The sequence below is a fragment of the Capsicum annuum genome, chromosome 2, assembly GCF_002878395.1.
Source record: "Capsicum annuum cultivar UCD-10X-F1 chromosome 2, UCD10Xv1.1, whole genome shotgun sequence".
Lineage (NCBI taxonomy): Eukaryota > Viridiplantae > Streptophyta > Magnoliopsida > Solanales > Solanaceae > Capsicum > Capsicum annuum.
In genome coordinates this window covers 134,407,456-134,479,544 of record NC_061112.1, presented here as the reverse complement: position 1 = coordinate 134,479,544, position 72,089 = coordinate 134,407,456, and the positions used below count along the sequence as shown (strand labels likewise).

Sequence of the window (72,089 nt, the reverse complement as noted above, 5' to 3'; positions counted from 1 at the left end):
GAAATATGTGGTTGAAGGAAACTCTTCTCCAATTGTAATAAGAAACGACAATGGAGTGAGAGTTTACATTGAGTTAAAGAAACAACTTGCTAGTTTGGTTAATTTTTCGCTTTGTATTTCAAGTTGCGACAAAGCCAATAGTGAAATAGAGTTTGATAAAGCCACTGGTTCTGTAATGTGTATCGAGTGTAGTGAATATAATTCGGTTGCGTTAACAGTTGTTGAAACGGATAATCAGCATGCTCTATATGTGCCTGAAATGGAAGTTAAAAACTTCACTACTGATTGCAAGAATACTGAAATAATGGCGAGTCAGATATACAAGGATAAAGAAACTCTTGTTTCGGTAATGGCTAGACACGCAATAGCAAATGGATTCAACACAAAAGCGAAACGATCCGACAAAAAAAGGTATGATGTCAATTGTATCTCCTGATCTTATAACATATTGATTTTTTTTTTGTTAAGAAATTTATGTTGTGTATTTTTGTTAACTGTTGATATGTAATACTATTGTACAAATGTATAGTGTGATATTTTATGTGTTGGGTAATGTATAATTAAATCGTGCTAGGCGAAGAAATGTATGATGCATTGGTTTAATAGATTGTGAACTCGTTTGTCTGTTATTACTGTTTTTTTAAGTAAAAATTTTGAATGTATAATTTAAATTATACATTACAGAGATATTTATAATATAACTGTGGCATTGAAAGTTTTTGTTTTTTTGTTATTAATATTTTAATTTTTAATATTTATGTTTGATACATTAATTAAGTTTTTATTTGTTGTTGCAGATATCTACTGATAACATGAATACATACTTTATGAAATTTAATTCTTTGATCAGTGTGTTGTATTATTATTATTATTATTTTATAAAAGTATGTATAATGTAGATTATACATGCAGAGAAATGTATAATATTACTGGGCAGTTGCTGGAATAAATTTATTTTCTTTATATCTTCAAGATTAATACTTTTAGTTAATACAATGACTAAGTTTTTATATTTTGATGCAGCTATGTACTCATTTGTCGGAACGAAGATTGACAGTGGGTCATGAAGGCCTCTTGTATGAATGAATCGGAATTATTTGTGATTAAAACATTTGTTTCGGAGTATAGTTGCAGTCTTAAGGACCGAGTGCTGAATAATATGGTTGCGATAAGTAATTTTGTGAGTGAATTTACTGCCCCAAAATTAATCAATCACAAAAGAATACACACCCCGCGGACATTATCGAAGAGATGAAAGCTGTTTACGGAGTCGACATTAACTACATGAAAGCATGGTGCGCAAAAGAAAAGGCGATTGCGATGCTTAGAGGTGGACCAGCAGATGGATATAGAAAAATGCCCCGTTATATATATAAGTTGAACCAAGTGATCCCCAATCGCACATTCGGATGCATAAGGCAGCAGATAACGAGTTTAAATACTTGTTTATTGCATTGCGTCTGATGATTAGGGGTTTTGAATTTTGTAGACCTGTTGTTGTTGTTGACGGGGCACATTTAAGCGGTCCATATGAAGGAACATTTGTATCAGCAAGCACATTAGATGGTGCAGGTACTGTGCGTTTAATTTTTTTTGTGTTGTACTTTTTTTTTGTTTTGTTATTTACTATATATTATATTATCTTATACATTGATGTTTTATTTATAATAAATCGAACCTTGAGTTTATTTTTTTTTAATTATTGTCTTTTTTAATTTATATGTAGGTTGTATTCTGCCATTAGCTTACGGTGTTGTTGATTCGGAGGATGACAACACGTGGATTTGTTTTTTTCAAAAGTTTCGAGAGGTATTTGGTGAAAGAGACAACAGTTGTATTGTTTCAGACATAAATAAAAGTATCATAAAAGGTGTAAGCATTGTTTATCCTAATGTCCCTTATCTAGCTTGTATATTACATTTATGGAAAAACGTTTGCACCCATTTTAGGAAAAGCAAAGATAGACTTAATGACCTTTATTATTCCATGGCTAAATCTTAATAAAAAGAATATTTTGAATATGTTATGTCAAAGATTGCTAAGGTTGATCAAAGAGTTAAGGAATATCTGGAGGAAGCTGGGTATGAAAAATGGGCTCGGTGTCACTCTCCTGTAAATAAAGGTAGAATGATGACTTCAAATATAGCCGAATATATTAATGGTTGTTTGGTTGAGGCTAGAAAACTTCCTATTCTAGATTTCCTAGAAGAAGTTAGAATCTTATTTGCGGCATAGAATTGTAAGAACAACGAAATTGCATCGTACACAAATACAACTCTTGACAGAAGATTTGAAGAAATTCTAACTCATTATGGTGTAAAATCTTTGCGGATGACGATATGTGTTAAAATAATTATGGAACAGAAACTTTGTTTTACATTAAGTGTATATTAATATTTTTGTATCTGAAACATGTTATGTCTTTTGGTAACAGGTTAAATCAGCAGGGAATTATCTTTATTGTGTTTATGATTCGGGACGGAGGTATATTGTAGATATTGAGCGTGGCACGTGCAATTGTGACCGATATCAAATTGATGAAATACCTTGTTCACATGGAATTGCCGTATTAAAAAGTAAAAATGTGGATGTAAAGGATTATGGTCGTTATTGCTCTGAATTATACAGGCCACAAACCATAGTGAAGACATATGAACTCCCGATAGTTTCAATGCCAGACAAGAAGTATTGGAATGTTTCATGTTTTGTTGATGATGAAGAAGTTTTGCCGCTCAAATATCGAAGACCTCCTGGTAGGCCAAAAAAAGGAAGGCATCTGAAATCAAGTGAATCATTGTCTTCAAATTCAAACTGCTGCGGTAAATGCGGAATAGCCGATCACAATCGTAGGACTTGTGGTTTATTTCGAAAGAAATCATGATGAAGATATTATGCTTTTCTACATGTTGATGGTTTGTTTGCTTTTAGTAGTATAATCATATTAATTAGATTTCTTTGGAATGCTGGAACAATTAATTTTAAGTTTTTTGGTTGCTAATTGAGTTTCACTTGTTCATTTAATATTTAATAGTATTTGAACAGATTGTGTAATTTTTTATTTATCATATTTCGTAACCATATCACTGTAATTTTCAACTGATTGATGTATGTGTTATGTTGACTGGGAAATATAACATTCACTTAAAAATAGTTGAAACATAATCTGTATGAACTGTTATACGTTAGTATTTAATGAGTAAGAAATGTATGATTTAGCGTTATACGTTGTGTTGGTGTATTATCTTTCACAGGAAAAAATGTCATTCTAATCAATATTAATTGTTACATGTTATACGTTTATATAAAGAATGGTTTTGTTCATTTAAAAATGTATAAATTAGATTATACATTTGTATCATTGTATGAAATTTTGTAATGCTTTATAAAAGTGATTCTGATAAACTATGTTTGAAAATTTTGTTTAAGAAAATATAAAGTGTGACAACAGGAATATATGTTATGTGTAACATATATTTAACGTATTAATTATTAGTGTAATGTAGTTTTACCTTAAAAGAAAATTTACGTTACAGTAAAAATATTATGTGTTCAAATGCAATGATAATATATTTTTATTTTTGTTTGTACAAGTCGAAAAAAAAGAATATAAGGCAAACTCAAATTAGATCAAAAAAAAGTTTGTATCATAACAGTATTGTGTAAGAAACTGCTAATCAATTGCTTAAAAAAAACAAAGACATACATAAAATTTTCATTAACCCATAAGAAAGTATTACTGGAAATGTATAACATTAAACACTAAAATAAGAAATAGTTCCTTCAATGCCAACAATTAGAAAGCATTGCTACTCTAAAGTAACAATTGCATTTGCTTCAATTTCTTCGATAACATTTTTCCTTGGTCTAGGCGGATCTCCATTATCACTCGTGTACCCTTCATTTGCCTTTTTCACTCTGTAATGCCACAGCAAGAAAGCATAGCATGCACGTTGACATGCAGAATCAAACCCACATGAATGAACTTGTAGTCCTTCTCTTAATATTTCTGCATAGGCACACACAAATACGCCACAGTCCCTGCTTTGAAAAAATAAATAATAATAATAATCAGTAAATCAATTCTAACATTATTATACATGAAAAATAAACTGTACTTTACTTAGAAACTATCAGACGCTTGTTGTGGGATATTTTGCACATAGTCAACATCAAATGAGATTTCATTTACAAGACCAGTTTGCTAAGTAATCTTTCCTTTGTAAGCTTCAAGTAATGGCCAGTCAATTCGCTCGGTCTTATCATAAGAGCCATTGTCTGACAAGTAAGTTGGAAGCATAACTGCAAGCTTTTGTATTTCAATTGGAGGTTCTTTTTTCCTTTTACTTGACAGTGAGTCATACACACGTATTAATCTTTCCTTCAAAACAATCACAGCCAATACCCAATGAAATTCTTTACCGCAGTTAATTGGAACACATACCTCATCAACCATATACCATGGTAATCCAGCAGGCATACAGAATTCCTGAATTATATTAGCAATAGCATCTTCATTCTTAGCCACCACAATTGATTCTGCATAGTCTTGTTGCGTGGATAGGTCAACTGCCGGTTCTGCTGGATAATAGCGAGTATGTGTCTTCTCAACATATCTTTTAAAGAAACATCTTGTCATTGTATATATATAATTATCACCCAGCTGAATCTTTGATTTCTTTCTCAAGTGGTAGAAGATCACATCTAAATGCTACAAGTGAAAACAGCGTAAAATAGTAAAAATGAATCAAAGAAATCAATAGCTTCGACCTTAATTGTTGAGTATATGTATGATATACAACTATGTTGTAGTTACATGGTATTATATATGACATGTTGGTTAAACTTGAAGAAATTATAATAGAAAATACTACAAGTATGATATGTTATTATACATTGGCTAACATGTATAATATGTTATTATACATACGTTTTCATGTATGCTATGTTATGCTATTGTTGAATATTAAGTATCAGCAAAAGAACTTATGATATGGATAATAGTTAGAATAAGTTACCTCATATTCCAGCATGTCTTGCGTTCGGACATCAAGTAAAATTAATTTTTTGACTGTGGATATGCAACGATAAAGTCCAATTGTCTGTAACCTAACCCAGAAGCATTTACTCGATAGTGGTTGTCCGTCTCTTTCCTGGAAAATAATCATTGATTACACATAACAGTAACCCTTAAGATTAAGATGACAAAGTATTGTTAGGTAAAAAATAAATACCAAATTTCTTACTTGGCAGAATGAGTTTTTAGCAATCCTACAAAAATTCACTGGCAGTAATCAATCATCAATTCGTTAGGCAAATCTTGGTTGATGTTGTACCCATCAAAAGCATACTTCAGTTTCTCCTCTTCATCGATATCAACCGCATCCTTAGAGCCAGAACCATACTTTGAAACGTATGATGACCTTAAAACCCTGGACTTCTTTCTTTCTCGTTTGGTAGGTGCTTTTGATTTTGAGGCTTGAAGCTCCCGAACCTGAGTATCAGGGAAGTCAGGTGAAATCTGACTGTATGGAAGGTCCCAGTATCTTTCGATCATTTTATTTGAATCACCAACATCCAATGACTTTGTAGTCGAAGGTATTGACAGATCAAATAAGAGTGTATCTACAGCTGATTGTATTGAATCAGTTATTGTCCCACCAACTTCATCCTACGTGAACACATAAAGATTTGAAATGTATACATAGAATATCTGAATGTGTAACTATAATAATGCTTACAACATTTATGTTAGAAATCATGACAGCATCAATATCAGAAAAAAATGAAATGCAGTAGAGAAAAAAAATCAATACATTCCAGTTGGTTCAAATTCACAGAAAAAATTTGATATGCACCAGAGAAATAACATTAAGTCCCAATACGTACTTTTACAAGGTCGAACACGTACAACGATATTTTTGTGTAAAAAAAGTAAGTGTTAAGCAAAAAAAAAAAATACCTGGACATCTGTCGCATCAGTAGATTTCTGATTTTTCAAATTCACTTCATTAACATCTTCTTTAGCGGTTAGATTCACATCCTAAATTAAATAATAATTATCGTGTATTAACATTTATTCAAAGTAACAAACGATGTAGTATTTGATGCACAAATGATTTTATGGCATTAAAAACATTAATACGTATGATGTTAATCATGAACTACAACCTTTATGTTAATGAAAAAATTTGTATGTTGGATGTATGACTGTTCTTGATACATTCAATTGAATGTTTTATGTAGATTTAACTGTCCTAATATGAAGAAGTTAGAAGAAACTACATGCGTATAGAAACTTATAGTAGTAATAAAACAATATTAGGGACATAAGAATACCGGCAAATCTTCTACATCTGGAATGTTCTTCTACATCTGGAATGTTCTTTTTTCCCAACTCTTCATCGCTATATTCTTCTTCATATGTCATAATCTCATCCTATTATTTATGTGTTAATTATCATTATCCAAGTTGCATGTAGATAAAAATTTGTATTTATTAAGACAACTGTTAAATAATGTGCAAAATATTGAAAGCGTCTAGATCACTAAACTGTTAGTCATGTGTGATGGATGTTTATATATTAACATAATTAGATAACAGTTACTGATTGTATGATGTTCAGTTATACTTTCATAAAAATAAATCAAACCAACATTAAACAATTGTTAGTTATGTATGAGGGTAACTTATAACTGTATAAGGTTAATATATACACTACATTAACAAATGTATAAGGTTAACTTATTCATCTGAAAATTAATATAATCTGTTAAACAGGTGTGATGGTTACTTATTAAACAACAGTTAGTCATGTATGAGGGTTGTTTAAATGTTTAAATATTGAAATCATTAAGATCAATACAACTATTAATTCAGCCGATAAGGTTAATATCCTTTTTTTTCAAAGATAAATATAATGTACATAAAGATACCTCCAAAGCTTGTAAATCAGAACAGTCCTCATTTTCAAAATTATCCTCATGATCTGCATCCTTATCGGCCGCATTCACATCCTAAATTAAATTACAAGTCACTTTAATTAACAGTTCTTCATAAACTTATTTTCGGTGATTCTTGAATGATGTAGTTTAAGTAAGTGTAAATGACATTATTATTAACGAAGAAATTCATAAATAACATGTGTTTTGCTGAAGGAAAATGTAGAAAGTTTAATGTATAACTGATCATTATACATTCAATTTAATGTATGATGAAAAGTTAAACTGCACAAATTTAGAACGTAACAAATATTCAGGAAAAAAATACCAACAATTGTTCCTCTTCAAGAAGGTGCTGCTTATTAGATTCTTTATCACGAGACACTTCCATATCGTTTGGTGATCCCTTATCATAATCTTCATGCTATTTTAAAAAAAATATTTATTTTTAATAAGGTAAATATGTTGATTTATAGTAAAAGAACAACATAAGTGAAAAAAAGTACCCGCATATCAGATTTATGTTGTCTCTCTTGTTTGTTGGATCCGTCTTCTTGACTTTATTGTTGTTCATCAATTTTGTCCTCCTGTATAACAACAAAATCTAAATGTATGAAGATTTCATCAATATTATGCAAAATATAATGAAATTAAGTTGTTATACCTGTGATTGCTTATTTTGTTCATTCTTCAATGCTTTGACAACCTCAACAAGTATTTTTGATATTAGTGTAACCAGTTTGGCCATCTTTTCGGCAAACTTATCACGTAAAGGAAAAAAAAGTTAGTAGAAATACATCATGCTATTCTGATAAAATGTACGATGAAGAAACTAAACTTACACATTTGTTGATGTAATTCTTTATTTCATCACCATATAAACTTGATTTAGAAGTCCCTTCAGGCTGTGTGGATGATGAAGGAACAGACTTATGCTGGTGACTCTGCGGAGAAACACCAATTTCTACATGATAATGATGTTGAATTTCAGACACACCAATTTCTCCCTTGTCTGTTGTATCCTTATGCGTTTCACGATACAAATCAAATCCATGATGTACTACATGACCACATCCAGATGTATCATCATCCATCACCGCTTGCTTTTCTTGATCAAACATGACAGTCTTTATTTTCTTCAAAGGTTGGTCAGGTGATATAGGTGATTCAAAACCAACCTTCATGAGGATTTCCTGCGGCGGTATAGTGCTGAAATCACCAAATTCTTCGGCAATAGTACCAACACGTTGTTGAAGTTCAACTGCTGTCTTTTTCAACTTTTCAGAATCAGATATCGAAGCATAAGTTGTTGGATCACATATCTCAAAATTGAAAAGGACAAATTCAAACTACTAACTTTATCGAGTGTAGGTTGTATATTCTTGTAAGAATGCTGGAAAGAATAATAAAAAATAAAATATTTGCACATAAATGACACGACGTGAATAAATAAAATAAGTACAAAGTTAAAGAATTACCTTAGTGAACATGTCATACATAAAAGATTCATACTTAGGCCTTATACACTGCACCGACCAATTTATTATTTTAGGAATAGCATTTCTCTGACGAAAAATAGTTTTTGATTCTACTTCGGAGCAACACTCAAACATCTTATTAACATTTCAAATGTGATCTTCCCCCATGGAAAGTGAATATACCGACCATCCTCAACAATCTGAAAGTGCGCAACACTTATTGGTGCTTTCTTATGCTGAGAAAACATGAATGTATGAACAAATAACAATATCGCCAGGTTCAGAGCATCTTCAGCGTTATCAAAGTTTCCATTCTGCACCCGTGTTATCAGTTTTGAATGAGTTATTGCTCCTTTATTGTCGGGAAATTACCTCGACATCAACACTAATTTGATGAAGTATACATATAACATCAATATTACTGGTACGCTTCAGACCGCTTATAATAGCGAACTCAAGCATTGTGAATTTAAGGATTTCTCCTTTTACCCAAACATGAAGCTCGTCTTTGTTATCCTGCTGAATTTTAAGCATGAGTAGGCATTTTAAAATCTGTCCTATCCAGTTGCACCGTGGCAAATCCAGAAATATGCCAAAAATTGTATTTCTAAATGCTCCCATTACATTTTCTTCAAAATATTCCTTTATATCTTCCCCCGAAAGCACAGTTACATAAGCTCCCCATATGCAATGGACGTGGTGGGACTTTATCAATTTGGTATTTCATGCCCTAGGAAAAAAACATAACATAATTAGCTAACAGTTAAAGATTGTATGATGTTCATTTATACTTTCATAACATAAATCAGACTAACATTAAACAATGGTTAATCATGTATGATGGGTAAGTTATAACTGTTAACACTACACTAACACATGTATAATGTTAACTTATACATCTGAAAATTAATATAATCAGTAAAACATGTGTGATGGTTACTTATTAAACAATAGTTAGTCATGTATGAGGGTTAATTATACATTGACAATTAAACAGTTAGTCATGTATGAGAGTTATTTATACATTGACATAATTAGCTAACAGTTAGTGATTGTATGATGTTCATTTATACTTTCATAACATAAATCAAAGAGTATGATGGTTAGTCATGTATGAAGATTAATTATACATTGACAATAAAACAGTTAGTCATGTATGAGGGTAACTTATACATATAAAATTTCAAAGAGTATCCTAATTAAACAACATGTACAAATGTCTGATGGTTATGTATACATCTAACAAATTATGATAGACCAAAACATATACAGAAAATACACATGTATGAGGTAACTTATACATTTAAAAAAATATCAGCTTTATTAGAATGTATAACCTTTACAATAATATTTCAGATCAACTATATTATACATTCCTTTGATGAAAAACTAGTGTATGGTGTAATATTATACATGTGTCAAATTACACATACAGTCATAGTAAATACCTTCGGCAGACGTGGTCGGCCGGAATCATCAAATTTATTTTTACTTGCTTTTGAAGTAGACTTCTCCGATTTAGAACCAGCCTTATCCATCAATTACTTCATTGTAACGGGGCCGTTTTTGTGCTTTGATCGATTCTCTGCCCAATCAGGATCCTGTTCATCAAATGTAGCAGGAACAAATCCAAGTAGAATATCTTGTACAGTTGCATCTAACTGAGTAATTCCTAAATTAAAACTTGGAGGATTATCCATTACCAAATAACACTAATTTAAGTTAACAGTATTGTAAAATCGAACTAAAAAATAAGAAAATCTCAGATATAACTTGTACCATATAAAAAATAACGAAAAGCCGAACTACTTAACTTGAATAAGATTGAACAATACTATAATTTGAACATGCAAAAAAACAAAAAACGAAAAATTCCTGATTTGAAAAAGTTGAAAAAAAAAATTAAAAAAATTAATGAAGTACAATATTAAAAACAAGAATAACTTACAATTTGATAACCACAAGTAGATTTTACTTCAAGTATGTCGTAAAAAGAAGGGTTTCAAAAATGGGGTAAATAACGGCTTGATAATGGGAGCATAAGGGAGTAAAAGACGAAAGGATGAAACATGTTGTTACATGTATAATGTTGATGAGAGAGAAAATACCCAATAAAGGAATTTTTGTAATTATTATGGGATTTGTGTAATTACTTTACCAATTGAGGATTTTTTGTAATTATGTAACTTAAATTTGTGTATATATGTAATTCTTAGAAATATAAAGGGGAAAATGAAACCCATTGACCATTTTAAAATAACGTATAAACAACAGAAATCCCATGTAATATAAAAAAAGTATTTACATAAAATCCCTTTAGATTTTCTCTCTCTCGATTTTACTAAATATACTCATACATTCGTAGCTTTATTATATATTCGTCTGATGTATGATAAAACTGTTTTTCCTACAATTAAGGAAAGAGAAATCAAAAAATATATTCCTATTCCTTAAATTACGACATTAAATACCTAATTAAGTAGTGTATGAGTTAATATAGGAACTGAAATTTAAATTTCAAAAATAACTCCTAAACATTACTGTTAATATTCATCATTGTTGGAATACGTTTTTGAGGGAAAAAATAAGTCGGCTTCTTCTTTCTTTCATCACCGTTGAAACACATTTTGGAGAAAAAAATAGTTGGCTTCTTTCTTGATTTCTGAAAAAAAAAAAAAAAAACAGAACATCCCCATATTGTTGCGTCATTCTGGTGTCTGGGAGTCAAAAATCAGTTATAAATCATACAAAAATGATGCCATTATTGTTTCTGAAGTATTAACTTTCTAAAATTGGTTGTGACAATAGCAATGGAATTGAATATTGATGATGTTCGAAAAAATTGAAATTAAATACATCGTTGATGGTAATTCTTCTCCAATTATTATAAGGAATGATAATGGAGTGAAAGTTTACATAATTTTTTTTTTATTATACTCCATTCTTCAATTCGCTTAAAATTAATATGAACATCCCCATATCAATATCGGAGATGGCAAAACATACTGCAACAAACTGATGTTATACAAACTGAAGACATTTACAAATGTAAATTAACATCCAACAAGAATCATTGTAACTATTTAACATCAATTACAAAAAATAAAAATTAGATGTTTCAATCCCCACTATTATAAAAAAAAGTGTACTCTAAAGTAACAATTGCACTTTCATCAATTGTTTGGAGAAAACTATTCTTTAGCCGAGGAGGATCGTTATTATCACTTGTGGATCCTTCGTTGTCCTTTGTCACTCTGTAATGCCATAATAATAAAGCATAGCGTGCACGTTGACTTCCAGCATCAAAACCACATGAATGCACTTGCTGCCCTTCACTTAATATTTCTGCATAGGCAGCAACAAAGACACCACAGTCCTTGATTTTAAAAAAAATGATAAAGTAACAATCCATTTAATAATTATAAAATCGTTATACATGTAAAAAAAAAAGTACTTACAAACTATCAGACGCTTGCTGTGGTATGTTTTGAACGCATTCAACATCAAATGAGTTTTGATTTGAGTCGATACTTTGTCAATACGGTATTTTATGCCCTTAAAAATAAATAAACTCAAATTTCTAGAGAAAAATATTGCAACAAATTGATACGTATAAAAATGACATTATACAATATTTGCACATGTATGTGGACATATTATACATTTAAATAATAGTATGAAGAAATGTATAATATCATACAATACATATTAAGAATTAATTGTTTGACCTATAAGCGTGCCATAATGTATAATTTTACCTTATGCAAATAGCAAACATTCAAAAAGTATAAGGTATTAAGTATGCAGACATTATACAATCATCATACATTCACAAAATAAAAGATATGCACAATATCATAATGTATAAATAATCAGAATGTTTAATGTGACATTATACAAACGTCATACATTCACCAAGTCAAAGGTATGCGCAATATCATAATGTATAAATAATCAGAATGTATAATGTGACATTATACAAACGTCATACATTCACCAAGTCAAAGGTATGCGCAATATCATAATGTATAAATAATTAGAATATATAATGTGACATTATACAATCTGCAGACATACACAAAGTAAAAGATATGCACAATATCATAATATATAAATAATCAGAATGTATAACGTGACATTATACAATCATCATACATTCACAAATTAAATGATATTCAATATGCAAACATTCACAAAGTAAAAGGTATGCCCAATATCATAATGTATATAAGATCAGAATATATAATGTGACATTATACAATCTGCATACATTCACAAATTAAATGGTATTCAATATTCATGTTCCTTTTCATGTACAATATCCCTAAAAAATACCTCTCCAATCTCCGTTTCAGCAATCGCTCCAACATCCAATCCAAGAAGCACTTCGTACAAGGTGCTCACCTCCTCTCTCGAGCTAAATCCGCCACTGCAGCAAAACACCCAGGATCAACATCAACTTCTTCTTCATCGTCTTATTCTCTCGCTAAATTAGCGGAAGAGCAAGTCGATTTAGCGATATCAACTTATTTTGATGTCTTTGTTTTATGCAATTGGATTACAAAAAAAATTAAAATAATTTTTTATTTGGAAAAGCTGAAAAAAAGGGGGCAAAAGATGGTATGATTTGAAACTCCCCAGATCAGATTAGATTGATTCTAGGCGTAAATAAAGGAACACAAATATAGAGCAAAAAACGGTGCACAAAATAAGGAGCAAAAAACGTTATTTTTATATGTATGAGGGGATGAGAGAGAAAGTAAAAACAATAGGGGATTTCAGTAATTAGTTTGAGATTTATGTAATTACTTTTCTAATATGGGATTTTATGTAATAAGGTAAAGTTACCTTGTGTATATATGTAAATTTTCCTAAAATAAATGACAAACATTTGATGATGTCGCCAAATCATGGTCACTCGGCCAAAATATTTTCATCTAATGGCCATGGGCCGCTTCAACTCTCCTTTTCCCCATTGGGTCATTTCGGACGTTTTTAGTATTTTTTTCAATTTGGGCCATTCGGCCCTTCTATTAAATGTTTCAATTTTTTTTTGCTATATAGTTTTTTGACTAGAAAAAGTTTGCTTTTTATTTTTAAAATAATAATTAAATATAATTATATAAAAATATTTAATTATTAAATAGAATATGTATCAATGTAAGATATTTGTATGAAAATTGTACAAAATGTGTTTAAAATAACAATTAAATATAATTATATAAAAGTGGTATAGTTATTGCAAAGAGTGTATATCTATATGCGATATATGTATAGAAATTGTATAGTTATACCAAATATGTATATACATAAATCTTGATAAATATATGTATATATATAAATCTAGATAAATATATATGTGTATATATATATAATGTGTATAGAAATTGTATAATTATTATATAAAATATGTATGTATAGAATGTGTATAGAAATTATGTGGTTGTTGTATAAATTCATATCCGAATAATAATTGTAGCCAAAGGTCGTATAGAATGTGTATAAAAATTGTATAATTATTGTATAAAATGTGTAAAAAAAAATCATATAAGCATTGTATAGAATTTTTTTTTATATGATCTGTATAGAATTTGTATCATTGTTGTATAAAATATTTATATGTATAGGGTGTATATAAACTACATAAATGTAGTGTAGAATCTGTATATAAGTAATTATTGTAGCTAAATATGGTATAGAATGTGTATAAAAACTATACAATTATTATTATGATGTATATATAAGTTGTATCATTACTTGTATAAAATATGTATTTATGTATTTGATATCAAATATGTATTTGAATAAAAAAGTGTCTTTTATAATATAATAATCTAATTTTTATAATTATTGATTGTTTTTTATTTTGATAGAATTTTAACAAAAAATAGATCAACTATTCTTTGAAATAAAGGAGGAAAACAAAAAGAAAATTAGTGATATAAAAAGAGAAAAGGAAAAAAGAAGCATTAACCAACTAAAAAGTAACAAAACCAAAAAAAAAAAGATATGTGTCATATATGCATCAGCGGCTGACATAAGTCATGTGACTAAAATATGAAAAATCAATTTTCTAGGCTATTTGGATGGGATATATTTCGACCGACCGGTCATTTGTGTCCTTTTCCCAAAATAAAGAGCTACAAATTGAAGCCCAACCACTCTTGTTGTAGTCTTTATATGTAGAATAAACATGGGAAAATTTCAGAAATAGCAACTCTGTAGCCTTAATTATAACTTTTATAGCAACAATTTCATAATTATAAAAAATAGCAAATTATATTTTGTATTTAAGTAAAATGTTGCTATATAAATACATATACAAATATATATATATATATATACTCATAAATACATATGCACAACTGAAAAATACATATTCTTCTATTACTATGTGGAGTGGGTAAAATATTGCTACTTTTGCTATAAGTTGCAATTTTGAAGAAATATTGCTATTTATTGTAATTATAGTATTAAGGATGCTAGTTTCTCTAATTTATAAGGTTATCTTGTAGTGTATAATAACCTTGTTTGGAATACTAAATTTGGTATTATTATGCATAAAAAGTTTTAACTTGTAGTAACACCTATCAACTTTAAGACTAAAACATTAGGATTTTGACTGGAGCAGTGAAAAGGTTATATATATATTTAGTGATTTCTTTTTCAGTTTTGATGGACAATCATTTGATAAATTGTGATGAAAAATAGCATATAGTCAACAAATTAATCGAGTTGCACAATTATTGTCAACTTTAAGACTCTTGTTCATTGTCAATTCTCCGGAAGCAATGTGATAAAAATGTGAGAACCACCAAAAAGAAGTCATTCTTGTTTATCTATTTGGCATTTGAGCAAAAGCTAAGTCAATTTCTTATATTGTCACTCAATTTAGGAAACTATTTCACTAAAGCCATTTTTGTTTTTTGTTCCAATAATATCATTTAAGTTTGTGCATTTTTCTTACAAACTAATAATAGCTAAAAGTGACTTAAAAAAATAAGGAAAAAGGGAAATTTCTACAAAGTCCGCTATGTGAACATAACTCCCTTTTCATCCAGGTAGTTTTACTTTTTGTTTGTTTGTTTGTTGTACTTAATCTTATTCACATTACTCTAACCTAGATGCAAAGTTTTGTAATATGTGACTTCTCCGTGATAACTTTTTCAGATAATTTAATAGATGATCAAACCTCAACATACCAAATCATGGACGACCACACCTTGATGAAAAAGGTTGTCTTTAATCTAGCCTAGAATCTTAAAACAATGTCATTGTGGCACTAATTGATTTCCAAAAATTGAAATCGAGAACATTTTTATGGTTATGTATTTGAGTTGCAATTAACATAGATAATCTTGTTACTCTAATATGTTCGGTCGTTAGCTTCCTCAAATATCGCTAGCAAAAAGTTTTGCCTACAACATATGGTTACGTATGTGGTTCATCCACGATGAACTTCACTTCTTCTTACAATAGCTACTCCATCGGTCATTAACTAACACCCCAAAATGTAGAAAATCATGTTTGTGTTTTTTGCTAGAGTTCATGATAGAATGACTAAGTTTTTCACGTGGTCATTTGTCCCTTTTCTCCTAAGATAGTAAGTAAATTGGAGTACTATAATTTTTGGGTGGGTGCATAAATTCTAAATTGGCTTACCTCAGTGTTAATGGGAAGGTTGGAATTTGGAAACGTAGACAAATATGGTTACGGAAATGGACAGAACAATATTCCGTGGAAGGAGTTGGCAAAGATAGGAGAAGTCTTACGTATGAACAATGGACAATAGTAGCTCGAGATATGTGAAGAAAATTTTAAGATGGTTTCTTTAAGAAATATATGACATGTGGTTTTGTGTATTGCTTTTGACTGTTTGCACTTAAACTTACCACCTTTTTTTTCTACTAATTCACAAATTAAAATAAAAGCTCCTTGGAATTGCTGGAAATTTTGAATAGGCCTTGTTGAATGTTTTATCAAAATTCCGTCATAGGAGAGAATGTTTGCACCAAACGTGGAAAAATAGGATTTTAATTTAGTGTATAGAATTTTGTATAGTACAGGTATGTACCATAGTACGAACTTATAAAATGCTAATAAGGACATCTGAAATAGAGTATAATTAATTAAGATCGGTAGTACATGAGAAGTTATACAGTACAATCTATTTTTGTTTGTGCTCATGACCATTAATCTGCTTAAATTGAGCCCAGATCGATGTTATGTAATTGATGGACTCAAGATATATTAGGGCTGAGTTGTTGATCCTGAAAAAATAAAGGGGAAAAAGACGGAAACGACACTTCAAATTAAACTATTTTCATAAAAATGATCATGAAATTTAAATTTCACTTTCTAGCCATTTCAATTTACTGACTTATTCTATACCGTTTCTACACACATTCTATACAGTTTTTATATAAATCTTATACATATAAATATTCTAGATGAAAATTATACAGTTTTTTTTTTGGCAATAAAATGTAAAATATTACCATACCAAACCAAAGTTACACAAAGTCGAGCATCTGTACTCTTAACAATCTACCAGTGTTAAGGAGTCAAATCTCATACAAAGGAAAAAACCAATCAAATCCTATGCCTTAGCTAATAACTGACATCCTATGTATTAGGTATTGACAATTTCTTGCTTTCTTAGAACACTTCAGTAACTCTGTTTTCTCCCTTAACTCCTTTTGTATCTGTACAACTGTGAAGTCCATATTTACAGTGAGTTGTTTAAAGTGTTTCCAATCTGAGCTTGCCATGTATAATAGATTGCAGCTCCGCACATAGCTGCTACCAACTCTTTTTTAAACTGTCTCCAGTGTCTACGCTTGATCCATGCTAGAGTCTATTGTACTGTCCCACTTGGTATCACTACACCAAGCCAATTAGATAGTTTGACCTTCACTGCAGTAAACCAGGGGCATCCAGCAAATAAGTGATGTTGTGTTTCATCCTCTCCTTCGCACAAATTACAGCACACATCTTCAACTGCGGCATGAATTCTGCTCAGTCTTTGTTTTGTAAGTAATCGTCCCTGATATGCCAACCACACAAGAACTCTTTGCCTGGGCAGCATAATCGAACTCCATATCAACTCCGCCTCAGGCAGTCTACTTAAATCCCCCAACATTCTATTGTAACTAGTAGTCATCGAGTAGTTTCCATTAGCCGTCAACACATATTTGTCTTACCGGTACCATTGCTCCATGTCTGTCTTTGCTGCATTTAATTTCCTCCAGTACCAACTGCAGTCTTGCACTGGTACGTACTCCCAAAAATCAGTCATGGTCTTTATATAAATCTCGTTAACCCATTTGACCCAAAGTGAGTTTTTTTTACATGCTACCTGCCACACCAACTTCCCAACTGCAGCAACATTCCACAATTGACAACGCTTCATATTTAGTCCCCCATACTTCTTAGGCATACATACTTGATCCCATGCTACCAAGGCAGTTTTTTTGTGTCCCTCTGAAGCACCCCACAAGAAATCTCTGCATTTCCTATCCACTTCTTTCAAGACACTTTGTGGCAGGATAAACACTGCACCCCAATGATTATATATGGAAAAAAATATGGATGTTATCACTTAAATTCTACCAGCATATGATAAGTGTTTGGAGTAGCCTGAAGTGATCCTACGAGTTATCTTCTCCACTAGCTGAAAGCAATCCACTTTATTCCATCTTTTAGAGGACAGTGGTAAGCCTAAATATTTGATAGGTAAAGACCCCAAAATAAATCCAGTTTGAGCTAGAATGCTTTGTTTAGCATTCTCATCTATACCAGCCAAAAATATGGTAGATTTTTGTAGAATGGCTTCAAGACCTGTCACACTACTAAAATGTGTCAAAGCCTCCATCACCCTGTTAATTGAAGCTGCATCACCCTTACAAAACACCATCAAGTCATCTGCAAAAATTAAGTGTGTGAGCTTCGTTGTGTTACACATAGGGTGATATTGGAAATCATCCAACTTACTCATTCTTCCCATGACTCGTGTGAGGTACTCCAGTACAAGTACAAATAAGAGAGGAGACATTGGATCTCTTTGTCTAAGTCCCCTCTTACCCGTAAAATACCAATAACCTTTGCCATTTACTTTTACTGTAAACTTAGTAGTTGTTACACACATCATCACCAGTTGAACAAAAGCTTGTGGAAATCCGTAACCTCTTAAGGCTTCATCAAGAAAATCCCAGCTGACCATATCATAAACCTTTTTAAGGTCAGTTTTCATCAAACATCTTGGGGTAGTCTTCCTAGTGTAATGTCTTAGTAAGTCATGGCATATTAAGACATTATGGATCAACGATCTTCCTTTTACAAAAGCTGCCTGATTCTTTGAGACTATCACTATAACCGATTTCTTCAACCGGTGACAAATCATCTTAGACATGAATTTGTACAGTACATTGCAGCAAGTAATTGGTTTAAATTGACTCGCCAACATTGGTGTCTCAACCTTTGGTATCAATGATATTATTGTGGCATTTAATTGTCCTAGTCGTTGACTATTTCCTAGGATTTCTAATATTTCCGTAGTCACATCTCCCCCAATCACACTCCATGCAGCTCTAAAAAACCCAATTCCATACCCATCCGACCCTAGACTCTTGTTTATATCAATGCTAAACATTGCTTTCTTTACCTCTTTTTCTGTGTAAGGCAAGACCAGTTATAGCTGCTGCACAAAATTCAATCCAGTTCCATTACGCGAGAAACCCATATTTGCCGTCAATCTATGTTGTTCTTTAGTGCCAAGTAGCTGCTGGTAGTACTCAACAAAAGTGTTCGCAATAACTTGCTGATCAGTATGGATCACTGCCTGATTATCTTGCAGTTGCAGTATTGCTTGTTGTAGCCTTTTATGCTTGATTACCTGGAAAAATACCTTGAATTATCATCTCTAAGCCTCAACCATGTCACTTTACTCCGTTGTTGTAAGAAATATTCAGTCAAATATGAAGATCTCTTAAATTTTTTATAGAGGCTCTTCTCTTGGTCTTGCAATAAACTATTCATAGGCTGTAAATGCAATGCTTCTTGAGCTATGGTAAGTACTTCTCTATCAACATCAGCTTCTTTCACTGTGTTTCTAAAATGTTGGCTATTCAAGATTGGCAACTTCTTCTTCAACATCTTAAGTTTCCTCACAACACTGAACATTGTACATCCCATTACTTGTTTCTCCCAAACTTCAGTTACCAATTCCAGAAACTTGGGATGACTGGTCCAAATATTGCAAAACTTAAAAGTTGGTTTTGCTGTTCCTGAATCATTTATAATAGAGATTCTAACTAGACAGTGGTCACTTATTCCCTCAGGAATAAAGTGAGCACTATGATCTAGCATATTAGCTACCCACTCAGAGTTGACAAAAATCCAATCTATTTTCGAGAACACTCTTGTATCCCCCTTGTCATTCCAAGTATATCTGTTGCCTATTCGTGGCAGCTCAATTAACCTACAAATCTCCACACAGATCTGGAAGTCCCCTATCTCTGTCAGGCATACTGGATTCCTACCAATTCTATCTTTTCCATGTAGCACTGAGTTAAAGTCACCCATGAGTATCCATGGTTTTACATTTCCTGTGTGCACATCTTCTAAATACCTCCACAAATTTCTTCTTTCCTCCTTTGTATTGAAGGCATACACTATAGTCATCATATATTCCTTATTCAATTTATAACTCTTCACATTGTAGGTTATTGCTTGTGCACAGCTAGTAGTCAGTTGCACCTGGAAATAATCGGCCCTCCATGAGCCACACCCTTCCATTATAGTGATCTACATGATTTGTGACATAGTTCCAGCCCCCAAACATATTTGTTACTACTTTATTCACATTACAGGCCTTTACTTTAGTCTCTACTAGACCCATCAACCCTGCATTTTCTTCACTACATAGGAGTTTGACCTCCTTCTATTTGTTAGGGGCATTCAAACCCCTAACATTCCAACATAGTATGTTATTCATGAAGCTTGGGAGGCACTGGACCTCCCCCATTTCTATCAACAGTTAGCTGAACAGCATTGTCTATTACCTCAAAGACTTGGAATGAGTTTTGTGCTACCTCTGTTTCATTGGACATCACCTGTTGTTTTTGTCTATTGGGGGTCAATAATTTTCCTGGGATACTCCACGCTTTACCTCTATTTTCTAGCCTCGTTATTCCTACTATTCCACTGGGCTTGTTTTCGAGCAACGTTATTCCTGTTGTTCCACTGGGACCTGTACCATCAATGCTACTATTATCATTTATTTTACTCACCATTATCTCTTTACTCCTCTTCAAATCCTCCTCCACAGGTTGGCGAGTCCCTTGCTCCTGTGTGACTCTTTTTTTAGGTATATTTCTCTTCCTTGGCTCCTTATCTTTAGGATTGAGTTGAGGATCTTTCTTTCTACATACATCCTCATCATGCCCATATTGCTTGCAGTAATTACACAATGTAGGCTTCCAATCATAAAGCACTTTCTGCTCAACCAGTTCCCCTTTTTTATTCCTGAACAATACTTTATCCGGCAACTTCCCTCTCATTTCCACTTCAATCACTAACCTTGCAAAACTCAACCCCTATTTATTTTCAATGTTGTGGTCCACCATTAATGGCTTCCCTATTAAACTTCCAATTTTACTGAGACCTTTCGGGCTTCAATACTTGAAATTCAGCCTCGGTAACTTCACCCAAATAGGAACCATATACAATTCTTCTCGTGTGAATTCCATGTCTGGATGACATGCTTTAACAATTAGGGGTTTATTGTCAAAGTGGTATATCCCACCTTGCAATACCTCCTCCCTGCCCTTACTCGAGTCAAATCTCACTAGAACAATACCATTTTTCAATATTGAGACTTTTTTAATACCATGCTTCCCCCATTGACGTTGTATATAGCCATTCATGACGGAAAAAGGGGGTGAGCCCCTAATACATAGCATACTATGGCGTGTTTCTAAAATTCATTTATCAGTGTTAATGTCTTCCACTTCAATTTCATAGAATTTCAAGTCCCCTTGGTTCGCCTGAGCAACAAATTCTAGCTTGAACCCTGCCTTGGAAAGCTTCGATAGGTCAAAGTTATCCCAGACAGATCCCCTGTTTGTCAAATCTGTAGCCTCCTCAACCTCATCCGCCCATGATTTTGGCGTTTCCTTAATCGCTTCTTCCCAGGTGTTTTGTTTCGGAGTTCCTATCTTCTCCAACAGCTTCGTTGAACTTTCCCTATTCCCTTCAATATTCCCCATGACATTGTTGTCCAAATCCTCTTCAAGTTCACGCCGAATCTATTTTCCTTGTTGCTTGGAAGTCTGTTGTGCCAGTCTATTTTTTTTTTACATATTTTATACAACAATTATATAATTTTTTGTAACACCTCGATTTTCTGAACCAGAATGCTACACGGTGCTTATGATCCCGAGGGACCACAAGCTAACCCATGAATGATATTTGTACCTGTATACAGCAATTCATGACATATTAATGCGGAAAACATGAACATATAGGCCATAAGGTTCAACTGAAATAATATAACATCCATATGGGCAAAAAAATACCCAAAACAACTAAAAACTAAATCTGAAAGCTAAATCTGAGCGTAAATCCGAAAACCTCTAAGTACTGTCTAAAATAAGGAGTTGAAGGAACATGTCTCCAACTAACTCCGTAAAACTGGACTGAAGAAATAAATGAATAAATCAAATAATGTCGTCCTCGAATGAAGAGGACTCACTGCAACTCTGTATGTTGAATGCGACTGCTACTGCTAGTCTGGGACTCGTGCCTCTGAACGTATGGTGTAACATGAAAAGAAAGCACCATAGCACAAATATGTCAGTACAACTGGAGTACTGAGTATACGAGTGAGGTAGGCTAATGCAAAGGGTTTACATGCATGAATAATACTACTGACTGACTGATATGAACGTAAGAGTACAACATACATACATAATAACTAAGATTGTGAGTTCGTGATGGCTAAATCTGTACGCTAATACATGGCTGGAACCGTAGCTCTGATAACATGGATGACTGTAACTGATAGCCCTGAATCTGGTTGAACTCTCTGAGTTCGGTGCTATAACTGAATATGACCGTATCTAATAGTCCTGGTATACTGATATCTGAAGAATTGTCTGAGTTCTTTTACTGAGACTGATACTAAAATTGTGGGAGGTAGTTGTTTAACCAACATGCCCCATATATGCCATTATGGCTAAGATGGGTCCAATCTCTGCCCTGACTGGAAAGGTGTCAATACCGCTCCACTGGTAAGGACAACATGTGAGCAACCCTCATATAACAGGTAACTCTAGTGAGAACGGTAGTACCCTCATATAATAGGTTAAGCCACCTCATCTACCCTCATATAACAGGCTGTGATGTCTCAACCTATGCTGGCTACATAGTTCTGTAATGCAAGGATGATTGCTAAGAATCACACCCTCATATACAGGTGAGTTCTCATCCTTGTGTTCACTCGGTGCTAACTCCTACTCCCATCTGAAGAGACTAAACATGATTCAACTAACTGTACATGGACAGATTAACTAACTTCCATTGACTGACGGAGTAGTACTATTATCTGAGAATTAAATGGGATCATGAGATTTCTGAGGTTTCCTGAGTCACATGACTGACTGAGTTCTATAGATTATGGCTTGACTGAGATTATCATGACAACATGACATGGCTCTAGGCACACAACTATGTTTTTCGGGTACGAATACCCCCAGGACTCGATAGAAGAAAACTGACACACATGACATGACTTGATCACAAGATTGGAGTCCACAATTCGCTATATCATAAGTAGGGAATAGTATACTTCATGTATTTAATCAACACCTCAAACATGGTAGGGAAAGCATGGATATAATTCGTACACAAAATTCATATTTCCATCATCATACATACTCCATGCCATCACCATAAGAATATATAAATGGAATGGGCATTCATATTGAAGTGTATCGCTAACATGGACTTGTCATTTAAATATCATGAAATTATGTAAATATGAACTTCTAACATCCTAGGCATTTTATCAAACACCTTACATGCATTCTTTAAGGCATAGGTGGATTTCATACTTGCATTAGTTCAACCCACCCAAAGTTTATGATTTTCAACCAACAATCACATATATTTCATAAAAAAAATCCTTAGATATCATTTTGAAACTTGAACAACAATCATCAATGTGTACATGTATATATCACCACAAAAGTTTACAACATTTAAAAGCATGGTTCTTGAACTCTATGAACGAATTGAATCCATAGATGAACACTACGCATACCTTAAAGCTTGATCTTGAAAGAGATCTAATGTTTCTGAAGGTTCCTGAAGAAATCCTTAGGCTTTCCCTTGATTTTTCTTGACTAGGTTTTAACCCCTTTGGGAAAGAATGTTCTTGTTCCTGAGGAGATGATCTTGAGAGGAAACCCTAATCTTGTGGTTGAAAGTGTATAAGAGAGCTTTTTGAGATATTTTAACTAAAGAGAATGGAAGATAATTCGTTCCTTGAGGGTTATAAGTTGTGGAAAGTGAAGGGAAAAGACCAAAATACCCTTATGAAATAAATTTCCAGTTGCTGAAAATAATAGCTGACGACATTTATGACGAGGCGTCAAAAATGTGGTAAGCCATCAAAAATATCATCACACAGAAGCTGGAATTGATGGTTTCTGCCTAAGTCTGACGACCTTCGTGGTAGGGCGTCACAAATGTGGTAAGCTACCACGAATGTCGTCACTTAGGAACTGGTTTCTTCGTAAGGCTGACGGCCTTCGTGGTAGGGCATCACAAATGTGGCAAGCTACCACGAATGTCGTCACACAGGAGCTAGTTTCTGCCTAAGGATGACGGCCTTCGTGGTAGGGCATCACAAATGTGGTAAGCTACCACGAATGTCGTCATACAGGAGCTGGATTCTGCCTAAGGCTGACGACCTTCGTGGTAGGGCGTCACAAATGTGGTAAGCTACCACGAATGTCGTCACACAAGAGCTAGATTCTGCCTAAGGCTGACGACCTTCATGGTAGGGCGTCACAAATGTGGTAAGCTACCACGAATGTCGTCACACTGTTTCCAGCCTGACATGCTGGAGTCAAATAGGAATAACTCTTTGCTCCAATACCAGATTTAGGCAAAATTGGTATCGTTGGAAAGCTAATTCAATTATCTATCTGTTGATAGGTCATGAGCTCAAAAATTTCAATTATAATGAGAGATATGCTCGTTTGAAGTTGACTATACCAATATCCTTCTCAAGAATTCAATCGGTAAGGAATGTTTTGATTCGTCTGATCGCTGGGAGTTATTTGAAGCCTTAATAGACATCTAACTTAATCATAAAACTATAAAAGAACCATGATGTACTATGCATGAGCTTGGTACATGGCTCTACTATTGGTTTGGATTTTTCGGGGTATTACATTTTCATACACTTTCTATTTATTTTTTCTATATATTTTATGCATGTGCATATTTGATAGAACTATACAATTTCTATACATATATCTTATATAGATACATATTCTATTTAACAGTTATATTGTTTTTATATAATTTATAATTATTTCTAAAAAAAAACATAATATTTGATCAGTTAAAAAATTTAAAGCAAAAAAAAATTAAAATATTTTTTAAAGGGTCGAATTGTCCAAGTTGAATACTGTATCACTATTATATATGGATTGTATATGGATTACGTAGGCCAAAATGACCCAAATTAGGAAATGACTATAAAGCGAAAATAGTATATCGGACTGACCACTTTTTGAAAAGTTTTCAAACTTGGACTATTTATTTTGAAAAGTGTTATAGAGTGTCCTTTTTCCCCAAATAAAGAGCCACTAATCGAAGCCCAACTACTCTTGTGTAGTCTTTATATGTATAAGAAACAATAAGGTTACCATGTAGTGTATAATAACAACCTTGTTTGGAATACCGAATTTACCATTATTATGCATAAAAGATTTTTAACGTTTAGTAACACCTACCAATTTAAGACTAAAACATATCGGATTTTGACCGGAGCAGTGAAAAGGTTATATATATTTAGTGATTTCTTTTTCAGTTTTGATGGATAGTCACCCAATAAATTGTGATGGGAAGTAGCAGGTAGTCAATAAATTAATCGAATTGGACAAGTATTGTCAACTTTAAGACTTTTGTTCATTGTCAATTCTCTAGGAGCAATGTGATAAAAAATGTAAGAACCACCAAAAGAAGTTATTCTTGCTTATCTATTTGGCATTTAACCTAATGTTTGGAACAAAGAATGAAATGTGAAATGATACAATTCCATCAATTCCAGCAAATAAAAACAGGATACATAAATCATTCAGAAAGATAAGAAGAGACTAAAAGTCAGTAGCTCAAACTCAGCTTCTTAACTCTTCCAACATTAAATCTTCCCCTTAATTTACGGTGCTGCGGACCTATCTTTTCCTTTTAATATTCCAATCAAATTAAAAGAGTAGAGTTTTCTTTCCGCCAATATGTCCTTTGATTGAGGAGGACCAAAGTATGCATAGACATAATAATTAATGAAGATTTGCGTTCATTTGTTCTCTCTCTTTTCGCCTGCCTCCATAAGTAGTACTGCCTTCCCCTTCATTTTTTTCAACCTCAAAAGAGTCAATCCTCAACTTCAACTATCAATGGGTATCATCATCACTTTTATTCTTGCTCTTGTTTTGCTGGGTTCTCTTGTTGTTGAAGCAAGAATCTCAGGAGTTTACTCCGGTGGTTCATGGCAAACTGCTCATGCTACATTTTATGGTGGCAGTGATGCTTCTGGAACTATGGGTGGTGCGTGTGGTTACGGGAATTTGTATAGCCAAGGGTACGGAGTGAACACAGCAGCACTAAGCACTGCTTTGTTTAATAATGGATTAAGTTGTGGAGCTTGCTTTGAGATCAAATGCAGAAATGATCCCCATTGGAAGTGGTGTCTCCCTGGAAGCCCTTCCATTTTAATCACAGCCACCAATTTCTGCCCCCCAAACTATGCGTTGTCCAATGACAATGGTGGCTGGTGCAACCCTCCTCGCTCTCACTTTGATCTTGCCATGCCTATGTTCCTCAAAATTGCCCAGTACCGTGCTGGCATTGTTCCCGTTACTTACCGCCGGTAAGTTAACTATACCGCACTTCTTAGACTCCTTTATTTACTTTCAATTTGTTTAATCTAGTTTCAAAAATGACTTTTTAATTTTAACTTTTCTAATGATATCTTCAAGATCATAAAATTTAAAAAAAAATTAAATACGTTACCTATATCTTCAATTAATTTAAGATTGCGTTAAAGATATACTACTACGGAGTTTCTAATTCTGACGCACTTACCCCTGACATCCGATGCATAGGAACAGTACATGAAACGATGTACCATCATCACCTTGGCTACTTTTTCTTCTCTTTCACATTTGTTCGTCTACTTTCCCAACTTATTTGAAAAATCTTTAAATTGGAAGGGAAATATCACGGTGTTCGTACCATGAACAACCCTATGGTGCACCATGGGACAATATTGCTATTCACTTTAATTGGCGTTGTACTAAGACCATCTCCCACCACAATTCTATTTTACAATCCAAAAAGAAATTTCTTCTCTCTCTTTGATATATTATTATTATTATTTCATGTAATAAATTCTTTTATATATAAAATGACCCTATAAAATTCATATTCTTTTTCAAGATCTTCAGGTAATACAAAATTATTTTTTGCCCCAAATATTTAAATAACTAGAGTATAAATTATAATAGAACTAAGATAATATATTATATGCATAAATTAATTTAATGATAATTGTAATTAATATAATAAAAACATTACATTAAAAATAAATGTGAATATTAAGAACTTAATTAATGATCTTATATTAATTAATGATCTTATATAATTTATAAAATATTATATAATATAAATAATAATATAATATTTAAAAAGTAAAATGAGATGAATAGTGCATCTCCAAATTTGGAGAAACATTATTGATCCCTCCAAATATAAAGTTTAGAAGATGGTTGGGAGATGGTTATTTCCAATTTTTTTCTTTCAAATATAAAGTTTGGAGGATAATTTAGAGGGTGATTGGAGTTTATCAAAGGCAATAACCTCCAATTATACAATAACGTTTTCATAACTTCCATGTGCACTGCCGTTTTGAAAACGCTTATTTTGCACAATGCCTTGGAACACTGTTTTACCTAAAAGGACAGTGTTTGATATCTAGAGGTATCAATATGGGTCGGTCCAGCTCATTCGGATTAGTCCACAAGTTAGTCGAGCTTATTCGAATTAGTCCACACATGTTTTGGAGTTTAATGGGTCAGGTCGGGTTGATCCATCAGCATAACATGTCAAAAAATAACAAGTCCAACCCATCACACTGTGGACTGCGGGCCCCTCACGTGTCAGCCTACTTTTTAAAATATATTATTTTATAATCTTAATATAAATTTTAAATTGTTAATTACATAAATACGTACAATATAATATTAAATGAAGTTACTACTTGTTAATCACGTTTCAAATTTATAGAAAAATTCAAATAATCTGTAAAATTAAATAATTTTTGACACCAAATTCAAACCAAATAAAGATGTTGAAAAACAAATAAAACAGTTAATTAGTAATAATATAACTAGCTAAATAATAATAACTTATTTTTATTTTAATTGATCACAATAAAATACAAAAAAAAAAGTCAATATTTGGTCCATTAAAAGTGAAAATGAGCTCCTAAAAAAATACTCATGACACTTATGAGTTATAGCCTTTTCCACATTGCCATATTATCTTCATCAAACATATTTGATTCCTTAAAAAATTTAGTATTTTAATTATTTATATATTTTATAAACATATTTAATATTTAAATATGTATGATAGGTCAAATAGACTTTGAGTTTGATCTCTTTTTTTAATTTTAGTACTATATTCTATTTTTTAATTATTTTTTATTTGGCTCATGGGTCAGCCCAGCTAATATTGCTCAAGCTCCACGGGTCAATGAACCGAACTAAAAAGCCCTTCTTAAATTCACTATTGTAAAAATCGTAGTCAGCCCTATCAAATTTCAGGCTGAGCCGGGCCGAGCCGGCTCAACCGGCGTGACCATATTGACAGCTCTATTTATACCAATAGATATTTACCATATATTTGTGAATGTCAGGATACCATGCCGCAAGCAAGGAGGAATAAGGTTCACAATGAATGGGTTCCGTTACTTCAACTTGGTTTTGATCACAAATGTGGCCGGTGCAGGAGACATTATTAAGGTTTGGGTAAAAGGGTCGAAGACTAACTGGATTCCCTTGAGCCGCAATTGGGGTCAAAATTGGCAATCAAATGCCGTTTTGACAGGTCAATCACTCTCTTTCAGGGTTAAAGGCAGTGACCATCGCACTTCTACTTCATGGAATATTGTTCCTCACCATTGGCAATTTGGACAAACTTTCACCGGAAAGAATTTCAGAATCTAAGTCCAATACAAACAAATTACTCGTTTTTTAAAAAAAAATTGCTTCCATTTTACTGATCTAAGAAACTTTTCCGTCGTGAAAAAAGAAAAAAAAAAAAAAAAAGTGGGATGGAGGGAAAGAATAGAGTTAAATTTAAAGGGGAAAAAGTAGTATATTTTCGAGTGCGAGTATCAACTTATTCGACTATATTTGAATAGGAATAGTAACAGGGGAATGGCAAAAGCGCCATCTGTATTAGAGCTTGAAGTGGCCGAAAAATCATGTAGCCCGCAGCTGATTTTTAACTTTTACGATATACGTGATAAGTTTTTATGAATGCAAAGTCTTGTTGAATCTTTTTCTCCCCGTTAAATATCATTTTTGGATTAAAAAAATCGAGAAACAATATACCACAACTTATTTCTTAATTAATAATAATAAAATATGGTAGGATTTTGAACAATAAAACAAAAACTATAAATTTATAACCTCGCAGATTCTGCTACTCTTTCAAATATATATATTGCTAGTTTTTTGACACACACGTGTATTCTATATTAATTTTTATACAGGGTATATCTCGAAAATTTTAATTTAGGGTTCATATTTTGTGAATGGTTAGTGCAAGTACTTTTAGGTTATCAAGTCACATATGCTTAGGGGTTGTTCGTTAGTAATTTTTGTAGGTGTTTGATTTTTAATTTAAAAATTCCACATAATTAATATATATATATATATAAATTATGAGAAAATAAAAGATAGAAGATGAAATAACTAAATCCTGATCCCTGCATAACTATTACCTGGACATTTCTCATAACCAGCAAACGGCCCCCCTATTATGATACATAAATTGTACTGTTGTTTTTAATATCACTTTTTTGGGGATGATTATTTCTAAACATCTTTTCCGTGACCATATAGCGCATAAACAATCTTTACCTGCTAGTATGTATATAAAATTAAGTAAATTTTACATATATACCGGCATGTTTACCATTAATTATTAAAAATTTCAACATCTTTCAAAATCTCCTAAAATCTCAACATTTGACCTCTAATGTGATTAACTTGTATCACAATAGATATATACATCAGATACATATACGGTTAACTTGTATCTCAGAAATAGTAAAAAATATGAAATGTTGAGATTTAAGTAATTTTTAAAAAGTGAGGAGATTTTTAAAAGTTTAGATAGTTATGTTGTGATTTTAGGTAATTTTTCCTAAAATTGAACTTCAAAATTCATACATATTCAAAAAAACTTATGAAATGAAAATTAGAAAATAAATACAGAAAAAGTATTAGCATTAATGTATATAGTAGTAATATACCAAAATATCACAATGGGCACCTCAACCTCACCCTACTCCACCAGCAAATTTTCAACTTTAAAATAATTCATATTACATACTCCTAGTATCTTTTACCCACCCGCCTCACAAAAGTCACCATTAAACAAGTACTTCTCACTGTGTTTTCAACTACTACATGTATATGTTCCGTCATTATTGCGTAACTTTACAAATTTCAACACAAAAAAAAAAGAAATAAAAATTCTAAAAAAACTCAAAAAGCAGAAGGTTGAAAAATGTCGAAGAATTTAAAAAAAAAAATCACAACACAGAATAATGTGGAAAAAAATGTCCCAGAAATTTCAACACACAAAAATAAATAAAAAACCCCAAAAATAAAAAACGTTGAAGAATGTGAAAAAAAAATATCAAAAATAAATTACATATAAGAACTTATATGAAAAAGATAATATGCATTAATTATAAAATGAACTTACCTTAATAGAATAGGACAATGTTTATCAATAATTTGAGAGATAAAATTGGAACTTGAAGAAATAGCCGAAGAAAGTCATATTGGAGGGAATTGAAAATGGTAAAGTAGAGTGAAAAGTGTAAGAACCACCAAAAGAAGTTATTTCTTGCTGCTCTACTTGGCATTTAACCATAAAGTTTGGAACAAAAAATGAAATGTGGAATGATCAATTCCAACAATTAAAAACAGGATACATAAATCACATAGAAAGAAAAGAAGAGGCTAAAAATCAGTAGCTCAAACTCAGCTTCTTAACTCTTCCCAGATTAAATCTTTCCCATAGTTTACGTTGATATACGCCGGTCACCCTCTCGTGACAGAAAACTAGCTAGAACTATTAGTGTTTCAAAGAGGCCTAGTGTGGCGACCTCTAGCTTTGCCACAAAGAAGAGCATTCTTTGGTATTGGAAGTTCATCTCTCCAAGAATTTGCTGGGGAGTAAACTCTTAAGTAGAATTGCTGACCCAAGTACCTCCTCGACCAATTCTCAGACCTTATGTTCCACATTCCTACATTGTCTAATGCCATGTATATTGCGGTCCATGACTTGGGGTACACCTGAATTTACATCAAACAAACAAATTGGAACATAAGTTTAAGGATGAGCGTCAAACAAAGTTGAGATTATGTGTTTGGACAGACCTGAGTGGTGCAACGTGCAACCGTGTCCCTTAAGTTGTAGCGCGATCTACTTGCTGGAGTCCATTGTCCACCATCCATACTGTTCATTCACAAAAAATAAAGAATCAAGAGGACTAAACATGTAACTCAATATTTCTGTAGTTAATGAGATTTTTTGATAAGTGTAATGATAAAGAGATGGCATACCCGACTACAAAGAAAGAATAGCCATCTATGTGCCATGATTGGACAGTGTTCTCCCAATTTTGGAAAATGATCTCAATGTAAGATCTGAAGTTAGCAGCCATAACAGGGGTTCCAATGTAGGCATTTCCATTGTAGGGCTGGTCAGAGATGCTACCAAGGTTGTAAACTCCTCCAATGTTGAAGTAATCAGCCAGCTTTAGTGGGGTGTCTGGATCAGTGTAGGACACACTGTTGACTGCATATCTCTGTTTGCCATTTATATATGGAGCAGAGTTGGCAAGCATGATTGTGCGTGAAGGCTTGATCAATCCATAATGATAGGAACCTTGAGGATTAGGCCTTGGTCCACTTGCCGTTAGATTCCAACTGATTTGACAATCAACAAATGGAGATTTTTCAGTTTCAGAATGAAAGTGATACTACTTAGTGAATCATGGGTCATTTTCTCTTTTATTCACCTATGTGATCAGTAAAGAAAAATAAGGTTTAAATTACAACAGGAGAATTAGACAAAAGACTGATGTGTTACCGTATAGATCTGGCCTGGTAAATGGACCAATTGATTTGAGTAGTAGGCCCTCCAGGGAGAGGTCCAGAGACTTTTGTCCATGAGTTGCTGTAGTGAAGAACAGCAGTGGTGGTTAGCACTCGTCTGGTGAAGCGTGAAGAGACCACGACATAGTAGTCCTTTGGAGGTTGATTAGCAGTGACTAAAACTGAATAAGACTGTCCTAGATGGATGTCAAGTGAAGTGTAGGTTGTTTGGAGTGTATGTGATCCCTCAACTTCAACCAGCTTCATCGTATGTCCTTGAATTCTGAAATTAATTGATGTTGCAATCCCCACGTTAGATATCCTGAACCTATATGTCTTACCTGCACATTGAGTTGAAAATGTTACAAAGATGAAGCACAATAAAAGCAAGATCTTCGTAACCAGACAAGTTAGCAAATTACCCTGATTAACCGTAAATGTGTATCCATTCCATCCACGGCCATTGATAATAAGACCATCAGGTAACGGAAGATCATGACCACTATCTAAAATGTACTTCAGTTGCTGCAAGAATTAAATCCCCACGTAAATTTAGCACCAAAATCATTCAATTAAACTTTGAAAGAATACAACAAACATGACTGTTAAGCCAAACAGACGGAACTCACCCTGTGACTTCTCTTGTACAAGTCTCCAGCTAGTACGGTGAAATCCTGAGCAGGTTGTGCAAAAGGTACTGGAATTCGAGGACGGCTATAGACTCTGATGGCACCATAACCCCCTGCTGCCTTGTGCATTCCAAGTGATGGGAAGTAGAAATAACTACCTATCTGGTCTTTTGCTTGGAGGGTGTAAGTGAAGTTTTTCCCAGGTAGAATTGGACAAGTTGTGCCATAAACTCCATCTTGCCATGAGTTCCTCCTTTGTTGTATACCATTCCTGAAACAATTGTCAACAAATTTTAATTGTCAGAACCAATACCAATTAAATCATTCTTTTTTTAGTGCTGACTACTCTATGAAGAAGATAGATAAATGATTGTTATGTCATTAAGGGTTGCTACTTAGATAAACCATTCTAATTTGTTCTGCCAATTCAATCTAAAGTACACTTCAAGACTAACCTATGCATCAAGAAATATAGTGTAAATGAAAGGAGCTAAGATGAACTCTATCAGCTTATATTTTATCCAATTCAGCTCCTCCTGCAATAAATCTTAAAATTTTCTTTCGTCTACTTCTATTTCCTCTCTGTTGCAACGTGCCTATAGTGCTTTCTACATGCGAGATTGTATCGTGTTGAACCGTTTGAACATTATCTAAAAATTCAAATTATTGTAAGTCTTTTTTTCCGTGAACCATGAGTAAATCTTTTACTGTTGACACTCAAATCAAACACCTCTGGTACCATATTGATACACGAACAACCACACCTAATAATTTAAAATATCAAAAAAAGAAATTTTGTTGTTTATTAGTAGTACTATTTATTTTAATTAAGGTCTACAATATATCCTTGAAAGATTCCTTTGGTATGCAGCGTGGATTAGTCATTGGCTCATTACGCAGTCTGGTGGAATTAGACTTCACTAGCCTTTGTTATTCGACCTAAGTAATAAAATGTACATCCCTTTGGCCCTACAGAAAGACATGCCACTTTCTCTCTGTTATCAAAGGTGTGGCTCATTGTATTCCACATATAAAAATTGGGATAAAAAATTTAGTAATAGTTCATGTCAGAGATCTATAGATCTAGCACGTGGGCAGTGTGTTTCGTTGATGTATCAAAGATCTCCCATGCCATATTAATTCCATGTCTCCCAGTAAGACATTAAGGGCTCATTTGGTACGGAATGAATTTCATCATTTACAGGAGATAACTAATTTGATCATTTTAGTATAAATAGCAAAATAAATAATCTTGAAATTAATTAATATCTCTAATAAAACATTGGCTGCATTTTATTTTGAAATTATTATCCTTATCTCGTGCCAAACGATCCTAAGTTCCAAAAGAAGACATGAAAGCTATGTTTGAGAACTCAATATAAAAGGAGATAACAGGAGCAGGACCTACTCACATGGACCAGACCAGCATCTAAATGATTAAACAAGTCTAATTCCTACAGCTCATATCTCAGTTGTAAACTAGACCAAAAAGCACATTACTCCTCCTTACGTACGTACAGACAAATCCCTACCCTATTTCCTTTTAATCATAATTAATCCAGATTCTAGTCGTACATAACCCACTTAAGGAAAATTTGGTCTCTATTAATCAGGAACTTCGTTTATTCCAAGGTTTGAACCCGAGACCTTTATAAGATTGAAGGTTCTCATCCTTACCTATCCAACTTTTGTCATTCCAAGGACACCGTTTAGCTTTTTGCAAAAAGTTGTATTCTTTTGCTACAATAATGATGCGGACTTTACAACTTTACCATAGTATTATACTGTCATATTAGGAATAACAGAATACAAAGTCGTTAATAAGCAAAAGAAGAAATGAGGTACAAAAACTAACATAATATTGAAGCTACATTTGAAACGAAAATGGTTTTGTCAAAAGACATTTGACTGTTATGAACTTATATAAGAGGAAAAATATAGAACAGATCTGCATCAAAAAGAAGTTTTTTGTATCTAGAAATGGCAATCACATTGCATAACAGCCAAAAGATTGTACCTTTTTTTTTTATATCTTAATGACATTAACAGTGGATTGTGTAAGAAAAAAAAGATAAAATCTGGACTGAAATCTTACCAAGATATGAGAAAAGGCTCATTCAAGTAGTTATAGACACTGATAATCAAATTGTCATTTGTTACACAGTCAATCTGTGGCCCTGGAAACTGCCCATTTATCAAGATCCCCTGCCACAACCACAACCATTGTCAAAAAACCATAGCGTTGAATCGCCTTAGCGAAAATCCAAGAAACTTCAAGAAACATACATTAAGAAGAATTATATATATACCTGTTGTTTGACCCCCAGAGGATAAATATCACCATAAGTGATTTTCCAGGTGTAATACCTATAAGGGTTGTCACCATATACACTTGGTAAAGTACTAACACACACAAGAATAACAGTGAGCATGAGAGAGTAATGAACATTGTTCTTCTCCCTCATAGTGTTGTTTCTTGAAAAGAAAATGAAACTTTTTCTTCTTTCCCTTGTTCAGTTGGGAGGGAAAAAAGAATAGGAGGGAAAGGAGAGAGAAGTATGAAAGGCTTGTGAGTTTGTTTGTCAGTGAGAGTGGACAAAAGATATTGTGAAGTGAGAAGGACTAAGCACCTGTGACCCTCTTTCACATGCAACTGGAATGAATTCCTGGATTATAAAAATGTTAAAAAAAGGAAACCATGAATAATCCATATTAACAAATTAACTGAAGTTTCGAAGACAGCAAATTATACATCGTTTCATCACGATGTAATCCAGTTATAAGCTGGTGATTGAATATCTCCAACTATAATAAGAGGTTTCAGTTGAAAAACATAAAATAGATGCGTTAATTAAACTTTTGGTCCTTCAGTTATTGATATATTATAATTTTAATTATTTGTCATTGAATTACATATGTTATGTTAAACTTGTATTGTCAACCCGTATTTGACATTAATATAGTTCTTCAAATGATCCAATACATAACATATTTCCTGCATAAAAGGACGAAAAACATGAAATTCAATTAATTGAAGGTTAAAGGAGTGTGTCCAATATCATAAGGATTAAAATGAAAATTTACTAATTTGGAGGGATTTGGAGGGAAGGAATCTTGATTGGTCATGTGATAAATTTCGAATGTCAAATATTTAAATTAAAAAATAATAAACTAATAAATTTATGAGGTGAATAGCCAATTTCCACCTTTAGTCTTACGCGTTACACGGTGTGATAATTATGGAAGAGAAATGTCTCCTAAAAGTGGTTCAACTCATATATGGTACCAAATTACGTGAGAATTGTAAGAGAAACAAAATCTGTTTATTGGAATCTCGGGGAAATCACAATTTTTGTCACAGTTTCTGCCTTTCGGTTGAACGCTATGTGGTGAACACTTTGTGATAATCTGTTTATTGTGCAATAACTCATAAATCACAGGCAAGTTTCATGTGACGAGTTCGTGGTTGAGCGGTAGACGAAGGCTGAATTCGATTCCAAAAGAAAATCTTTCAAAGAATACTATTTTGGCTCTCCAAATAGTATTAAAGTACTCCTAAAATGAAAGAAGTAGAATTTTTTTCCTTTCAATATCCAGAACAAAAACTAGTTAGACCCAAAAATCAGATAGAAAATTTAATAACCTAGGCAAAAATGCAAAATAGTTAGTTGATGTTCGTGGATGTAATACTTAATGTAGTCAGGCAATATAATGAAGCCTTTAATTAATCTGAGTTTGCATTATAAATTTGTTCCCCCCATCAACTAGATATAAAGATTATAAAATTGTTATATTTGGCATCACAAAACCCCAAGTTTTATGAAGCATCAATTGTAATCACATGCATGATCAATTGTTAATGCCAAGAATTCAAAAATCATCTTCTTGTGGGCTTCCTGGTATGCTCTTCTGTTCATTTGTTTGGATACATGGATATTTCTGCCTGACGTTCGAGCCAAATAGGGCTAAGCTAGATGGGATCAAGGAGTTCATTCAAGCCTTCTTCGACAAAAAATAACCTTGTGCCAAACAGGGCGAAGCTAGATAAGATCGAGGAGTTCATTTAAATCTTCTTCGACGAAAAATTATACGATTTATGTATATGTATAATTAAAATTATTTATATTTTTTACATATATTAGATATAAAACCTTCTTTGACTTCTTTCTGTGTTTAATTCTTTGTATTTTGAACCCTGTGGAAAAATTAAAGGATTCCTATATTTATTTGATGCCAACAACCAGCAATTGGTTGGAATCCAACATGTTGCCAATCATTAAAGAGGCTGTAAATGTGAGATCTAATGCTTCATTTTCCATTTGTTTAAGTACGTAAATCTTGGACAAAACGAAAAAGATTCAAAACATGTTAAATGGAATTCTGAACGTAAAACATTTTTAATTATCTGTTTACTACTGCTTTGGAATTCTGCTTGAGTAAATGGTATATAAAATTTATTTGGTCAACTTTCTACAAACTATTTATTTTGAGATAACCTTTTTAAAATACTTTTGAAAAGAATATACGGTGTGTTTGCAAATTGATTTAGGAAGTACTATCTTTTTTCTTCTTCAATTGTTTGTAAACAGATTGTTTCAAAAAGCACTTTTTGAGTATTTATGAAACAGATAGTATTTGACTCATTTTATAATTAGTACTTATTATTTAAATGGAGAAGAAAGTTGTATTTATATTTAACTTGACGGTGAACAATGTTTAATATTTATTATTTTTCCAAAAAAGCATATCATTCTTGTGTGCTAATTAAAGGATCATAGTGTGGTCAAACTGTACGTGCCAGCTATTAAAATTGAATTGGATTCAGCCAAAATGGTGACAAAGGAAGAAATTAAAATTGCCGACTGCAGTAATAGATTTGTCTTTTTGGTAAAAATTAGTGGAGTAAAGTTTATCAAAAATCTAGAAAGTCACAAAGTTATAAGTCACATCAATTTGTATTTTACCTGAAAACTCAGTAGGGGTTCAGGCGTACGTGAATTACTGATTCCCTTCAGAATTTAGATTTGGAATTAAATATTTATATCCAATTTAATTTAGATTTGTTACTTCCTCCTCCGTTTTAATTTGATGATCTAGTTGTAAATTAACATGAAGTTTAAGAAAGTAAGTATTATTTTTGAATCTTATGATATTAAATCAAAGGTATAAAAAATGCACGAAAATTAACTTTGTATTGTTAAACATATGGTATAAGGAAAAGCTAAAGTTAAAAGAATTGTCAAACAAAATGCATTCTTTATTAAAAGGATTAAAAGGAAACAAATTGAAATGAAAAAGTATTATTAGATTATACTATACACATTACAAGAGACTTCGAGACTCCACATCCACATTACTATTTATAGATTAACCAATTGTACGATATCAGAACATATTCATACTTACTGTAAAGAGTTGACTAAATATATTAACAGTGCAAGACTAACTGATTTTCCACTGTCAATGTATAAAAAATAAAATAAACATCTGATTATAAATAAATTTAAGAAAAATGAAATTCTCCAGTGTAATTTGCGAAATCAACTATCTCTCAATTAAAATATTGTCCGGGCGTAAATTGATTATTGCTACACATCACCAAAGGATATGGTGCAGCGGATGGGGCTGCTCCTCCCTTAACCAGAGTTCTCAGGTGCGAGCCCTGGATATCAAAAAATCATTGGTAGGGAGCGTATGATTAGTTGGACTCCAATGCGGATACCGTACACCGGAAGGAAACCTAAAAAAAAAAAACTATTGTTACACGATTGCACCCTATTCCTTTAGTTGGCCTTAGTACACACTATGGATGTCAAACAGGCTGGGCCGGACCAACTCAGAACCGGCCCTTCTATTTTAATCGGGTTGAGGGTCGGTTTTGGTGCTAGATGGGCCGGGCTGGGTCAAACAGTAAAAAATTTAAAATCCACCCTAACTCGGCCCACTTAACCCAACCCGGTCAAACCCACCAAAACTCGGTCAAACCCGGTCAAAAATATAAAAAAAAAACTTTCTTTCAATATACATTATAAATACGTTAAATAATATATATATACTATATATATAGTATATACTACATTAGAATTTAAAAAATATATACACATATACACAATTAGTCAATTACTCATATATACGCCCCATTCAATGTATATATACTACTACTTATAAAATATACTACAATATATATACATAACAATATATATAGATATAATTATATACTAATTCATAAAACATATACACATGTATACGTTAAATATACAAGATATATACACGTGTATATGCACCATACAATGTATATATACTACTACTTATAAAATATACTACAATATATATACATTACAATATATATAGATATAGTTATATACTAATTTATAAAATATATACACATGTATACGTTAAATATACACTTCTATGGAAGATATATACATGTGTATACGTACTATTCAATGTATATATACTACTACTTATAAAATATACTACAATATATATACATTACAATATATATAGATATACTTATATACTAATTTATAAAACATATACACATGTATACGTTAAATATACACTTCTATAGAAGATATATACATGGGTATACGCACCATTCAATGTATGTGTACTACTACTTATAAAATATACTACAATATATATACATTACAATATATATAGATATACTTATATATTAATTTGTAAAACATATACACATGTATACGTTAGATATACAGTTCTATAGAAGATATATACACGTGTATACGCACCATTCAATGTATATATACTACTACTTATAAAATATACTACAATATATATACATTACAATATATATAGATATACTTATATACTAATTCATAAAACATATACATATGTATACGTTAAATATACACTTCTATAGAAGATATATACACTTGTATACGCACCATTTAATGTATATATACTACTACTTATAAAATATACTACATTATATATATATTACAATCTATATAGATATACTTATATACTAATTTATAAAATATATACGCATGTATACGTTAAATATACACTTCTATAGAAGATATCCAATTTATAAAACATATACACATGTATACATTAAATATACAGTTCTATAGAAGATATATACACATGTATACGCACCATTCAATGTATATATACTACTACTTATAAAATATACTACATTATTTATACATTACAATATATATAGATATACTTATATACTAATTTATAAAACATATACACATGTATACGTTAAATATACACTTCTATAGAAGATATATGCACAAATATACAAAACATATGCTACTTAATATAATAAATTAATAATATTTGGTAGTAAATTAATAATATATTAGAAGTAAGTTTTTAATTTAAAGTAGAAAACTAGAAATTCAATTTAAAATTTTAAATCGTTAAATGAAAAAATATAAAAAGCAAGGACTAAGGAGTGAATGGATTAGGGGAATTTTATTGATTGCAAAATAATCCAAAATTTATAATTTACAAGAATGAAAAATCTACAAATTATGCATCATTTTTTCCAACTCATTCATGTTAATATTAACGGGAACTTGCATAGGATAGTCGAAGTCAACGGGGGCAAAACCATGCATTGGACTTGATTCTGCTGAGTTCTCCCGTGAAGTCATAATTTCTTCAAGCTTCAGCTCGTCGCTCGGCTCCGGTTCCATTCCATGGTTTCTTCTTTCCGCTCTAATCCAATCTCTGAGGCAAACTAGAACATTCATTGCATTGCTTCCCAATGAGTGTCGGTTGTCTCCAAGCTGCTGTCGTCCCTGACTAAAGGCGCTCTCTGATGCAGCGGTTGACATTGGAACATTCAAGATATCTCTAGCTAATCTTGAAAGCACAGGATGTTGTGTTTCATTACTCCTCTACCAATCCAACGTGTTGATCCGTCGTCTGCGATCCTCTGGTGCCGTCCGAAGATAATATTTCAGCTCTTCCCGATGAGTTGATGTGTAAGTTCTCTCATCAACACTGTTCCAACAATTTAAATCATAAAACGAATCAGAAAAACCACTATGTGCCGGCCTTTTAGAAGATGATGGCTCCTCGGGAGGATAAGGAGCGACAGTTGGAAACACTTAATAAAAAATAATTCCAAAACTATAATTCCTACATTACTAATCTCCATTGCTAATCCAAGCATTGTTAATCCCTGTATAACTTTTCTCCTTGTCACAAACGACCCAACTCTAGGTTATTTGAGGATACAAGAAGCCTGTTACCACTTACCACACTTACATATGTAGTGACTATATTGTTCTTCTCCTGATCTTATTCTCTCTTAGAAATGTCAACAATATTCTAATTTATACCAACATAATATCAAAGAGATGTATTCTTTTCAAAACAAATGTCTTTTTCTATTGGTAAGCATTTCCATTGTACAAACTATCCACATCAAAATGGCTAGTGGCAAGAGTCATTGGTATGCTCCTGGAAGGAACTTCTTTGCCAGCCATGCATACTTCTCTTCCCATGATAAATATGGGTAATTTAGGGCACAAAACATTCTATATTCATGCAGGATGCAGGAAAGCATCGTGTCTCAAAGGATGTGATGTAAGTCTATCCTGACACAAGCATCGGCGGATGATTCCAGACTCAAGACCCACGGTCACACAAGAAAACTTTATTGTTGTTCCAAGGCTTTCCTTCTATAAAATTTCTTTTAAGGGCATGAAGCTAAGATTTTATCCGTATCCTGTGTATCTGCACTGTTCCATTCATCCTTAAATGAATATTGATCTGTTAAAGTTTTCAACAGGTTGATTTGTGAATTAGGTCTAATGAATGCCGAATTGAAGGCACAAACGACCGTAAAAAAGTTGAGGTGTGTAACTTGAATTACAATTAGCATGGTTTTGACAGTTTAAAATCATAAGTTGGAGCACAAATAATCGTCATGTGCAAACAGAGACTGGGCTGATTGAAATTGAGCTAGCCAAACTTGTGTATTTCCACAAGTTTCATTGTGGACACAATGAAAAAAAACATTATATGCTTTGAAGCCCAACTCTGTTTTAAGTTTCACAACACATCTTCTAATCATATAAGTTTGTTGACATGCATAAAATTGCTTCTGTGGTTTGAGAATTTCAACCTTCGTTTTTCATATTCGTTGGACTATAATAAAGTGTTTAACCTTCTGTAATTGAGCTGACAGGAGCAGATTATAATGTGGTTAATCAACAAATGATCACATGGAAGGTCACTCAGGTGTAATTTCAGGATTATACTGCTCTATATGCAATCTATGAGCGTCTTCCCGGCCCCGCCACTGATCTTTCTCGAACTAAAATCGTATTCAAGATACTATGAGAAAAGTAAAAGAATGCAGAACTTTGAAGTAAATTAAGCCTATTAGTAAGTAGCAACCAAAATGATAGCAATAAACTGTAGCAGGTTTATGGTCTGATGATCTTGTCTTATCCAGCTCAAGGGGAGCCTTGGTGCAACGACTTTTGATCTATAGGTCATGAATTTGAGCCATGGAATCAGCCCCTAATGCAATTAGGCTACCTAACATTACACCCCCTTGAGTTGCGGCCCTTTCCTAGACCATGCGTGAACACGGGATGCTTTGTGCACGTGCCCCTTTTTCCCTATTATCTTGCTGCTAAAGAGCATGTTTCAGCTTCAGGACAGCTATTTGTTCAATACGGGCGATGCTTTAATCTTCTCATTCAAGCTTATCTGTTCAGGAATGTAAATATAGTACTCAATGTCGGAGCTCTCAATTTACTTCTTCCAATTTGACTTGCATAAGTGTTTAATCTTGCATAGATACTTAGATGTTTTCGTCCAACATGTACTAAAAATATAATACTACTACTACTAAAAGTTGCACTCTGATCCTTAATTCATGAACAAAACAATACATGTATCCTTATTCACCTAATACATAAAGTAAGATAATTCATATATCACAAAATTCAAAAAAGTGTTAATTCCTCCAACACAAGGTTCATTTTTAAACATCAAAGTAGTGTCATCATAAAGTATAAATGCAAGACGTGAACTCATATCTTTCCTTTTCACTCGGGCATTCAAAACTGAAACATTGGCACAATTTACTGACTCCTAGAGGATCATAAACAGAAGTTGACAAACTCACTTTTGATTCTCCATATCTACGATCACAAGGAAGCAGAACTTGACAACTAATCTATGTTGAGGTAAATACAAGCAAATCTCTTCCACATACAAAACAATCAATCGAGCATTTGCTTCGAGTACAACATGTATTTTTCATTCTGTCACCCCTTACTATTACTGCTCCTTTAACCCAACAAAGTAGGCAAATGACATTTTTAAACGATAGTTTAACCATCAACCAAAGTTAATATCTAGAATAAAATTAATCCGTGCAACTCACTTTCAGTCAAAGAAAAAGGTGATTAGTACATCACTTCCCTTTTTAATATTGTTATATGAGAAAAGACAATTTTCCCCCGAACTTGTCCTCCCAACTCACTTTAACACTTAAACTTAACTTCTGTTTATTTACCCCTTAACATCTTTAAAGTGTATTAATTTCACCCCTTAAAACTGAATATCACTCTCACAACGGAGAGTATGCTACACTCGCCTACACATCAACGTCACATCACTGCCACGTCATTGCCACGTAAGAAGTTCGATTTTTCTTAAAAAAATTAATCCCCCACACATTATTTTTATATTTTTTTTTAAATAACAAATGTATATTTACTATTTTATATATATATATATATATATAAAATCTATAATATATTAAAAGTGTGAAGACTCTTAGAAAAGTGATTTGAATTTTTTACCCTTCATTAAAATACTATCTTTTAGACAAAATCATCTTTTTATAATTTTTTGATCCAACTAATTTTTGTCCGAGCGAAAATTTTGACCCTAAAGAATGATTTTGAATGAAAACAAAGAAGATATATATATATACACATGTTGAATTCTATTATACTGACAAAACTAGTGAAGAAGTTGAGGGTTAAGAAATCAAACATCCACCAATCTAGATACGCAATCGAATCAACTTAGATGAGCATCAATTACATTTTTCCAATAGACAAACTGATTTATTCTTTAATTTAACGTACATCTCAATATAGACAATGTAGCATGTGGCATCTGATGTAATGTTATAAATTCCGTCACTAAATTTAAGAATAAAAAACTAACAACATCACGAAAATATTATTGTATATTAAAACAAATATGTAATAAGAGGAACATGCAATCATTTAACTTTTTTCCATTGTTAACTTTCAAAATTAAATATTTATATTATTTAGGAGATGACCTGAATTAAAAATATATATGAATCAAACTAAATAGTGAACTATTTATTAATAATAGTTCTTTAGGCTATTAAAAATATATATGAATAAAACTAAATGTTCAATAGGTTATTTAATATAATGTTTGAACTCATCAAAAAGTGAGTTATATGCGTCTTTACATCTAAACTAATATATATATATATATTAAATAAATAAGACACTCCCACCCCATTTTCTTTCTTCTTCACACACCCCATCCCACCTTGCCCACCCCACGCCTCTTTACATTTCTCCTCCCCCGTTGCCCCTCCCCCCCCCACCCCCCCGCAACCATCTCTTCTCCTCCATTAAACCCACCCCATCTCCATTGTTTTCTATTTTTCTCCATTAACAACCTCCCACCCCACCTTCAATTTCAGTTTTCCTCCACCCCCGCCCTCATTTTCCTTCTTCTCCAAACCACCCATCCCCGCCCCTGCCCCCTCTTTTTCTTTCTCTCCTTCTAGCCAACCCCCATCCTCACATTCAATTTTTTTTCATTTTCCTTAATTAACATCATTAGAGAAAAATCACAAAAATATCAAATTAAAATTTTTCCAACATTAAACACCATTTCAACCTTCAATCCAACTCTCTCAACGTTTTCAACCACCAAATTCACCCTTGAAGATATAAACATAAATAAAAAATAGAGAAGGAACAATTAACTTTAAAAATAAAAGTTACGAAAATTTCTTTCAATTTTTTTATTCTTCAAACTGAGTAAATGAAGCAATTTAATATCTTCAATTTCTTCGTTGGAGAATGTATTAATGGAGAAAAATAAAAATAAAATGGAGGAAACTGTTGTTGGAGGATGTGTTTGAAGTTGTTAATGGAGGAATTAATTGTTGTAGAAAATGGGTGTTGTTGTTTGTTGATGTATTGGAGAAGAAAATGATGTGAGGTGTGGGGTGCGGAGGGGATGAGAGGTGAAAGGGGCGGGGGGGGGGGGGGGGGGGCATTGAAGAAGAGAGGAGTATTTATATATATATATATGTGTGTGTGTGTGTAAAATAAGTGGGAAAGGAAGAAGAAAAATTTGTTTTTTAAATAATAAACGTGTCTCTTTTTTTAAAAAAATGTCATGTCAGTATTGGGGGTGAAATAAATACATTTTAAAGATGTTAAAGAAAGAAATAAATGAAGATTTAGTTTAAATGCTAAAGTGAATTGGGAGGATAAGTTCGGAGGAAGTCATGTCTTTTCTCTTGTTATATTGAGACATAGCAATAGCCACTGAAATTATAACAAAGAGCAAACATGATTCTTGCTTTCTTTCCTTTTTAGTGGATATTTACTAATTACTAAAGTCCCACCTACACTCCACAAATGGGCTAGAAGGCCATCAGGTTTGATAAATTGATATATATTGAAAGGCCAGCCAACAAGTATCAATATTTAATAAACTGCCAATATGCAATAAATCCAAATCTCTAGTCTATAAGTTGTAGTAATTGAGAGTGACCCCCAAACTATAATTATGAAGCAGCCTCACTACCAACGTGTGGGCTCTTCCATTATTTCCACCTATTCAACCTATGAATTAAAGAAAGGAAAACTTAATACTCACTCCATTTACTATTTTATAATAAATGAATTGTTAAATTTTGACACACAGATTAAGAAAAAAATATTAAAGACATAAATTTAATACAACTTTCTATTTTTACCCCAAACAAAAGAAAAAATTGACCTTGTAATACCTTTTTAAAAGTTAATTGGTTGTCAAATCATAAGGGTAAATTTGAAAAAAAAAAAATCAATGATTCACTTATTTTAAAACATCAATAAATACCCCAGTAATTCACTTATTTCGAAACGGAGGGAGTAATATATGTACTGCTCGTCCAAACCTAGTTATCAACATGGCCGAAATATATAAAAATTTATACACCAATTATGTATATTATACTTAAATATACTATATATTTGCTGGCTATTTTGTAAACTAGATCGTCCAAAGGCACCGCACGCAATTATTCCTTAAAGAATCATAACCATGTAGAAACTTACCCACATAAATGAAAATAAACACAAATAAAGAGCTACTAGTGGTCCTATTTATTTACAAAACTAAAGTAGGTGCTTTATTTATACTAAAAAACAATTCTACTTTTGAGCCAAAAAGGTCTGTTTTCTGTTTTGGCTCCCAAAAAACAAAAGAGAGCCAGAGGACTGCTTTTTTAGAATTAAAAACCACATTCTTTTATTTCTTTAATCCTTTTTTCATTTTTCTTGATCTATTTTTTTTTTCACTATAAGGAAATAGTTTTACAGCAAATAAAAATGTTTACTTGATTTTGATCTACTAAACTTTTCAATTATTCAACTACCTTTTTTTTTTCTAAAAATTACACAAATACACAACTTATGTTTTCAATATTAAAAAAAATCACAACTCCTAAACATATTACAAAAATCTCCAACATATACACAAAATGTTATGTATATATTAGCTATGTTATGTAAATTAATAAGGGGAGAAAGTAAAGTAATTAAAAAAGTGGGAAAGAGTATAATTAATTCCAAAATGGTTGGTATTTATGTTATTTTTACGTTTTTTTTTTTTAAACCGAGCCAAATCAAGATTTCCACTTCTCCTGCTTGGGACTTTGGTATTATAAGTAAACATATCTTCCAAGAATCTCATTAGATACAACATTTTTACAAAAAGGTCCACCAAAGAATCCCTTACATGTGATCCATCCCAAAAAAATATTCATTCACAGAATAAGCACTCCACTGCAAAACATCACTGCCTCTCCACAATGAACTAGTACGACTTTTTTATTAAACAATGAAAAAGATTTCTGCTAAACAACTACCTTAATTGCACCTGAATCAATGAATAATATAACAAACACAAGGCAACAACAAATAAAACATGCATATTCTTGTTAAATGTACTTGTCTTTGCTCCATGAAACCTTACAGTGTTTGCTCCACTTGCTTGTGTTGCGTTCACTACTTGACTAGTTTTATTGCTTACCTTCTTGCTGCATTTTTAGTAATTTATCGATTGTAAGTACGAGATAATCATCAAGCGAAACGGAAAAACTAGCATAGGGAAATGAGAAAAGACAAGGACAAATGGTATGGGGAAAAAAGGGACAAAAATCATGCTCACCTTCCTGGAAATATACAACTCCCGTGACCTGCACATATTCCCCACAAAGGGAAAGACACAAGTTCAGAGCTTCAGCTAAATAATTTTAGAATAGACTTCACTAAAAAAAGGAAACAGGTGGAGCCCTACAGTTGCTGGCTAAACGTATATATGAACAATTAAGTATTTTATTCTGGTTAAGTTCAAACTCTACAAAACAACATATGAGTTCTTGTGATTCCTTATCCAAGTGGGCACCATGGTTCCATTCTATTATTAATGTATTTCTTTTTTCTACAATGGTGTTGTCCGGTCCCCTCCAGACCCCACTTTCCGGAAACAAATCTCATTATCGTATTCGTCTAGAAGAAAAACAAAAATTGAGTTTTCATTATGGTCTTACAGAACGACAATTACTTAAATACGTTCGTATTGCCAAAAAAGCCAAGGGGTCAACAGGTCAAGTTTTACTACAATTACTTGAAATGCACTTGGATAACATCCGTTTTCGATTGGGTACGGCTCCAACAAATCCCGCAGCCCGTCAATTAGTTAACCATCGACATATTTTAGTTCATGGTCGTATAGTAGATATACCGAGCGCAGTGAAATCTATCAATAGTAACATAGTCCTACTACTCCAATAAAAAAAACTAAATCAAAATAATGAAAGTCAAATACTCTTCTTCAAATTCTACATTACATACTCTTTTTCTACAAGATGCTGGGAATCCCTTGTACCACATAGTATGTAGATTTTGAAGAAGAGTATAAATAAGACAAAGGAGTTTTCAAAATTTGATTTTTATGATTTTTTTTGTCATAAATAATCGCCAACAAGAATTTGGTTCTTTTTACGCTCCAGACCCCACTTTTTGGGACTACACTAGGTATGTTGATGGTGGTGGTGTGGTGGTGTCCGGTCCTGCCTATGTGCACCAGAGCTTTAGCAAATTAAAAGAAATCACGTAAAGTTGTTTTGTCTTTGTGGAGATTTGAACTCTGGTCTATTACGGTTTTCATCGCTTTATTGACCATTAGGTCACAACTTGGTAGCAAGTATGCTATGTTACATAATTGATATCAAGTACATTTCTATTTGTGTGTCAACTAAAATGGAATATAAACTATGAGAAAATTGAAATCATGTTTCCTAACTTTTTCCCACCATCCAAATTTGAATGAGAGCCACTTGTGGTTCCATATCCAAGCGGGCACTAAAGTTCCATTGTGGGTCTGGAAACCACTAGCACATCAATTATTTGCAGAATGCGACAGTCGTGATTACAGTGTCAATGTCTCGTTGTATCAACCTAAGAAAGGCCATCAAACATTCTGTTTTCGATAGTTCATAAATTATCTATTAATTGGATCTTTTTTTTTTTTTTCCAAATGGTATGGTTCACAAAATATTTTAATTCAAAATGTTGAACATGACATAGCTTGGGACAAAATGCTTAAATCACCTAACAAAGAATTAACTTTCCTGTCATCCATTTCTGCTCTCATTGTTGCAAACTAAGTTTAGCTCACGAATTCACAACTAGAACTTCAAGACTTCATCTTAATGCGTTGAACTAATTTTTTCTTGAAATAGAAAGAAATACATATAGACTAAGATTATGTTAAGACTTACTTGGATCAGTTGTGGTGATCATGGCCACTCCCTTGAAGTCACAAGAACCAGGAGATCCCCCTTCCTTCTGATAATAGCTATCAAATGCATATGAAGCATGATTCTTCACATCATTAGGCTGATAACAACTCTCCCCTGGCTGAATTTCAGAGCAATTTGCCCTCCCCGGTCCACAAGCCCAATCAAGAGCAGCCTGCATTGTCCTCTTATCAATCCCATCCATTGCTATGCAATACGTTTGGTTAGTGGTGTCATTAGCCAAGAATGTACCACTTCCAGACACATGAAGCAAGTAAACGGGCGTTGAATTCCCATGGAATAGCCCCCAATTTGCCTCGGACAATGGGGGTGACCTCAAATCCTCATTGAATAACTCATATATGTACACACTAGAAGTGATTTCCGGATGCAATGGTGTACCACTACGATCAAATACATGCTTAATTAAATTCGAGTTATAAGTATCAGCATTGTCAATAGTAGCAAAAGGCTCTTTAGAATCCCCTTTTGAAGGCCATCCTGACTCAGTAACAAGAACTACCACATCTGTAACATTGAGATTTTTCATGGAAAAATAGACAGAATCAATCATTGCATCAAGCACATTGGTGTAATGAAGCAAAGTATTTGGATCCACCATCTCTTTAGAAGGTGTCAAGGGTTTGAAAAGAGCGTTGTCTATAGGAACAACCCCTTTATTCTGCATAAACACATAGTAAGGATACAAATTCATCATTAAAGGTGACTCTGTCCTTGACAAAAACTGCAACAATTGAGTAAGAACTGAACTCATGGACTGATTGAAAAAGGCTTGGGAAGGTGGAAAAGGGTCAAGAATAATGGAAGCAGCATTAGGGGCTGAAACCTTGATTTGGGTATGCAAATTTGCAGCCACTAAAGCACTATAAAGTGACTCAATTGCTGGCATAATTAAAGGAGCTGAACTTGGCACAGTGGTCAAGATTTCATCTCCAACTGCAATTGCTGTAATAAGAGTTTCAGGGTAATAAGCTGCCACATTACGCCCAATCCAAGAAGCTGCAGTTGTATTAGAGGAACCAATTGCAAGAATTTGGTTGTTAGGCACACTAATAATCACTCTTATTTTGGTCTTAGCTAGTGCTTTCAGAATATCAGGGTCAGCATCATAAAGCCTTATATGTGTTATCTTCTGTAATTGCAGAAAAGCGACCAAGTCTGCTGGTGCAAGCAAATTGGAAACATCTGTACCTATGTTCACTCCCACATATGGCTCATCTTTGTCTTGCTGCACTTTTATCTCTGCAACACACCCATTCAAGAACCATATTCATAAGCAAAAGAAACACAAAACCAAGAAACCCCACACACAAAAAAGACATGATTTTTTTTCAAGATTGGTTCAAATAGGTTACCTGGTACAAAACTCGAACTTGATACAGAGAAGCAGCAGTAGCAAAAGAAAACAAAGAAGAAGAAAGGAGGGAACTTTTTAGTATTTGCCATTAAAGAGAAGCTTGAGGTTTTCTTGTATCATCTTCTGTTTCAGGTTCAGGTAAAGATTGCATTATCTTGGGAAATTTTGTTGTTAGTAATAAGAGGAGCAAAGGGGTTTTTGACTAGCAAGATCTATATTTGGAGTAAGGCATAAGAAAAAATAAAAGCATATATTAATAATTCTTGAAAGTTAAATGGACTTTAAGGTAGCTTTTGGTGCATTATTTTTAACTGCAATGCGCATGTATGCGTTGGATTTGATGTTGGTGTGGGGTTAGAATGACAATAATGACCTTGTGAACCGACAAGAAAATTGGAACAGTGACAAGTCTCTGCAATTTTTGAAGCACTTCCTTATGTTTCTATAATGAGGTTTGGTACAAAAGTTGGAACAGTATTATACGGGTCGTTTGGTTGGAATGTTAAGAAAAATAATTTCAGCAAACTTTTACTATTAGTACAGTAGTACTATAGTATACAGCTGGAAAGATTTTTAAGAAAATCTTACTACATAGTTAAACCACTACTGCTAATAGCTTCTAAGATAATAGGGACTTTTCTGAAGATGAAATGTTTGAATTGAGAAGCAATTAAAGACAAGATTTTTACTGAAACTCTAGGCTGCTTGTTGGAATTCTTTGGATGCTTCTCAAATTCCAGGCTGGCCATTAGAGACCTGGCTTAGCACTTGTGTAATGACTAAAGTAACCCCCTCAAAGTTCTTCAGTTTCATTAGAAGGGAAAGGTGAAAAAAGAACAAAGAAAAGTGAAAAAGGTAATTGAAATAAAACATGTGGATGAAGATGCATTGGCTGACATAAGAAAGAACCCTAAGACAAGTACTGAAGAGCTTTTTCATCAAAGCTATTTTAGAAAGAATACATTATACACACACCTTTATTTATGGCACTTGTGTTTCAATTAAATCCCTACAAGTAAAATGTTTCTTGTTAGGGTCACTCCAAGCCTTTTTCAACCTAATTTGGTTAATTTCTCTTGGCTAAAGTTTAGCTCAATAAAGAACACAACAGAGATTGCTTATATAATTTGAAATATGATAGAAACAATAGTAAAATCATTCACGTATGAACAGATTTTTGATAATTGATGCGTATATATTTACACATTCTTGCACAAATGTCTCAAACGAGATAAACATGTGCTAAACATGGAAAAAGAACAGTAACTCCTACATTAAGGTTGGTCCTAAGGAAAACTAGAAGCACTGTCTCAATCCATTGCCATTTTCTGTATTCATTCCTTGGTGTGACATCCACCTGCTTTATCGTTTGTAATGTACTCTGCGAACAAAATTATTTTGATTAGTTAATGATTAACACAATCTATCAAATTACCAAACATAAAAGTTAATTGTCCTGGGTTAAATCTTTATGCATACTTGTTTCTAAGAGCACCTATATACATGACCATCATTAGATTCCACTGATTCTCCATAAAGAGAAAAAAAAAAAAAAAAAAAAAAACCTTCGAGAGGCAAAAAAAAAAACAAAGGAAAAGTTCTGAGAGATTTTCTATTCTCTCAGAACTATGTGGTTTTCCAAGTATACATCTGAGAATACAACTCAAGCTTTACTCAAGTGAATTTCATGAGTTCAACCTAAAGTCAAGTTCATAATGAAGTCAAACTGAAAGTTAATAGTTGTAATTGACTAAAACAAGACAAAAGAAAGATATTTCATGAGTTCAACCAAAAGTCAAGTGCATAATGAAGTCAAACAGAAAGTTAATAGTAATTGACTAAAACAAGACAAAAGAAAGATAGGATGCTTTAAGGACAATTAAGGTCACTTGGATAAAAAAGTCATTAGAAAATCCCTATGCACAATTAAAAGCAGTGATGCAACAGAATCTCATGCTTGCAGCTATAAGAAAAAAAGTTTCAATACATTTGCGGCAAAGCTATCTCGAGAAATTGTCAAAGCACGCTCCGGCAGTGGACACTCACCGAGACGTGCTACACTAATTAGCTGTAATTTCATTTTTGATAATTAATATGACGTACAGTTATTCATACAATTAAGAGTCATACTATTCTTGTGGTAAGAAGTCTTGTGATAGTCAAGTTAAGGCTTACCTGTTCAAGTCACCTTTGCTAACCCTATGTCAATTGCCATTGAGTCTAAGTATATAGTTGTGCACTTGTTGACAGGTTTAAAGGGCAGGAATTGCACTTTTTGAATCTCACCTCTAGCCTAGAGAGCACAAATAAATATGAAAATCCAGTATTAGTAAGTCAATGCACTTCTCTGAACATGAAAGTTGCTAATGATTCCTACCAGAAATGACAGGATGAATTTGCCTCTTGCACGGAATATGCATGTGCAAAAATTAGGAAACATGGCAGAAATGCAGGTTAACTGGTCATACAACAATATTTTACAATTATACAGTGCCAGAAGTGGACGTACCCATAAAGAAGCAGAATATAGGCACTTCAATAAACAAATAACTAAAAATAGAACTTCTATCAGAACTTTTTAGCAACCCATGATATCTTTCATCAAATCTACCTCTTTCTAACACTAAAATTCTACAGCAATCATGAAATCTCAACTAGGTCCACCATTGAGCTCATGTGTTGTGGAAAAAAAAGGGCAGCCCGATGCACTAAAGCTCCCGCTATGCGCAGAGCAGCGCAGGGTCCAGGAAAGCGCCGCACCACAAGGGTGTATTGTACACAGTCTTTCCTTGCATTTCTGTCAGAGGCTGTTTCCAAGGCTTGAACCTATGACCTCCCGGTCACATGGCAGCAAATTTACCAGTTACTCCAAGGCTCCCCTTCTCATGTGTAATGGAAGTTCCAGAAAATTAGCTACTAATATTGAATGGCATATTGGTTAATTTTATACATGAGGAACTCGAACATTACAAATCTAACAAAATTTAAGTTTTTCCACTAATTATAAATTGAAATTAAGCCTGTCAACCTAGGTTTAACTTGGGAAAAGTTAAACAAATTAGAGATGAAACATTATCAAGCAACTGATGTGGACGAAATATTATGGAACAAATACAGCTAACTATATCTTGAAACACATTAACGACTATAAAATAAGCAACAGAGTTTTCACCAATCAATAATGAAAAATCACCTAAAAAAAACTTCATGGATACTAAGTACTTTCATTTTAAAGACGACAATTAATGAAAGTATGGAGTAGTTTCCACACGCGAGAATGGAAGGTATCTCAGACATTTTGAATCAAGCTTTTTGAGAGACTGAAAAAAGGAAATACGTGTGTTTTTTTTTTTTTGGGGGGGGGTGTTATGTAATTAGTTAGGGAAGTAAAGCACAGCACATGGTTCGATAATAATCACCAGGCGCTGTCGAGTCTAGTTCCTTGTAGGTAAAATACAGGTTATTACTAAAATTTTAGTAAGATGAAGTCATGTGTTTACCTTTTATGGACATCCCAGAACATGTCAATCAATCTTAAGTGAAACCAGAAACAAGTCTCCTGAATAATCAGTTGTCTTTATCAACTTCAGAAGCGGCAACTTTTACTTTCATCTCCTAACATATCATGGGACATTCACAAGCTTTGTACGTCGAGTTGCAGGATCAACTTCTACTCGAAGCCCCAGTCCAACAAGTTCTGGAACATCTACAGTTCCTTGAAGCTCCAAATCAGCAACAACCCCTTGGTTTTCTGCATTCCCTTCCAATAGGTTCCGCACACACCAGATTCCCCACTCCCTTAAGAAAGGATTATCTTCATCTATAACACACTGTTGTAGCAGTAAAAGGATCCCATTTTTATCTCTAATTTCATCTTGAACGTGCCTTCTCCTATAAGCACAATTTCCAAGGATGGCAACGATATCTCCCCTGAAACCTTGGTACGGACAACACCTAAATGAAGAAGATACTGTCCCCTCCTTAATCTGATCCTGCTTCATTGCTTTCCTAATTGTCGTTGGAGGTTCAAGATCTCGAAGCAAGTCCAAAAGAAACTCAATAAGCCCAGAGGAAACAAGTAAGTCCACGACATCCTTAGAACTTTCTTCCTTAGAGCTTGTCGTGTGATCACTTGCGCAAATATCTCTCAAGATGGTGAGGGAGTATCCTAGAACATCAATAGGAGCAGACCCTACCGGAAGACCACTTTTCCCTCTTGTTGAAAAGTCAACGACCACAGCAGCACTCTTCAATATCCCAAAGATACTTGAAGCAAAATCATGAGAAACAACAATATGCTCTACTCGCTCATTCAAGATTTCTGAAAGTATACTCAACAGATAAGGCTGCTCAATAACAAATTGATTAGCTACAGATGTAACACCACCATTGTTCTCAACGGAAGGATATGAATGTAATTTGGAGAAAATTGATGAAAAGTAGGAAGCCTCAATCCAAATTTTTGCGAGAAGCAACTTTAACCACTCTTCTTTAAGACCAACTGCAAAAGAGTATGAAAGGATAAGCTTACCAAAATAATCAAATAACAAGAGTTTTGAATATATCAGAATTACAAAATTCACTGGTCTTTACCGGCTGATGCAGTACGCAGAATTTCTATCAGAATGGGCAACCCTTGCTCAGAACATAAATCCATCAACAGTTCATCAGTACCATCACAGCAAGTGTAAATGACCATGCATAAAGGATCACATATTTCCCTGCTCCTTACTCTAGCAATCTTCAAGAACTTATGAGGAAACAATTGGTACCACACATCACATTGGCGTTCTGCCCCATCCACTGAGTAGTTCCCTAGAAGTTGCAGTCCAATTTGAATAATCGCATGGTCAGGATCAGGAGTAAGTCCTATAGACATAATAACATCCACAACAATTACAACTCCTCTTTGTTGAAGAAACTCATTCTGATTTCTTATCTCCCCAGCACACAGATTTCTAAGTACCTTAAGAGACAACAAAAGGAGGTGACGGTAAGAGATAGATGACAGAGACTGGCAGAGCTGGAGGACAGTGGTGACAACATTTTTGGACGACAGATCTAAGCGTCCACCCGCCTCTTTGGCAAGTTCTATCAGCTTCTCCAGTGCCTTTTCTAAAGAAGATGAGTTTGTCACAACTAATAATGCTTTGGCAACATCTTCCGGGATAGTTAGCTCCGTCACAATTTTATCATCCACAGTAAGCTCCGGTACAACTTTATCATCCATCATCTGACAAGGAACAAAGAAAAATGATCTAAATGAATGAGAAGAGCCAATTCGCCAAAAACAACTTGTTTAATTGCCTTCTGGAGGACTATAAACTCTTAGAAGTGGAGGACTATATAGTGTATCGCAGTTTAATACATGGCTGCAGTGACTATCTTCATAAGAGTACATATCTAATTCCTCTATTAGTGCTCATTTACTTATCCCATCTAGACTTACTCTGAAACCGAAACCAAGGAGTTGTGACTAGTTTCACTATTGTCTTATACATCCACACTGGTCAATTTGCCCGCATTTTAAAAAGGTCTTCTTGTAGATATATCAAGATAAAAGAGATACTTTTTCCTCTATCTGTATACAAATATAAGTAAGTTCTCTGATTAACTCCCAAACTCTCTATATCACCAATTTTAAAATTACTCACGCACATCACTAATTCCCAAAGCGAAACATTCAAGTCAATAAAACATTTATCTAAATAGGCTTTAAACCAATGAAAAAAAATTAACTTAATTAAATCATTATAGAAAAACAATTATCATCTAATATACAGGTTATCGAAAAAGACTAGAAACTTGTCGAAGATCGACCTCACAAAGTTTGACCTCAATTTCTTCAACAAAGAAAGTTCTTTGCCCAAAAAGGCATGGGCAGTAATAATAGATCTCTTCCAAACACGATTATTGCTTTCAAATAACAATATCTTTTGTAAGGAAAGTCCGCCTCACGTTTTCTGCTTCTTTTCCCCTTTTTGAATTTTTGTGGCTTATGGTTTTGCAGCTAAATTCTATTGACGTTTCTCATTGTATCAACAAGAAAAACTCCCCCTTAACTACAAATTGATAATTTTAATTTGGTGGGGCAATAACACTGGCTTTTAACACTTGTAGTGTTCTATACACATCCAACCATGACATTAACACTAGAAAATAAAAGCTCCCACATTCAATAGAAAAAGTTGTCACGGGAAGCAAATAAGATTAAGATAACATTGAAACACCACCCACTTCACAATTTTATCTAATAACGCCTTCAAGATCAAACAAGCAATAGCATCTGGCTAATAATCCGAAATCTCCTTTATAAGCAACCAGCCCATGACAATATTCTGTTTCTGTATATGGAAAATCCACCCCTTCCCCCAAATTCCCCTATCTAGGAGCTGAAGTTATCACTTTACACCCATTAGAAATCTCCTCTTCTCTAATTTCACTTTCGATATAAATTATGCATGATCATATAATTGAGTAATAAACTTCAAAGTACTTTCTAAAAGAAAAAGCTTAAGGTTTCATTCTGCCAAAGGTGTGTTTTTGTTTTCTTAAAGTACTATCTGAAAACCTGAGGTGTCGGGTTCAAATCCAAGCAAAGGCATAAAAACACTAGGTGATTCTTCCCATCTATCCCAGCCTTAGACTTGGTGGACAGAGTTACCTAGTATCCATGGATTTTTTTAGAGGTGCATGAAAGCTGGCCCAGACACCATGTTTATCAAAAAAAAAATAATAATTAAATATCAAAAAAAAGTGAGCAACAAAATAATCAAGAGATCATTGGACTATAATTGAATATGGATAAAAGAAACCCAAGATGCAAACTTTATTGCTACAACCAAGGTGAAATCAAGCAAAATCAGAAGAATACTGAAAATAGAAACGTGTGAAACACCAACGGAACAAGGAGATGTCAAATACAGAAAGAAAGAAAGAAAGAGGAGATTCACGTTGGAGGAGTAGGAAAAATAACAGGAAGCCCACCTAAAATCAATTGTGGTCTTCTATTGATTACTAAAAGCTCAATTTTTAACTAGATAGATTTAATTAAAGAAAAAGACACTATATCATCTCATTTAAAATGTGTATTAGATTGTCTAGTGACAACAATTTCTTCCAAATAAAACATCAGTTTTGCCAATTCAACGATAGTCAGCTCCCAATTCAACCATGTTAGCTTATGGCGGAGGGTTCAGAAGTGAACATACGAACTAGCCGAGGGGTCAACATCTGCTGTGGATAGATAAGAAAATAATTTTAACCATGCATAAATAAATAGTATAATTTTCCGAAGCCTCTTGTCCAAAGGTGGCTCCGCACTTGTCACATATGTTTAGTAATACGCATAGGTTTGTTTGTCTATATGTTAATTAAGTCAGTAGAACCATGAAATTATCAACATGAAAACAGAAAGCATCCGTAAAGAGCAAAATACAGAGTAGAAAATTACGTCTCACCTCAGGAGGAAGAAAATTGAAAGTTAGTAGCACAGCAAGTATCCCCACAGCAGCACCTGTAGACTAATCCTCCCTTCGTTTCTACTGTCAGTGCACCAAGTGGTAGAAAACTGATCATAAAGTTTTTTCCATTCACCAGACACCTTTTAAGACCCTGGTGTTAACTTTACTCTTTAACCACAAACGAGAATAGTAGTAGTTGCAAGGAAGACGAGACAAACACTAGTCTACAATGGGGGAACCTAAGTTGCCTAGGGTTTTTTTCTTTTCAATTAAAAACTTCAATTAGATTTAGGGCCGGGTATTAATCAATATATACATTTAGAAAAGTTGGTTTCATCATGGGATGGAAATGACATAATAAATTTTTTTTAATAGTAATTTAGTTATTATAATAAATTATAAGCTTAATTTAATTATTTTTTATATTTGGACTTTGAAACTTCATCAAAAGTTTGAATAAAAATTCATTATTTTTTCTTTAATTACAATCAATGTCATTAAAGAAATTTATCATAATACCATTACACATATTTCCACATATATGGGCCTCTATCTTCCATTTATTTTTCAATCTTATTTATCTTTTTTATTTTTATGTATAAAATTATTTCAAATATATTTAAGTAAATTGATTAGTAGAATGATAATTTATTATAAAAATTAATTATAATTGATGCAATTAAATAAATTTTATTATTTATTTAATTTCATATCAAACATATAATTTACTTTCTTTCTTATTTGTTATTACATTTTCACCTAATTTAAATTTTTTCCTAATATATTCAATCGTGATTTTACTATATCATCTCTAATTAATTATTATGGTCATCTAAGTATCATGTCACTTAAATTGGAGTAGAAAAAGTTTTACACAATAATTAAAATTTTAAATTATTTTTAAAAATATTATTTTTCTTTTCTTTTCTATTATATTATATTATATTATATATATATATATTTCTTTTCTTTTCTATATATTAGAAATAATGGTTTTGACATGTTAGCTTATGGGTATTAAAACAAAGTTTTAGGATACTAAGGTCTATAAAAAACTTTGCAAGATTAGTTTATTTAGGAAAATTGTATTTTATGTTTTAATGTTTGGACCTTATCAACAACTATAAGAAAAGTCCTTCCATTTTGAATTAATTACAACTCATGCCATTCCAATAAATTACCACTTTGTCATTGATGCTCCTCCTATTGAATATGATGGAGCCCACATATAATTAATTATTATAAATTATTTATATATTAAAAAATAATATTATTTAATTAAAAAATCAAATAAATATTTATGACATGCCTGTTTCAACCGTAATTGTACTATATTACCCCTAACTAATTATTATATCACACCTAAATAATTATTATAAGTTATTTATATATTAAAAATTAATAATATCTAATTAAAAATAAAATAGATATTTATGACATGTCTGCTTCAACCGTAATTGTACCATATCACTCCTAATTAATTATTATACTGCTCCTAGTTAATTATTATAAGGTATTTATACATTAAAAAATTAATAATATTTAAGCAAAAAATAAAATACATATTTATGACGTGTCTGCTTCAACCGTAATTTTACTATATCACCCCTAATTAATTATTATAGTCATTTAAGCATTGTGCCACATAAGTTGAAATAGAAAAAAATAATTTAATATGCTATATATTTCAAAAATATTACATGAAAAATACTAGAAATCACATTAATCAACAACTTAAAAGATTTTAAAAATATAAAATATTTGGTCGACTTTTGAAGTTATATTAGTGTCACTGAAAATAGAATAAAAGAAAAGTATTATAAATCACAATAATTAAAAACTTAAATTATTTCTAAAACATAATTGACTATCAATGCCATAAAAATTTGGACGAGAAGAGTAATGTATTTAAAGGGAAAAAGAGCAAAAACTAACAAGAGATAAATGTAGAGAAATCAAGAAGCACCAAATGGATTATTAATATTTTTAACATTCAACACATTTCTAAATGTTTCCAAATTCTTCTTGAATCAACACATATACATAATAAAAACAATAAATAATAATTATTACGTTTTACTATATCACCCCTAATTAATTATTATGGTCATTTAAGCATTGTTCCACATAAGTTAAAATAGAAAAAATATTATAAATTACAATGATAAAAAATTTAAATTATTTTAAAAATATAATTGGCTATCGTTGACACAAAACACTGGACAAATAGAGTAGCATATATTATTCAAAAAAAAATTATATAAAGAGTATTATAAATTATAATAGTTAACAATTTAAAATATTTAAAAATAATTTAATATGTTATATATTTCAAAAAAAATACCTGAAAAATACTAGAAATTACAATAACTAACAACTTAAAAGATTTAAAAGATATAAAATATTTTATCGACCCTTGAAATTATATTAGTGTCACTGAAATTGGAATAGAAGAAAAGTATCATAAATCACAATAATTAAAAACTTAAATTATTTTTAAAATATAATTGACTATCAATGTCACAAAAGTTTGGACAAGAAAAATAATACATATTATTTAAAAATTACATTAAAATATTATAAATTACCATAGTTAACAAATTAAATTATATAAATACCTATTAAAAGTATGATTGATTATCTAAATTCTATTTGTGTCATATAAATTGAGATAAAAATTAATATATTAAACCCGTGCTAGATATCGAATGAATCTTAAAATGTATATGCAATTCTTTTTTTTTAAAAAAAAAAATTTATTTAAATATATCAAAATCGAAAAGGTAAATTTTAATGCAGCACGTTAAACAATGTATAAGAACTAATGTTAACATAAATAATACCAGCATTTACTAATAGAAGCATTACTAATACAAATATTACTAAAAAATTCTATTCAAAAAGAAAATTTATACACTATAACAAACGACTCCTACGTTTCAATAGAAGGAATACATACAAAAGAAAAGTCTAATAAAAAATTTACAGAAATATATTTTATAAGTATATTTTATCGTACCAATGAAAACATTCTATTGCTCCAACTTCCTACTCCAACATAAATTTTAAAACTTAAAAATTGCAATCCACGTGTTTTATTGTTGAGCCCGTGCTGACACGGGTCTTGCACTTCTAGTATATATATATAAAGGAGAATTGTAGTTCATCCCACGTGGCATATCTAAAAAGCCTCCAATGTCATTTTATTTTTTCTTCTCTTTTTGAGCTTTTTCTATTTTTTTTTTTATTTTTTGCTCTAGTTTTTTAATATTACTAGTTTAACTACATGTGCCTCGCACGTGTAACGTTTGATTATTTAAAATTAAATAATTTTTTCTATTGTGGAGATTTTTAATAAAGTGCAAAAAGTTTAAATTACTTTTCAAAACTCCTTCGCACTTTAGTATAATAATGTAAACATAAACATATATTTTAGTGTAAGGACATATATATTTTGCCACAAGTTTAAAGTGGTTGATGGTTAATCATTTTTGCGTTTTTCATGCAGTACCTCTTTCTCTTATTGTCAGGGGCTAAGAGAAACAAATCAATTTGAACCATCCACTGTGGTACGATAATTTTTTTATATTTAATTTTTTTTAATATTTAAAGTCAAATTTTTACAAAATCATTGATTACATTCTTATTATGTACTTAAAACTTTCAAAAATTTGGTACTTCTTAATTTTTTTTATTCTAAAGTTTTTATATTTATTTATAAATTTTTGTAAATCTTTTTAAAATTAAATTTAGTTGATTTAGAATTCTCAAACTAATAAAAAAATATTAATCATCAAAAAAATAGTTATTCTCATAAAAATAGTCATCTAATTATTAGTTTTCATATTAGTTAATTATTTTTCCACTTTAATTATAATAGTAGAAGATTCAATTGAAAATTTGAGGATAAAAATAAAATAATGATAAAAAAAAAACGTGTAGAAAAGGTAGTATGAAAGCTCATCATATATCTAGGAATTTGACTTTCTTTACATTTAGGAGTCACATAAATTATATTTTAGAACTTTATACAAAGAAAAAAGGAAAAAAAAACGTAACCAAGAGTTAAAAGAAAAAAAGTTTCCATATATAGGAGTTTGAGTTCCCATATAATTAGGAGTCCATCAAAAAACCAAAAAAAGAAAACTAGATTGGATGTTTTCTACCAAAATAAAAACATGCTTTTTAATATGTAAATATTTGATCATAAATATATTTAATTGATTTTCAACTCTTCAATATTAGAAAAATACTGAAAAGACTATTTTGTCTAAACCAAAGACATTTAATGAAGGGCAAAAAGTTCAAACAATATTTTTAAGACCTTCACACTTTAATATATTATAGATATAGATATAAATTATAGATATAGATATAGATTATAGATATAGATTACAGATAATAATAAATGACTTTATAATTAATACTCTACATACTAATTAAATAATTTTATTGTTTCAATCACTTAAATTCCTTATTTATGAAGGAAAAAGAATTGGAAAAGTCTTTAGCAATTTCTATTTATCTTTTTCTCTTTTTTTTTTCTTTTAAAAAATGTCTAAATATTTTGGTTAATTCTTTATTCTTCTTCAATAATTAGTGTGATTAATTTGTATTAACTTTATTAACAAAATTTATAAACTTTTTGTCTCCCAAAATCAAAGACGATCACTAACTTATTTTTTTAACTTTTCATCTTCTCCTCTAATTATTTATATTTTGTATGACATTCAACCTTTTTCTATCAATTGTAAGGAGAAGTCATTGCTTCCCCTCATAATCCTTATAAATTTTTAGCTATTTAAGTTGTGGGGATTTTTTTTTTCATAATTATCTTTCGTTCTTCTTAATCTTTTATACTTATAAGTTATGGGATAATAATTATTATTGTGCAAGTCAGCTTTTCCACAATATGCATACAAATTGTATTATTTTAAAATTTTGATCTTATCAATTTTTTTGTATTGCGATTATGGGTTGTCATGTTTTAAATTTGATCTTTTTTTTTTTTTTTCAGGTATATGTAAACTCAAGGAAAGTAATGAAGCTAACAAACAAGTGGAAGATTATTTATTTTCGTTTTTCTTCCTACTTTGAATTTGTTTCTTCATTTTCCGGTAAGTATGAATTTCATGCATTTCATAGTTCTACTCTTTATATACCTACATCCTCTATTTCTTTCTTTTTAAGTTTTCAATAATATATGTCTTACTAAATCTTTAATATTTTTAATAATTGATGTGCCTCTTAATTTTAGAATAATTAATATTTAAAGGTAAAGTTGGAAAATAATTATTCATGTTCTCTCTTGATTTTTTAAAACTGATAAATATTTAGAAGCAACTATTTTTAGTATATATGACAACAAAGTAATGAAGGGAGTATATAGTCCGGAGTATATAATCAGTTCTCTTGATATATATAAACACACTACTTTTACGATAAATAGTGTAATTAACATCTATTACACCATATATTTTTCTTATTTATTTTTTAATTTAATAAGATGATATATGTTCTTATATATGTGTGTATATGTTATAATTGTGGTATATAGCATGATTCATTCATTTTTACTATTCTCACTACTTTTCCTTTGATTCAATTCACTCCAACTTGACTTAGGTGACATATCAAGAAAGCCAAAAAATAATTATATTTCTTTTACTTTGCTTATCATCATTTTTTTTTTGTATTTTTTTCAATAAATTTAAAATTTTTGTATTTTTTTCCAGACTATGGCGAACAAGTACACTAATTACTTTATAATTATGTATATTCATTGCTCATTTAAAAAGAAAAAGCATTTAAAAAAATTAAAGAATTATTAGTTTTAAAACCTTTTCTCATCCTACTAATTTAATCCGATTAAACTTAATTCTAAAGATCCAAAAAGAAAAAATGATAAAAAAAAATTGATTTATTTTATTGAAAACATACAAAATCTCAAATTTAATATTGTACTATAAAAATTTAAAATCCGTAAAAATTCAAAGGTCACACGCAACAAAAGAAATGTCTTGATATTAATTAATATTATTAATAATTAACAATTAATGGTAAAATAAATAAGAAAATGACACTTGGCAACTGCATGTATATAATGCCTCTTGGGTGTTTATGTTTTTATTTGGGTATTCAAGTTTCTCTGTGTGTGTATATTTATTATAAATTATATATTGGAGTCTCGGATACTCCTATTAGATTGTATTTCCTCCAATTCTAAATAAATGGTATGCTTAGTTTTTTTGGTATGAATATTTTGTTTCTTGAACTTTTTAGAATTGTCTTCGGATTTTTCTCTGTTTGTTATTGTCCTTTTTAGTTTAATTAACATAGTTTTATCTGCGGATTTTTCTATTTCTTTTTCTCTCTCTTTTTTTTTCTACATTTAGTGTACGGTGTTGCTTTCTATATTTTGTTTATAATTATTTATTTTAGGTTTGTTGTTTCTTGGCAAATTAAATTTTACATGTTTGTTAACTAAACATTATCATTTAGAGATAGCAAGAAAGAAACCTGTCTTTGAGATTTATTTATTTTTGATATCTTATTTAGTGGTCGACATTCATATTGGAGACTGCCTAATCTTGATTCGCGCTGAAACGTTTCATTATGGAGATAAAATACTCTCTACCAAAAGCGATCTCATACTCAAAACTCGAACCTCAAATCTCTGGTTAAGAATGGAGGAACTTACCACTCCATCAGAACCTTTGATTGTGAAGTTGACCAACCTGGCGAAGTTGTTTTTTCCCACTTCATGCATGCCAAGCAACCGTTAAAGTGAACATTTACTACTTTTTGATGATGTTTCTCTGTATTTAAACTTCTATAATACTCCCTTATGTTTTATGTTTGGGTGCTTGAATTAAGAAATTTTATTTTAAAAATTAAGGTCTTTTGTCTAAAATATTCTTAATTAAATATTGCGTACATCATAAGACTTGCAGGTTGAATTAGAAATGTTTCTGGAGCAAATTGGTGAAAAAGAATTAAATATCTTGATTTTATTTTAGTTCATTATTTAGAATTTAATTCATTTTTGATAGCAAACAAAAGTGAAAACAACAATGAAAATTAAGATCAACAATGAATTTCATTAGGCCGAATACATAAGTGGCTTCTTAAACTGGTCTGAATTTTTTATTTAGATCCCCAAATTAAAAGTTGTACTATTTGTTAAATAAATATTTGAACTGAAATCAAATAATGTCTATTGATCTCATATTATTTTCTTTCAACTAACTCAAAAAACAAAATTCAGTCAACTCATAGAATCAAAATCACGAAGAGTGTTTTTAAAAAATTAACTAATTTATTTTAAAATCGCGCGAAGCGCGACAAATTTCACTAGTTAACTAATATGAAAAACTTCTCACTTCGCACTAGGAGTAGGAGTAAGTATGTTTCGTAGTAGATGGGGCTGCTCCACCCTTAACCAGAAGTCGAAGGTTCGATCTTGGGTATGGAGAAAACTCTGTTAGGGAGTGCTTCCCCTCGAATGGGGCCCTACGCGGCCCGAATTTGAATTAGTCGGGTTCCAATATGGGTACCAGACACCGGATGTGAAATAAAAAAAAAGTATGTTTCGCTATAAAAATTATATTTAAAAAATAAAATAAGATAAAATTTAATTTTTATTTATCTCATAAAATTTTAAAAATAACTTTTTTTTTTATATTCATAATCAAATATAACTTCAACTCCAAATCTAACTTGGAAAAAAAATTATTATGGGGCCTAACTCTTTTTTCTAGTCTTTTCAAGGTTTATGTGATTTACATCTTTATATTTTCTCTGTCTTAATTTATGTGGATACTTTTGTAAAAAATTTATGATCTAAAATAAATATTGTATACTTGCGTGATAATAAGTTATTTCATTAAAATAAAATCAAATAGTTTTTCAGTATTAAAAAATGATATTATTTTTTAGACAAAACTTACAAAAAATATCACATAAATTTGGATCAACGGAGTAAATTTTTAACGGGATTAATTTTACATGGTACAAATAAAAACATATTAGGAGATAGTATGACACCTTGATTTCTTGAACTCATTTTCGGTGCAGGAGTCTTCATTTTCTAATAGAATTTTGTTTCTTCATGAATACAATGTTATCTAACATTAACTATTTTTTCTATTTCAAATTATATATGCACATAATTTTATCTTGTATTAATTTTTTTGTTTCGAATTATATATGCACATAATTTTAACTTACATTAACTATATTTTCTGTAGTGGTTTTCTTTTTCAAATATTAAAATCCATATATAGTTTGTACTCCCAATCAAGACGAATTCATATCAAGGACTTGAGTTCTAACTTTACGATAGATTAAGAACTTGAGTTCTAAATTTACAATACATTAAGAATGAAAAACTATTTATCACGTAATTTAATTTTTATAGTGTAGTTGAACTTTGCATTTATGTATTAAGCCAATATGTATTCAATTTGGTGTTCTTGTGTGTGAACATTTATAAACTTTGACAGCCAATACGACTTCAACCTTTTGTTAATCTATTTTTTTAGTGCTATACGGCTTCAACCTTTTATTAATCAATTCTTTCTAGTGCTATTTCTCCTGTAAAGTGAAATTGTCAATCATAAAAATCTATAACTATACTAGTTATGAAAAGCGTTTGCAAAGCATGGACTCAACATCTATCCTAAATTAATATTATAATAATAACTACATTAATTAATATTACTTTTTTTGAAAATTTAATTTTCAAAATTATTTTTGTATATATTCTTAAATTATTTTTAAATTATTGTTTTTTGTGATTTTTTATTCAAATATATAATTTTGTTTCAAAAATTTAATTCACAGTCAAAATTATACTCTACAAATATATAAATTAATAAAGAATGTGAAAAGCAAAATTCGATGGACCTATATTAATGTTTTGTAGATAACACAGGCTCAATATATATATACATATATATATATATATATATATATATATATATATATTATCTCAGTTTATGCCACACAAATAAAATTTAGATAATCAATCATACTTTTAATATGTTTTTAGATATTTTAAGTTGTTAACTATTGTAACTTATAATATTTTTTATGTAATTTTTAAATAATATACGTTACTCTCCCTGTCCAAACTTTTGTGGCATTGAAAGTCAATAATATTTTTAAAATAATTTAAGTTTTAAATTATTTTGATTTATAATACTTTTCTTTTATTTCAATTGAAGTGACATTAATATAATTTCGAGAGTCAACCAATTATTTTATATCTTTTAAATTTTTTAAATTGTTAATTATTGTGATTTATAGTATTTTTTACGTATTTTTTTTAAATATATAGCATATTAATTTTTTAAAAGATATTTTAAGTTGTTAATTATTATAATTTATAATATATTTATATGTTACTATACTTGTCCAGACTTTTGTGTCATTGATAGACAATTAAGCTTTTTAAAAATAATTTAAACTTTTAATTATTATGATTTATAATAATTTTTCTTCTATTCTAACTTAAGTGACATAATGTTTAGATGACCTTAATAATTAATTAGGAGTGATATAGTAAAATCACGATTGAAGCAGAGAAGTAGATATGTCTTAAATAACTTACAACAACTAACTAGAAGTGAGATAGCAAAATTACTATAAAAAATAATTGTGAAAAAAATTAAGTGAACCTCATATAAGACGTCAAGTTAATTTAACATTATATATTATTATTTTTTAATACTTAGATGACTTTATAATTTTTTTTAATATTTAGATGACTTATAATAATTAATTACGGGTGATAATAGTAAAATTACAATTGAAGCAGCTGAAGTAGACATGTCATAAATGTTTGTTTTAATTTTTAAAGTAAATATTATTAAATTTTTAGTACGTAAATTAGATATAATAATTAATTAGGGATGATATAGTAAAATCACAAAACAAGCAGCTGAACGGATCGGCAAGCAGACATGTTGACGGGCTCGTCCTTGTTTACCCTCTTATTAGATAGTAATATTATAATTTTTTAATATTAACTTTGTAATATTTAGATGACTTATAATAATTAATTACGGGTGATAATAGTAAAATTACGATTGAAGCAGCTGAAGCAGACATATCATAAATATTTATTTTATTTTTTAATTAAATATTATTAATTTTTTAATATTGTTCGCAAAACTGCAAGCAAAAATAAAACAAACAAAAAAGAGTAATTTTATTTAAATAAATCTTGTGAGTACAATTTTGTGACTCTCTTGATTCTTCTCTCCTAACCTTGGAAACGATTCGGGGCCTTTAGTAACTTATTTCTCGAATCGTTGAATGATTTGGACTCCTAGAGACTTATTTCGATCGTCGGGGATGTTGAAAAATATTTTGTCGCTTTGGAATAATCTCCGGGAAGAACTCCCTTGATTGCTCCATGCAAGAACTTGATAGTCAATGTCAACATTATCAATGCTTGTCAAAATCCTCTTTTCAGAATGTCCCTTATGTTAACCCCCTTTTTATAGTTGTAGGAGTTAGGCCTAATTGTTTGTGATTAACCAAAATATGTCACTTTGACACTTGACGCCTTTTGACTGATTGTTGAATTTGAATGAGATTTTCACATCATTTGTACATGTGACTGTTGACACCTAATTTTTGCCCTCCAAAACTAAGTTTGATACCGAGTTTCTTCGATTTTAATAAAATTACACCCTTTATTTTATCGAACCAAGGAAATTTTTAAAAGCATTTATCAGGGTAAGTTGGTCATTTTAAGTGATGATTATATACTATCGTATTCGACTATACGAAATTATATAATTTTGTTACTTAAATATCTTTTACATGAAATGTCAAAATTAATCAAAGTTTGTCTTGAAATAATTTTAAATGATCAAAATCTTGGTTTAAATATATTTTAATCTCAAGAATAATTGATTTTGGAAATTCTAGTCGATTTGGTTAAATGAAAAGGCTCGGGATTAAACAAGGGAGTTGATTCGTGTCGAATTTCGATTTGATTTAGCCAATTTATTAAATTTGACTCTAATTGGAATCAAAGTGGCCCCAATTGTAAATACAATTGATCAATTGGTATTCAATTTGGTTAAAGTTTAAATAAGTTGCCTGAATTGTAATCTTAATCCCAAATTACTATTTCTTAATTGGGATTGTTCTAATCCAATTAAGTCTAATTTGAGTTTTTCTTAATTGAATTTAATCATGATTATTTTAATCTAGTTAAGTTTAATTAGGGCTATTTAATAACTCAATTAGATTTAATAGGTGTTGTTAACTAACCCCAATGTTAAACCCAAATCCCTTTTAATTAAGCAACAAAAACCAACAGCCCACTAGCTATTCTGGCTCAAACCAATCCCTTAATAACTTCAGCCCTAACCGAAACCACCTAAACTGGCCAACTATCTCTCATATTTCCCTCTTAACCTAACAGAACAGCAGTACCATGTATCCAGAACAACATAACCCTATCAACCCGAATTCAATCAAACCCTAACCCGATTCCAACCCGATACGACCCAACGCATCCCGCGGTTCCCCTTTCCTTCACTTCGAACGTGCTTCTCACATGAATAACAAGTGGTTTCGTACCACGGGGGTTCCGAGAATCGTCTAGAACAAGCTTAGGTGTCCCTTCAACGTCTCAATCCCGTAAATCGTGGTACAATTGGTACGTACTCGTACATCCTTGGTGTTTTTTTATTGGTTGAAGAGGGAATTTTGATTCCTCATCCCTCATTGGCTGTGTATTTGAATTGGTAGAGAGCAAAGCCAAATGAGTACGGATTTTTTTTAAGGCAAAAACCTAATCCAAAAGGAATATTCACGAAGATCCTCTTTCAAAAATCTGGAAGAGGACCCTGAATTGGTGCCCTATAAGAAGACCTCTGAGGTCACTGTTGGGGGGGGGGGGGGGGGGGTTGGGGGGGGGGGGGGGGGGTTGGTTCTTGGAGGGATTAAGGGAGCTGAGGGTTTAGATCTTTTTTAGTCAAAAGAAAAAGAGAAAAAATCCCTTGGGGTTTGGAAATATCTAGTTCGAAAGAGGGGGAAAATTTTATTTTTCTAGTCACCATTTGTTTTTTATTAAGGTCAAGAAATTTTAAGGATTATTTTTCTCTGTTTCTACGCTCGAAACTTTGGTTAGAAATTCTGTGGGTTTCAAAAAGGTTTTTGAGTAAAGGTAGGAAGATATCCAGTGTGAAAATCTGGGGGTACACTATTGGTGGTCGACGTCGCGAGACTCCGGTAGCGACGATTTTACTGATAGCTCTTCGTCCCGTTTGCTGCCCCGAAAGAGGTAAACACACTCTCATTCCTTTTAATTTCACCTTCTTCTCCTCCATCCCTTTTCTCCATAAAATCAGCTAGTTTCTTAGTTATAATCATGATGAGTGCTGGATTTTCTTGCTGCAGATTGGCTATGCTGGCCCTAGGATTTGTTTGTGTTGTTGTTGTTTTAACTGTTTTCCCTGCTTCTTCAAAAATTGATTTTGCACTCATTTCTAAGAAAAAGAAAAGGAAAAAGGTTTATGTTTGAATGTTACTTGGCCTGAGCATACCTTCATCCCAAACTGTTTTTGTTTTCTTTTATATGTTGGGATTTCTTGTTGTAGCAGCCTTGAAGGCAGTAGGTTTGATTTTTTTAATATTCTTGCTGCAATGTTCCTGTGGTTATAATCCTTTTCCTGTTGATTGCAAACTGCAAAAAAGATATGCTTCATTGCGTTTGTCTAGCTATATTTTTTCCTGTTGCTTGTTTTGCCAGAGTACAAGCTCTCAAAATTATTAGCTTTCTCGATTTGTCCTGTGAATGTAAAATAACTTTTCAATTGAAAACTGGTCAAGCTCTGCACCGCGATTTGGTTAACTACGTGATTGAAAAATTTGTCACTCATAATCGTTTGATCGTCTCTTGGTGTTGAGTGTTGTTAGCATTTTCTTAACATCGTAGTGGTGATTTTGATGTTTTGGTTCGTGCGTGTTAATGTTCTGGTAGTCTAGTTGTATGAAAGGAAAACGTGTTTTTTGTAGTTTCATGTATTGTCTGAGCATCGTATTTATATAAATGGACCCTTTTCTTCAATCTTCCCTCTTTCTTTCTTTCCTGATTATTTTAAAAGATCCTTTCGGCTTACAAGTTTATCATTTTCTTGTTTGTTTTGTGTTCTCGCATGTATATATACATACATATATTAATTCTTTCTTTTCTTTTCTTCGCATGAATTTGCCTTGGAGTCCAAACGGACTCATTTCCCTTGCATTCCCTAATGGACCAGTGAGGCCCATCATCATTGAGTTAAGCCCGAAGTTCTAAGCTCAAAAGTGATCCTGTGGCACATAAACGCGTGGAGTTGGAAAAGAAAAATGGGTTAAATTCTCATTCTTAAAGCAACGGTGATACCCAAGCCTATTTATTTAGTTATTGTTGTTATTTAGTATTGCTGTATTTATTTTACTTATTTTGTCAGTTATTCATTCGGGCCACGAAGCCAAATTTGTATTTAATACAGATGGAACAAATTCGAGCCAAAGGCTCAAAAATTGATTAGGACAGGTGAAATGGGTCGAAAGCCCAACTAGACTAGGACAGGTCTCATTGATTTAGGTCCAATGGCTTAAATCGTTTACTTTCTCCTCCCTTCCCCTTTTATGTGTTTATTTGTTTATTAGTTTTGTTTAGACTTAATTAAAATACCTACTAAGTCGCCTAAATCTATTTTACACAAGTCTTTTTAAAAAAAAATAAAAAATCAAATCACTATTTCAATAAATTAATCTTTTCAGAAGTTAATCAAAAGATGTTTTCAAACAGTCCGGATAACCGTAAGTTAGCGGACGTTTTAGGTGCCTAACACCTTCCTAAAACGTTAATAGGCACCTCTTATCTAGAATCTCTAACTTAAAATGATTTTTCTGTTTTGAATCGTTTGAAGTAAAATAAAAAGGTTTCTTAATTTCTTTTCAAAATTAAGTGGCAACTCTCACAAGTCAAAAAATTTCCGCAAAACAGAAATGGCGACTCTGCTGGGGAATTTTAACTAGGTTCTAACCAAATGATTGATTTCGTCTTTTGATTAACTGTTTATGTGTTCCGATTATGTAAAGTTTAATTATCGCATCTCATGGCATATTCCTACATTAATTAAACTATTTTGGGGTTTCGTGGATGTCCCGACCCCTGTTGTTCAATTTCAAAATGTGTTGGAAATACGAACAGCTTATCAGCACGTGAGTCGTCTGACGTTGTTCGTATTTTCAAACTCAAGTTGTCCGCTAGAGAACCAGTGTCCAAGCCCACTCTAGACACAGAGAATAGAACGAAACCAAAACCCTATTTTAGGCATATGCCTAGGACGACCCTATATTTGAGCGGGGTATTGGGCCCATTAGAATACCTGCCCTATGTCTATTG

The 72,089-nt window shown here is 31.9% G+C and overlaps 4 protein-coding genes across 7 annotated transcripts; 1 reads left to right on the top strand and 3 right to left on the bottom strand.

The window, feature by feature from the left end:
- Positions 1-25,838: 25,838 nt before the first annotated feature.
- LOC107859598 (expansin-A4) lies at positions 25,839-29,274 on the top strand. The gene is made up of 2 exons (XM_016704650.2): positions 25,839-26,580; positions 28,630-29,274. The coding sequence occupies exons 1-2, from the start codon at positions 25,994-25,996 to the stop codon at positions 28,937-28,939; spliced, it is 897 nt and encodes a 298-aa protein (XP_016560136.1). The 5' UTR covers positions 25,839-25,993; the 3' UTR covers positions 28,940-29,274.
- Positions 29,275-30,829: 1,555 nt separating this feature from the next.
- On the bottom strand, positions 30,830-35,471 carry LOC107859597 (L-ascorbate oxidase homolog). Its single transcript, XM_016704649.2, has 8 exons — positions 35,052-35,471; positions 34,838-34,947; positions 32,743-33,013; positions 32,536-32,638; positions 32,109-32,454; positions 31,580-31,945; positions 31,394-31,472; positions 30,830-31,309 (listed from the first exon to the last, which is right to left on the bottom strand). The coding sequence occupies exons 1-8, from the start codon at positions 35,205-35,207 to the stop codon at positions 31,097-31,099; spliced, it is 1,644 nt and encodes a 547-aa protein (XP_016560135.1). The 5' UTR covers positions 35,208-35,471; the 3' UTR covers positions 30,830-31,096.
- An 11,213-nt stretch (positions 35,472-46,684) lies between these two features.
- Positions 46,685-50,855, bottom strand: LOC107859596 (glucan endo-1,3-beta-glucosidase 1). The gene is made up of 4 exons (XM_016704648.2): positions 50,203-50,855; positions 48,809-50,089; positions 47,194-47,221; positions 46,685-47,062 (listed from the first exon to the last, which is right to left on the bottom strand). Exons 1-4 carry the CDS (start codon positions 50,291-50,293, stop codon positions 46,888-46,890), a joined length of 1,575 nt encoding a protein of 524 aa, XP_016560134.1. The 5' UTR covers positions 50,294-50,855; the 3' UTR covers positions 46,685-46,887.
- Positions 50,856-51,339: 484 nt separating this feature from the next.
- Positions 51,340-57,950, bottom strand: LOC107859595 (ataxin-10). Of its 4 annotated transcripts, XM_047407062.1 has the most exons (5): positions 57,665-57,950; positions 54,798-55,437; positions 53,705-54,705; positions 52,380-52,497; positions 51,340-51,585 (listed from the first exon to the last, which is right to left on the bottom strand). In XM_047407062.1, exons 2-3 carry the CDS (start codon positions 55,435-55,437, stop codon positions 53,828-53,830), a joined length of 1,518 nt encoding a protein of 505 aa, XP_047263018.1. In that variant the 5' UTR covers positions 57,665-57,950; the 3' UTR covers positions 51,340-51,585; positions 52,380-52,497; positions 53,705-53,827. The 4 variants fall into 4 exon arrangements, with proteins under 4 accessions (XP_047263018.1, XP_047263017.1, XP_047263019.1 ...); XM_047407061.1 differs by lacking the exon at positions 52,380-52,497; XM_047407063.1 differs by lacking the exons at positions 51,340-51,585; positions 52,380-52,497 and adding an exon at positions 52,504-53,117 and having other exon boundaries at positions 57,665-57,947.
- Positions 57,951-72,089: the final 14,139 nt, after the last annotated feature.

What these genes read in the sequence shown, in the direction of transcription:
- LOC107859597 (XM_016704649.2), bottom strand. Translation starts at nt 35,207, where the DNA reads ATGAGGGAGAAGAACAATGTTCATTACTCTCTCATGCTCACTGTTATT. An exon ending in CACATTTACGGTTAATCAGG is followed by an intron (nt 32,455 to 32,535) that starts GTAATTTGCTAA and finishes CTCAATGTGCAG; the next exon opens with GTAAGACATATAGGTTCAGG. An exon ending in TTGCACGTTGCACCACTCAG is followed by an intron (nt 31,310 to 31,393) that starts GTCTGTCCAAAC and finishes ATGTAAATTCAG; the next exon opens with GTGTACCCCAAGTCATGGAC.
- LOC107859598 (XM_016704650.2), top strand. Translation starts at nt 25,994, where the DNA reads ATGAAGATTTGCGTTCATTTGTTCTCTCTCTTTTCGCCTGCCTCCATA. An exon ending in GTTCCCGTTACTTACCGCCG is followed by an intron (nt 26,581 to 28,629) that starts GTAAGTTAACTA and finishes TGTGAATGTCAG; the next exon opens with GATACCATGCCGCAAGCAAG.
- LOC107859595 (XM_047407062.1), bottom strand. Translation starts at nt 55,437, where the DNA reads ATGATGGATGATAAAGTTGTACCGGAGCTTACTGTGGATGATAAAATT. An exon ending in TCTGCGTACTGCATCAGCCG is followed by an intron (nt 54,706 to 54,797) that starts GTAAAGACCAGT and finishes ACTCTTTTGCAG; the next exon opens with TTGGTCTTAAAGAAGAGTGG.
- LOC107859596 (XM_016704648.2), bottom strand. Translation starts at nt 50,293, where the DNA reads ATGGCAAATACTAAAAAGTTCCCTCCTTTCTTCTTCTTTGTTTTCTTT. An exon ending in AAGTTCGAGTTTTGTACCAG is followed by an intron (nt 50,090 to 50,202) that starts GTAACCTATTTG and finishes GGTGTGTTGCAG; the next exon opens with AGATAAAAGTGCAGCAAGAC. An exon ending in GATCACCACAACTGATCCAA is followed by an intron (nt 47,222 to 48,808) that starts GTAAGTCTTAAC and finishes GAATATGTGCAG; the next exon opens with GTCACGGGAGTTGTATATTT.